The sequence below is a fragment of the Zingiber officinale genome, chromosome 2A, assembly GCF_018446385.1.
Source record: "Zingiber officinale cultivar Zhangliang chromosome 2A, Zo_v1.1, whole genome shotgun sequence".
NCBI classification, from domain to species: domain Eukaryota; kingdom Viridiplantae; phylum Streptophyta; class Magnoliopsida; order Zingiberales; family Zingiberaceae; genus Zingiber; species Zingiber officinale.
The window spans coordinates 31,543,242-31,604,189 of record NC_055988.1 but is presented as its reverse complement, the minus strand read 5'-3'; the positions used below and the strand labels follow the sequence as shown (position 1 = coordinate 31,604,189).

The following is a 60,948-nucleotide window of genomic DNA, read 5'->3' as shown; positions in this document are numbered from 1 at the left end:
ACAAGAAAGATTCATTAAAAGTCATTTATCACAAGTACGCAGCTTACGTCATCTCATAACAAACTCTAACAAACCGGGGTCTACTTCATGACTACAGAGGTTATATGAAGTGGTATAAAAAGGGGAATCCTCTCCGTTGGCAAGGTAAGTTCACATCATCGTGCACATTCATGACCCTAATTTTTCAACTACTGTTCATCTTCTTCCTCTTTCTTCCACACCGAGAGAGATCACTGACTTAAGCATCGGAGGGCCTAACCAGGGATTCCCACCCCGGTCTTAGGTCACTGACGGTAGTGTTGGTTGGTTTCTTGTGCGCAGGAAGTCTTGGAAGCTTTGGATCTGGGTTTTTTCTCTTCAGATTTGGATTTCCTCTTCGTCATCGAGTCTTCATGGAGGAGGACCTTCGGTGACTCTAATTTTTCCCGATCCGCTTTGGGTTTCTCGGATCGGCGTTCTACGAGTATTATTCTTCATCAGCGTAGTGGGTTTCTTTCTTCCGGATCTCCGTCTTGTTCAGCTTCTCAGACAGGATCAACTGACTTCAAGAAGCTTTCAGCTAGACCAAGCTTCACAGGTGGTTTCTCTTTATATTGTTTCAATTTGATCTCTTCATCTCTGCTTGGAATCATTTCCTTAAGCGCCTCCAAAACATTTTTCCCCAAACTATCAACTTTACCTTTACAGATATAATGTTAATGAAAACATGATAGCATCTAATAAAGTTGGGTCATACTTGATGGTAGATGTACAAAAAAAAATTGGTTCTCAAAATTCAGAAAATACACTTAAACAATAAAAAAAAAACTTAGTTTCGAGTCACAAAATGAACCTTTTGCTATGAAACAGGAGCCCAACATTTAAACAATCAAATTAAGGTTAGTATTGAGTCATGGCCTAGTCAAACTCTAAACAAACATGCTAAACAAATCTTTCCAAGAAACAACACTCTGCTATCTTTAATAAAGATGGTTCTTCTCATTAGTTGATACCAAAGAGGTTGCAGTGTTGAGTGAGCGAGAAAACAAGTGTGTTCGGTCAGTGGAAAACCATACCTCCTGACTTGGATGATGCTCTTCTCACAAGATGCACAAGTTCATCTGTAGTATGCAATCCCCCTTGTGCACGAGCTTCAACAATTTGATTCTGAATAAATTGCCAATTGCTTTCTTCTCCATATTCACGTAGTACCTTTCCCACTTCCACAGCAGGCCAAGAATTCAATATCTCTTCAGCTGTCAAACTTGCATGCATCAACACTCTTATTAAATGTTTCATTTGCTTGACAGAGCACTAGAAGAAAGATACTTTCTTTGGAAAACAAAATGGCTTAAACTAGAGATGATTAATCACCTTTAATCGCTGATTTAGTTTTCCTATAGGCAAGTAGTAATTAGGCAAGCAACCTACTGAATAAATCACATTCATTCTACTTTACTGCAGGGGTGAAAAACTCACACTGTCTTATATCCTAATTCAATAATTAAAGTAAAATAGTTCATCTAAGAACTCTTACCTGAGGATTCATGCGCATATCCAAAGGTCCATCACCTTGCACACTAAATCCCCTTGTAGAGTCATCTGCCTATTAAATAGCTTACCAACTTATTAGATTCAAAGTAAGTTCTTTTCGGCAATTCATCAAACATGAGAAGTGAAACTAAACAATAACCTGCATGGATGAGATTCCAAGGTCCATCAAGATGTCGTTCACCCCAACGTCAAGCAGGTTCTCATTGACGCCGCCAAGCACCGACTTGATGTACTTGAAGTTTTTGACATGAGTGTAAGCTTTCAACTTGTTGCTGCGCGAATCCATGACCAAGAGCTTCTCTATCTGAGCCCGGGTCTGGTCATGGATTAAAGCATCCATATCCATTCCCACGAACAACTCCAACTCCGGATGGGCATCTACGATCTGCAACAAAGAACGGCACAAAGCGAATCAGGGATGATGAGAGTGCTAAGGAAAAAAGGTCAGAACTTGAGCAAAGAGCTTGGGATGGAGAAGGACGAACGGACAGAGGAGGAGTGCCCGACGTTCGATTTGATGGAGGATCTCCAACCGCCGGAGCCACCGTCCAATGGCGGCGTGGCCGAGCTAATTGATGTACCGGCCGCGCCTTTACTCAGTACCAAGTGGCAACGTTGCCCTAGCGTGCGCCTTGGGGAGATTGGCAACCAACCCGCTGCCATTCCCTCGGATCCCCTAATGCAGCGGCCTAAACAGTGGAAGCTTTCAGCTCCCGGATATCATGCCAAGCCCCGTGTTTTCCACCATAGACTGCCTTCCAAGACCCATCAGATTGCTGCCAAACTTGACTCTCACAGTGATGACGGGACGGGCAACCTCCCTCCTCTACTTCCGACTCTGCCCGACAATAAAGTTCTCCTCTCTATCGACGATAGCCTCGACTTGCTCGTGTCAGGAGTAATTAAGGTCCGCCGTGATCTGAAGTCGTGGCGGGGTGCAAGGCGGGTTTGATCAAACTGGGTCTTGAAGGCGGATGAAGGCATGGAAAACGCAGATTTCAAAACTGGTGGCAGAGAGGATGCTGCAAATGATGGGTTTATAGAAGGGTCTGATAGCCCGTCTCGCAGGAGGACCAGGGGAAGGGTTAGGGTTTCGAATAGTAGGGGCACTGGTCCTGTTGCGAAAGGGGAAGCCCCTTCAGATATGGATGGGGTAGAATGGATTGACCCGAACGGGTTTTGTCGTTCTAAAGAGGATGGCGGAGTGCGGTCATGGCTCAAGGAACTGGGACTGAGTAGGTATGCCCCTGTTTTTGAGATACATGAAGTGGATGACGAGGTGCTGCCATTGCTGACTCTGGATGATTTGAAAGATGAGATCCCCATGATAGATCGATTTAAGCGATAAAGGGGGGGGTGAATATCGCGCTCTTTTAAAAACTATTCTTTTCGTATTTCAAAATAATTCGAGTAAGCAGCGGAAAATATAAAGAGACAAGGTTGTTTTACTTCGTTCGGAGTCTTGCTCGACTCCTACTCGAAGGCCCGCAGTCCTTGACCGCACCGATGGGCAAAGCACTAAAATCCTTCTTTCCGAAATCCTCGGAAAGAAGCGAATCGTACAGATACAAGAATGTTAAGATAGTAACACACCTACTATCTTATGTAAATTAAGTGCAATATAAAATAAGTACACCGACAATAAGATTTGAAAGACGAAGCTTGGTCGGCACGAATGAAGTTGCTTGCTAAAATCGTAGGCGTGAGCAGCTTGCAGAACAGCACTAGAATTTATTAGAAAATTGTCTCCTGCCTCTGACTTTGAGCCTCAATTTATAAGAGTACTGGAGGTTCGGTCGACCGAACCCTCTTTTCGGTCGACCGAACCAGCTCCATTCCTTCCTCGCTAAAGACTACAGCTGGCTCGATCTGTCGCAGTAAATGCTCATGAATGGTTCGGTCGACCGAACCCATTTTTTGGTCGACCGAACAGTCTATTTCCCTGTTCGTCGAAATCTGCCGAGATCCTCATTAATGTTGCAATTAATTTTGATTGGATCGGTCGACCGGTCATCGCGTTTGGTCGACCGATCAGCCTTTTCCCTTTTCTGCTGATCGATGTTTGTTAACTTGGTCTGTGCTGAGTCACCAGGGATCGGTCGACCGATCTTACTGTTCGGTCGACCGATCAAGCTTTGATCGGACTTTGACTTTGATCTGGTCTGAGCTGTTTGCTTTCTGATTTTGTTTGATGCTTTGTTCGGTTGACTGAATCTTTGGTTCGGTCGACCGATCCAGTCTGACCTACAGCACAGTGTTAGAACAAAAACTTTCTGCAACATAGATGTTAGCACACAGCATAATAATGAATGAGTAATAAAAGAACAGTAGAACTGTTCTTGATCTCAACTTGGAAACCTTCCCGGTTTCTTCAGTTGGATTAGCGACCTAGGGTTGTTCTCTTCTGGAACTCGACCTCACTGTCGCTCCTCCAGTTGTTTACCTCAACCTACCCGCCAAACTTAGATCCTCCAGATCTAGTTTGGACTTTTCACTTAGCTCTGATCGGCTCGCTAAGACTTTTCCCTTGATCTTAGGTCACTACAACAAAAATATTAAAAGACAACAGTTAAAAACCGTTGTCGTAGGCCCTTTAAAACCGTTGTAATTGGCAGTGTTGTTAAAAGTGGGGGGGCTACGACAACGGTTTTAAACCGTTGTCTTTGAATGAAAAGACAACAGTTTACAACGATTTTAAACCGTTGTCTTTGAATGAAAAGACAACGGTTTAAAACCATTGTTATTTAGAGCATTTTTAATAACATAACACTACCAATTACAATTATTTTTAGGGCTACGACAACAATTTTTAACCGTTGTCTTTAAGGGTGATAGACAATAATAACGGTTTTAAACCGTTGTCTTTTAAATTATTATCTTTTAATACCAATATATCATATTTCAATTTAAATATATAATAAAGAATCATAATCAAGAAAGAATATTCTCCACATCAATATCATTCAAAATGTTAGTTATACAAGAATTACAATCACAAAAGAAGAAACATATCTCATGTTCAAATAAAATTTATCCCATTACAAATAAACTTCCATGGAAAACCACATATTGCATATCTGCTAAAGTGCAAACTGTATCGAAAAGAAGCTTCAGCCTATCCTTACACCGTATTGTGACCACAGAATAATCCTTGTCAAACCAATTGACAACAGTAACCTTTGTCCGGCAATTCTTGTTCCCACTATCTTCTTCAGACCTCTTATAATCCCTATCATCGAGCATTAACTGGTGAAGCCTTCTCTCTGTGTTAGTGATACCCATGGAAACCGCAGTCTTGGCTCCCCTATGCCTGTTGTTCCCTTTTAGCACATTGCAAAATAGTTGCTTGATTCTAGAGAGTCTTTGAGGATCAGTTATAGCTGAATTCTTCTCATCGATCACCTGCATAACTGCTGCGGCTCGAGTGTTGTGTGTCCAGACCTCAGCACTCACCACATTGCATTTAAGATCAGTAAGAACAACACTAGCTTCAGAGAGGAGGCCAGGCCGATCTGTCCCTGTCAGCTCGATGGATGTGTGATTGGAAGAAGGTTTGAGATCTACATATCTCCTTCGCGAAGGTACAGTAGAAGAACCTTCCCCTATGGACTATAAAACAACTCTTGGGCATTTCGGACGTTGTGGTACATAACGAAATAAGAGAATGCAGGAAGATGGAATTGAAATAAAATACCTTTTGAATGCACTCCTTTATATTATCAAGGTCCTTTTGTCTTTCAATTTTCTTCAGCAAGTTGTCCAAGTTATTTATGATCAAAAGAGACAAGTTTCAAAATCTTGAACAATTCACTTCAGCAAGTTGAAACTGGAACTAGTCACCAATCCTGTCTGGTAGGATTGGATGGACTCTGGTTAACCTAGAATTTTCACAAGTTTAACTTGGAAAGAATAGTCAAACCTCCAAGTGAAACCATAGTCCATATTTTTCAATACAAGGGTCCTAACAATTTAAAGAATAAACTCATTGAAAGAAAAAAAACACACCTTTTGGTTAAAATTCCATCTCCCCCTTGATGGAATAAAGTCCTCTCCATTGCCAACTCTGAGCTGCAACATTTGCTTTAGTTGTCATAAATAACCTCAAATAATACGTAAAAGTATAAATACAAAACATAAAACCATACTCGGGGAGGCTGTAATACTATGCCTCCTACTTGAGTAAAAGCAGTGACAATGCTAATGCCACATGCATGTAGGAGTGGGTTAGGATCATAATTATTGAACCTGAAAGCCTATCATCGAAGGATAAGCATGAAAAAATAGCATATAGGTCATACCAACAAAACCAATCTTAAAGATCAGCACATACCTCACTGAGGACACTCATTCGTTGTTGAGGCTTCAACCTTGAGTTTTCCACCAGGGAAGCTCATTGAAATGTTGACAGTGATTTGGTATATCTTTGCAGTGAAATGCTTCATTACATATGGTTCAAAAATTCTTCATTACAGCGATTTGGTATATAAAATCAGCTTCTCCTAGTTCTTAAAATAATGCTTCATTACATATGGTTCAAAAATTCTTATAAACCAATTGATTGCAAAATGCTGACAAATAATGAAACAACACAACTAGGAAAAACTCATATTTCATCTTTGCAAGGCCTGTCACTTATCCCAATGATTTTAAATTCTTGATTTGTATGAGTTGTCTTCACTCTCGAATTTTCAAAGCTCTTCTAGCCTAGCAACAACAAACAGTGAAAAAATAATATTAGTAGACATAATATGAAGAATGAAACAAGTAAGCTAAAACAAATTGTCTCAATAGGTATATTATATATAGGCATTCAATAACCTAGAAAATAAAAATAAAGAACAAATTCTTAATCACCTTGTTCCAGTCCAGTTGGTATGCATCCTTGACATTTTGATTTGCAAGTAGAAAACCAACCACTAGTCCAGAACACACAGTCATAGTAATAGAGACATCTATATTCAACAAATAAGAAAGATAATAATATTTTTAAAACAATAAAGTTTTTAGGAAGACTTATGAATACTAAGTAACAGTAGTATAAACAAGAAGACATCTATAATGTCTTCTTTATGGGAAGACTTATGAATACTAAGTAACAGTAGTCTCAATTTTTGAAACAAATTGTATCAAACAATGGAAGGGAACGGAAAAAAATGTTACCGGAAGGGAGAGTTTTGTGGTTGTGGCCACTACTAACAGAAGAAATACAAAAGAAGACTAATAGTAAACTAGAATTATCCATTGACTAATAGTAAAAGAAGACTAATAGTAGACTAATAGTAAATCCCTCTTATTTCCTTCCTTGAAGTCCTCTATTTGTTGCAGTAGCCAGTATCTTCTTAGAATAGCCCTTATAGCTACTCTACTGTATATCCATTTCTGGTCTTTTGATCCTGTGTAACTTCGTTGGTGCCCTTCAATGACTTTATTTGATATAGTTGATTATCTTCACTGTATCTCTAGCATTCCCGTGACTCAATATCTTATTCACAAAGTGACTATATTTCTTCTCTCTTTGTCTTTGAGATTTGTGCCTTGTTCCCTGTGTACCATTTGTCGAGAGCTCCAGGATTATCCATTGACATTGCACCTATAATTGGTTGCTTCTTTTTCATGTGCTTGATTGGACTGAGCATCTTTACTATTAGTTGCACTTCTAGTTTGCTACTTCTCTTCATGTGCTAGAATATACGATACAAAAGAAGACTATTGCTTCAACAGAAGAAATACAAAATAAATATGCAGAGGCAGGAATTTCCACCTGTATTCCAAGCCAAATTGTGATTAACTAGCATACATATATGATAATTAACTGTATGAAAGATAATTCATTTATCTCACAAGGATCATATATGCTAAGAATCCTACATAGTTGTAGTGTTTTTTCTACAAAGAGTTAGGTTCAATGAATTTGAGTGGTTAGTGCAAATCAAGTACAACATCTCATAGAAGATTAAAGCATTCCACAGTATTGTACTCTTCTCAATGGTTGCTCGGAGATCAGATAAGGAAATGACTTACTAGATACTCTAAAAGGATAACCATATATAAACAACTTCCGTCCTTGCACTTGTGAATTCTGGAATTCCAAGCTCTAATCTTTTGGTGATGTAAATTTAAGAAATCAGCAAATGTAATACAAATAAAGAGTAAATCTAAATTACTTTTGTACCGTATAAAGTGTGATATAACCATTCATACTGGAACTTAGACAATACATGTACATTTATATATGGAGATGTAGTGTCGATGCTGATCTGCCACAGACCAAAATAACACCCTGCTTTCTATACTTTATTGAACAATTTTCCACATATAACCTCTGAACATTAAAACCACTAGTCCAGGTCAATAAAGTTTTTAGGATTGTTTTGAAAAAATAATTGTCTCACAAGAAGACATTCCCTAAAAATGTATTAGGGAATGTCCTCATACGGTTCGGCTATTCGACCTATTTGTTGTGGAAGTTGAGCAGAGGAAGAATTAATCTACCTGAAGAAGCGCCTTGATGACTTCCGAAGTGAGGATGGATTCCAACACGGGATCCTTCTGAAGGGAGATCAAAACATCCACGAAATCTTTCTCATCATGCGACGACACTCGCTCTTCATGTTCCTTGATAACCTGATCCAGTAAATCGTCCCACCTCTTATGGTTCTTCTTCACTCGCGCCACCTTGCCGAGCAACTAATCCACCCAACCGAGCCACGGGAGGTAATCCCCGAGATAAATCTTGGCCAGCAGCACCGAGTTCTCTGAGATGAGCTTCGAGAACAACCCTTTCCTCCCTTCGAACTTCTTCCCCGTGACTATCCGACACAGGATGTCATTGGAGAAGGCAAACAGGATGGCGGACATGTCGATCTCCGCTGCCGATCCACGGGAGTAGATGGCGGCAACCATGGTGGCCACCTCTTGCTTGCGAACCAGAGCTTAGGACTATACCATCTTGGGGCTCAGCTGGTGGAGGGTGCATATCTGGCGGCGTTGCCTCCACTCGTCGTCGTAGGGGGCGAAGGCCATGTCGCTGCAGCCATCGAGGAGGATGCGGGTGACGGTGGTGGAGGAGCGGCTGGCGCAGATGTGATCGTGGGTGCGGAGGACATCCCGGGCAGTGTCGGGGGAGGAGACGACGAGGGTCGGGATGCGGCCGAGGCGGAGGCAACGCCTAGAGCCGTATGAGGAGAAAGATCGTATGAGGAGAGAGGTTTAGGGTTCGGGTAGGCTAAGGGGGGAAAATAGTGCGCCAAAAATTTTTCAGAGAGAGGGAAGCAAACCACTGCTACAACAAAAACGACGAAGGGGGAAAAACGGCGAAAGAATAAAGTCAAAGACAATGGTTTATTAAAACTGTTGTCTTTGACCCCTAAAAAAGCGTTTAAAGACAACAGTTTTAGAAAACTGTTGTAAAAGGTGTTGTTGATTTTACAAAAAGTCACTCAACAACAACGGTTTTTACAAAACTGTTGTCTTTTATTTTTTTCAAGCGCTCAAAGACAACGGTTTTGCCAAAAACCGTTGTCTTTTACCAAATTAACAACAGTTCCTTTTAAAACTGTTGTCTTTATGGTGTTGTCTTTTAACAATTTTGTTGTAGTGGGTCCTCCAAACCTCTCGATCATACTGCCAAGCTTCAGGTCCTCTCGACCTCCTTAGACTTGCACCTGGGTACCATGATCTGCTAAAATTTTTCCTGCCTAGCCTCCAACTAGGTCTTTCTTGGTTGAGTAAATATCCTGCACACTCAGTCAACTTGTTAGATCATAACAAGACTTAACTTGAACCTTTGACAATATCAAAACTCAGGTTTGATTCTGGTGCAACTTGCACCAACTATCTCTCTCTTTTTGATGTTTGGCAACCAAGGTTCAAAGTTAAGTTCAAATATGCAACAAGTAAATAAACAAGTAATTTTTCTCCCCCTGAGTTAAATAACTCCCCTTGAATTCACTATCTCTCCCCCTTTGACACACATCAAAAATAGGGGCAGAACCAAAAACCAAGCAAGATTTAATCATAATATTTTCTAATATATAAATGATTAAAATATTAACTAAGTAAAGTAAATTTTGAATAGAATTATCAAAGAATTTACACATAATACTAAGTTAGAATACTAAAAAAAATTTTACTAAGTTAAGATTTTTTTTTTATATGTTAAAATTTGAAAGAGATTTTGAAAATTAAAACATTTGAAATTTTATATTTTGAAAAGAATAAATTTAGAACAACAATTTAAAAAACTATATTTTGAATTTTGAAACACATTTTGAAAAAAAAATATTTTGAAAAAGAATGAATTTAGAAAAATAATATTTTTTTAAAAAAAATGAATTAAAAAATATTTGAAAAGAAAAAAATATTTTGAAAAGAATGAATTTTGAAAAATAATATTTTGAAAAGAATGAATTTTAAAAAAATATTTAAAAAAATATTTGAAAAGAATGATTTTTTAAAAAAATATTTTGAAAAGAATGAATTTTGAAAAGAATGAAGTAATATTTTGAAAAGAATGAATTTAAAAAATATTTTGAGAAATAATCTTTTGAAAATTGAAAAATATCTTTTGAAAATAATTTGATCAATAATATAAGCTTAAAAAAATCTTGTTTTGAAACTCCCCCTAAAATTGACAAATTCCTAAAAGTCCAAGCATGAATAGGAAAACTAAGGAAAATTTGTCCTTATCATGAAATGTCCAACCTTTGTTCAAGGCTAACTACCACAAGATAGTAGCTGATGACTCAGGTTGCTCAATTTGAGTATTTAATACTAACTAAGTTTTTAGTAGTTAGTTAACCCAAATTGATTCATGTATGTTGTTTAAAGCCCAGATTTATGACGATGCACAGACATAAGCATATGAAATCTAGGGCTAAGACCTAAGCATCTCACCCATTCTAAGTTATCAAACAAGGGATCCTACTGTGCTTATGAGATGTTGGCTCCTAGAACTATAGGATCATGCAATCTACGGTAGATCCTAAGCTACTCCAGAAAAAAAATTTTGAAAACTAAAAATTTGAAAGGGAATTTTTACAAAAATAATTTTGAAAGATAAACTAAGTAATAATTTCAAAAACAAACAAACCTAATCTATAAAGCACATTCCTAATTATCGTCTTAGATTACTAAATTCTGCTTCAGGTAATGGTTTAGTAAAAATGTCTGCCAAGTTAGATTTAGATTCTATATAATTTAATTCAATATTTCATTTTGACACATGGTCCCTAATAAAGTGATGTTTAACCTCTATATGTTTAGTTGTAGAATGATGTACTGGATTTTTAGTTAGGTTTATAGAACTTATATTATCAATATAGGTTTTTACATTTTTATAATCTAGATTAAAATCTTTTAATGTATGTGACATCCATAGCAATTGAGCTACACATTCGACCATTGCTATGTATTCGGCTTCAATGGTTGATAAGGCAACATACTGTTGTTTACGGCTAAACCAACTAACTAAAGATGAACCTAACAACTGACATCCTCCACTTGTACTCTTTCTATCCAACTTACACCCGGCATAATAGGAATCAGAATATCCGACTAGGTCAAAAAGTGAAGTTCTAGGGTACCAAATTCCTACATTGATAGTTCCTTTTAAATATTTAATAATTCGTTTAACCAAGGACAAATGGGATTCTTTCACACAAGTTTGGTAACAGGCACACATACTAACTGCAAATAAAATATCAGGTCGACTCGTAGTTAGGTAAAGTAAACTTCCTATCATGCTTCTATAAAGCTTTAAGTCAATAGGTTTACCGTTTTCATTATTATCAAGGTTAATGTTACTTGCCATAGGAGTTTTACTTTCTTTTGAATCTTCCATACCAAATTTTTTAATAAGATCTTTTGTATATTTAGTTTGATGTACATAGTTACCATCTTTAGTTTGTATAATTTGAAGACCTAAGAAGTAATTTAATTCACCAACTAAACTCATTTCAAATTCATTTTCCATTAAGGTTATGAATTCATTTAAGAATTGTGAGTTAGTTGAACCAAATACAATATCATTAACATAAACTTGTGCTATGAAAATATCTGAATTAAAGGTTTTTATAAATAGGGTAGGATCAATTTGTCCTTCTTTAAATCCTTTAGATTTTAAGAAATTAGACAGTCTTTCATACCAAGTCCTAGGTGCTTGCTTTAGGCCATATAATGCCTTTTTTAGCTTAAAAACATAGGTTGGGTTTTCTATATCCTCAAAACCGGGTGGTTGACTTACGTAGACTTCTTCCTTAATGTAACCATTTAAAAAAATAGATTTAACATCCATTTGGTATAACTTGAAACCTTTAAATGCTGCATAGGCAAGCAACATTCTAATTGATTCAAGCCGGGCTACCGGGGCATAGGTCTCGTCATAATCTAGTCCTTCGACTTGATTGAACCCCTTGGCTACTAGACGAGCTTTATTTCGTATAATTTCACCTTGATCATCTAATTTATTCCTAAATACCCATTTGGTGTCTATAATTATTTTTCCTTTTGGTGGAGGTACTAAATCCCAAACTTGGTTCCTTTCAAATTGATTTAACTCTTCTTGCATTGCAATTATCCAGTCAGAGTCTACTAACACATCACTTATGGTTTTAGGTTCAATTTTAGATATTAATTCTATTTGACTTAGATTTCTAAAGGCAGATCTTGTTTGAACCCTCAATTCAGGATTTCCTATGATTTGATTAACTGGATGATTAGGATTAGTTTTTAATATTCTTTGATTAGAAATTTCAAGTTGTTTGTTTTTTGTTAATTCATCTTCTTCTTCTTGATTAACTGGATGACTAGAATTTAGACCATGTTCGTTGATTGAAATATGATCATTTTCATTAAAAGTTACATTGGTGGTTTCCTCAATTTTCAAAGTAGATTTATTGTAAACTCTATAGGCTCTACTTGTAGATGAGTACCCAAGAAAAATTCCTTGGTTAGTTTTTGAAGTAAATTTGCCTAAGTGATCTTTAAGATTCAAGATGTGAACATTACAACCAAAAACTTTGAAATATTTTATGTTAGGAATTTTATTAAAGTAAATTTCATAAGATGTTTTATTTTGGTCTTTGTTAATTATAATTCGATTTTGGACATAACAAGCTGTATTAACAGCTTCAGCCCAAAAATGTTTTGGTATATTATATTCATTTAAGATTGTGCGAGCAGCTTCTTGCAAGGTTCTATTTTTACGTTCAACTAAGCCATTTTGTTGTGGAGTTTTAGGGCATGAAAACTCATGGTGATATCCATTCTCTAAACAAAAAGTATTAAAGTTTTGATTTTTGAATTCACCTCCATTATCACTTCTTATTTTCTTAATTTTAATTTCTTTTTCATTTTCTACTTGTTTACAGAAATGTTTAAATGTTTCAAAAGTGTCACTTTTATTTGATAAGAATTTTACCCAGGTAAATTTAGAGTATTTATCAATGATTACTAAGCAATAAAGATTTCCATTTAAAGATTTTATTCCATGAGAATCAAATAAATCTAAATGTATTAGTTCAAATATTCTATTTGTTCTATTATGATTTGTAGGTTTATGAGTTGATTTAATTTGTTTTCCTTGTTGACAAGAATTACAAAATTTATTTATAGGATTTCCTAGTTTTGGCAAACCTTTTACTAAACCATTTTTGCTTAAGTTTAATAAATTTCTAAGGTGGGTATGAGCTAATCTCCTATGCCATAACCAAGTTTCATCATTATTAGTTAGAAAATATTTGGATATTGTTTTAGGTAGATGAATAGAGTATATATTTTTATCTCTAAAGCCTTTTAGTAATATATTAGTTGAGTCATTGTAACTTATTAAGCATTCAGAAGATAAAAATTTAACCTTAAATCCTAAATCACAGAGTTGACTTATACTAAGCAAATTGTAATTAAAATGTTCAACAAATAAAACTTTTTAAATTGAAATATTTGACTGCAATTGAATTTCACCTGTACCGATTACCTTTAGCTTGTCATTGTTTCCAAAGACAACTGACCCTAAGCTTTTGAATTCAATGTTTGTAAATTTGTGTTGATCCCCAGTCATGTGTTTGGAGCAGCCGCTGTCTAAAATCCATTTATCTAGAGCTTTAGATGCCTACACAATGTAGGATTAAACCAAAGTTTGGTTAAAGGATGAAATTGAGTGGGTTATTTGTTTATAAAGTTGGTTGAAGTGTATTTATGATTTTAGATTAAATATTTTTTAAGATAATTAAGTTTAATTTTTTTTTAAATAAGTTTTAAAATAATTTTTTAATAAGTTTTAAAATAATTTATAATAAATTTAAAATAAGTTTTATTAAGTTTAAAATAATTTTTAAAATAAGTTTAAAATAATTTTTATTAAGTTTAAAATAATTATTAAATTAAAGATAATTTTTATTAAGTTTAAAATAATTTTTATTTAATTTTAAAATAGTTTTAAATAATTTTAATTAAGTTTCAATTAATTTTAAAATAGTTTCAAATAAGTTTTAATTAATTTTAAAATAGTTTTAAGTTTTAATTAATTTCAAAATAGTTTTAAGTTTTAATTAATTTTAAGTTTTAATTAATTTTAAAATAGTTTTAAGTTTTAATTAATTTTAAAATAGTTTTAAATAATTTTAATTAAGTTTCAATTAATTTTAAAAAAGTTTTAAATAAGTTTTAATTAATTTTAAAATAGTTTTAATTAATTTTAAAATAGTTCTAAATAAGTTTTAATTAAGTTTTAATTAATTTTAAAATAGTTTTAACTAATTTTAATTAAGTTTTAATAGTTTTAAATAATTTTTAATTAATTTTAAAATAGTTTTAAATAAGTTTTAATTTATTTTAAAATAGTTTTAAATAATTTTAATTAAGTTTTTTTGAAATAATTTTAAAATAGTTTTAAATAATTTTAATTAAGTTTTTGAAATAATTTTAAAATAGTTTTAAGTAATTTTAAAATAATTTTTAAATAGTTTTAAATAATTTTTACTTAATTTTAAAATAGTTTTAAATAATTTTTAATTAATTTTAAAATATTTTTAAATAATTTTTAATTAATTTTAAAATAGTTTTAAATAATTTTTAATTAAATTTAAAATAGTTTTAAATAATTTTTAATTAATTTTAAAATAGGTTTAAATAATTTTTAATTAATTTTAAAATAGTTTTAAATAATTTTTAATTAATTTTAAAATAGTTTTAAATAATTTTTAATTAATTTTAAAATAGTTTTAAATAAGTTTAATTAAGTTTTTTGAAATTATTTTAAAATAGTTTTAAGTAATTTTAATTAAGTTTGTTTAAAATAATTTTAAAATAGTTTTAAATAATTTTAATTAAGTTTTTTTTTGAAATAATTTTAAAATAGTTTTAAGTAATTTTAATTAAGGTTTTTTTAAAATAATTTTAAAATAGTTTTAAATAATTTCAATCAAGTTTTTTTGAAATAATTTTAAAATAGTTTTAAGTAATTTTAATTAAATTTTTAGAATTTGATTTGAATTAGATTTTAATTAATTTTGAATTTATTGAAAGAGGTTATTGAACCCATGTTAGATTCAAACGTAGCTTTGGGTTAATCAAGCATGCGTCCTAAGGATAAGCTTTCAGTTCAGTGGCGAGGCATACGACCTACTTGAATATCATTAGACCACTTGCTGAAGGCTTTCCAAACTATTCCCGCTCAAAAAACTTAATACTAAATTTTGGTCTAACTAGCCCATGTTTGACTGGGGTAGCTTCGGTCAGATCCACTAAGTCTAGTGCACCAGGTAGAATTCCATATTCAGCCTAGACATGCCTTCGACAAAGTTTCATTGACGTACTATCATTCCAATCCATTCCGATACTTTGTTGTAGGGTTTGGTAAACCTTTTTCATCTAACTGTTCTAAGCAGAAAAATAATCCTAAGCCTAAGTATTGAGTTTGGTTTAATCAAGTTGGTTGGATTGTTTTTCTATTTGCTCCCCCTGAGTCATAGCTTAGATAAGGTCAATCTAAGTAATGGATTTGACTCTTAGGGACCAAGTAGAGGTTTGGTTCAATTTGTTTGGTTAAAGATTTTGTTTGAACTCATGCTTGGACTTGACTTCTAGTATTTTGACTGATTAAGGATAAGTATGGTTTGTTTGTTTGTTTGGGTTTGTAACCAAGTCCAGATTTGTTGTACACGGCTTGTTGTGATCCAAGTACCATATTTAGACACTTGGATCCCATTTTGAACCTTTCCAACGTTTTCTTGAGTCGCTCGACTTGACCTTTCAAATCAGAATTTTCTTCCTCAAGTTTTTTAACTTGAGTTAAAGTTTCAAGTTGAACTCGGTTAGTCGAGTCACTCAAGTTAACTTATTGCTTAAGGTGGTCTATTTCCTTAAGTAACAAGTTATTTTGTTTTTCAAATTTCGACAATTTTTTAAACAAACATTTAACTACTTTAAGCAAGTTAGACTTTGAATAAATCGTTACCATATTTGGATCTTCCGATCCCGGGCTTCTATCGGACTCGATGTCGAACTTGGATTCGTACTCTTCGTCGGACTCAGACCCGGAATCTTCGTTTCTTGCCATAAATGCAAGGTGGCTTGAGTGCTTCGTTTGCTCCGCATCGGATTCGTCGGAAGAAGTTTCGTCCCATGTCGCTTGAAGAGCCTTCTTTCGTCTTGTTGATTTGAGTCCTTCTTCTTTCCGATTTGGACATTCATTTTTGAAATGCCCCTTCTTGTTGCATCCATAACAGGTCACTTCTGATTTGTTTTAGATTTGATTTAGTGGGGTCTTTTTGGTGCTTCTTCTAAACTTCTTTTTAGTCAACAACCGTCGGACCATGTTGACTAATTCTTCTTCATTTGTTGAGCCCGAGTCTGGTTCGCTTTCTGACTCGATCTTCTTTTTTGATTTTGTTTCCTTGCTTGATCTTGCATACAAAGCTACACCTTTCTCGACATGGCTTGTGTTAGACTGTTCGTGTAATTCTAATTCATAAAATAACTCGTCTAACTTAAGAATTGAAAGATCCTTGGAAACTTTGTACGCATCTACAATTGATGCCCACAAAGCATTCCTCAGAAAGGCGTTCAGAGCATACCTTATTATATCACGATTTTCAAGACTATGCCTGATCAGGTGAAGGTCGTTTAAGATGTCCTTCAGTCGAGCGTGTAGTTGCGAGGCCGTCTCTCCGGGAAACATTTTTATATTCAATAAATTATTTAAAAGTAAATCTCATTTGTTTACCTTTGAGTCGTCAGTTCCTTCGTGTAGCTTGACTAGCGAGTCCCACAATTCTTTGGCGTCATCATAGGGACCGATTCAGTTCAACGCCTCCATAGTAAGCCCACACTGAATGGTGTTGATCGCCTTGTAGTTCAATTGTGCCTTCTTAGTCATTTGGGGAGTCTATTCTTCTGGTTCTAGTGTTGTTCCGTCCTTTGTTGGGGTAGTATATCCTTTCAAAACAGTGAACCAGAGCTCGATATCGGACTTCAAGTAACACTCCATCCTATTCTTCCAATAACTAAAATTTTCTCCTTTGAATAGTGGAGGTCGGACAGTACTATATCCTTCTTTATATGAGTTCATCATCCTTGCAAGACAAAAATTTTAAAAAAATATTTTCAAGACTTTCGTCTTGGGATTAGTAGTGCCTGAAGAATAAATAATAAAAATATTCTAAAGGAAAAGAAAAGAAAGTTTTTAAAAGGTGCTTTGAAAATCGGTTAAGAAATTTCAGAACTAACCTGCTTTGATACTAATTGATAGATCGATTTAAGTGATAGAGGAGAGTGAATATCGCGCTCTTTTAAAAACTATTCTTTTCGTATTTCAAAACAATTCGAGTAAGCAGCAGAAAATATAAAGAGACAAGGTTGTTTTACTTCATTCGGAGTCTTGCTCGACTCCTACTCGAAGGCTCGCAGTCCTTGACCGCACCGATGGGCAAAGCACTAAAATCCTTCTTTCCGAAATCCTCGGAAAGAAGCGAATCGTACAAATACAAGAATGTTAAGATAGTAACACACCTACTATCTTATGTAAATTAAGTGCAATATAAAATAAGTATACCGACAATAAGATTTGAAAGACGAAGCTTGGTCGGCACGAATGAAGTTGCTTGCTGAAATCGTAGGCGTGAGCAACTTGCAGAAGAGCACCATAATTTATTAGAAAGTTGTCTCCTGCCTCTGACTTCGAGCCTTAATTTTTAAGAGTACTGGAGGTTCGGTCGACCGATCCCTCTTTTCGGTTGACCGAACCAGCTCCATTCCTTCCTCGCTGAAGACTACAGCTGGCTCGATCTGTCGTAGTAAATGCTCATGAATGGTTTGGTCGACCGAACCCATTTTTCGGTCGACCGAACAGTCTATTTCCCTGTTCGTCGAAATTTGCCAAGATCCTCATTAATGCTGTAATTAATTTTGATTGGATCGGTCGACCGGTCATCGGGTTTGGTCGACCGATCAGCCTTTTCCCTTTTCTGCTGATCGATGTTTATTAACTTGGTCTGTGCTAAGTCACCAGGGATCGGTCGACCGATCTTACTGTTCGGTCGACCGATCAAGCTTTGATCGGACTTTGACTTTGATCTGGTCTGAGCTGTTTGCTTTTTGATTTTGTCTGATGCTTTGTTCGATCGACTGAATCGCTGGTTCGGTCGACCGATCCAGTCTGACTTGCAGCACAGTGTTAGAACAAAAACTTTCTGCAATATAGATGTTAGCACAAAGCATAATAATGAATGAGTAATAAAAAAATAGTAGAACTGTTCTTGATCTCAACTTGGAAACCTTCCCGGTTTCTTCAGTTGGATCAGCGACCTAGGGTTGTTCCCTTCTGGAACTCGACCTCACTGTCACTCCTCCAGTTTTTTACCTCAACCTACCCGCCAAACTTAGATCCTCTAGATCTAGTTTGGACTTTTCACTTAGCTCTGATCGGCTCGCCAGGACTTTTCCCTTGATCTTAGGTCCTCCAGACCTCTCGATCATACTGCCAAGCTTCAGGTCCTCTCGACCTCCTTGGACTTGCACCTAGGTTCCACGATCTGCTAAGATTTCTCCTGCCTAGCCTCCAACTAGGTCTTTCTTGGTTGAGTAAACATCTTGCACACTCAATCAACTTGTTAGATCATAACAAGACTTAACTTGAACCTTTAACAACATCAAAACTCAGGTTTGATTCTGGTGCAACTTGCACCAACACCCCATCTCTCAGATCAGCGGCGGGCTCCTCGTGGATGCGTGTGGCTTCCCGGTGGGAGCGGCCGGGAAGTGAGGGCGAGAAGTGGAAGGACTGCCCCCATCCCCACTCGTAGATGTCTGTGACGAGGTTGTAGAAGGTGTCGACGAAGGCAGGGACGTTATCGTTGTCGGACGCGGCGGAGGGCAATGCCCTCCTTGGAGCGGAGAAAGAAGGCCCAGTACTGCTTGTACTTGTCCTGCACCTTATCTCGCATGATCTATCCCATCTTAAGGTTCACTGTCCGCTTGCCTTTCACTTCCGTCGAGCCCATCACCCACACGAACCAGTAGACCGCGACAGCGCCGACGACCGTCGCCGTCCACATCGCCGTCGAGAGATCCATTGCTCGTCTTTCAAATGGTACCTCCTAAATGGAGGATGCGGAGGATTAGGGTTTCGATTTATGGTGGGCGAGGAGAAGCCCAAAAGAAAGCGCGCTAAGAAAGTCCGCCAGAATTTTGGTTCATAGACACCGGATTTTAAAAATCGTGGTTAAAATCGGTGTCTATTAATGAAAAAAAGGCGCTCATAGACATCGGCTAAAAAAATCGATGTCTATGAGCGAAAATCTGCGCTCATAGACACCGATTTTTGAAAAAACCGGTCTAAAATACTCAAAGACATCGATTTTTGCTTAAAATCGTTGTTGTTCCACCGATGTCTATGAGGATTTTTCTTGTAGTGATATCCGGTAATGGAAGAAGGTAATATAGTGAAGATATTTATGATGTCTATGTATAATTCTGACATCTCTACGATAAGTTATAAGTATGTGCAAATTACCTTAAAGTTATAAACTTTGAAAATCTTCTGATCACTACTGTTAATTACTTCAAATTGATATTTTTGGGCACATATAAATTCTGGGGAACTTCAGAAACTAAAGCACTTGGAATGGGTCTGATCGGAACTCTCTAAGTCCATCAATGAGTTTTGACCAAAACTCATTAATTGACCTAGGGAATGAGAATTCTAAAAAATTATAATGAGATGAAAGCTCTCAGTGTGGAGAAGGTAGAAATGCTATGAAATCATGGTTTTGAGTCTCTTACAAAAAATTATGATTGCATGTCAAGTTGAAGAAATATTGAAGTTGGTATCGGAATATTAGCACCACTGTGGTGTTACTTTACAAAACCAGCACGACTGTGGTACTAGTATTATGAAACTAGCACGATAATATTGTGTTTTTCTCATAAACCTGATGTTGGTTTACAATGATCGGCACTACATTGATGTTGATCTTTTAAAATCAACACCACATTATTTTAAAATTTTAAATTCATTTTAAGCATAGCTAGGAAGGTCGGGAAACAATAAAGGAGACAACCTTTGGATCTCTAGTTTCATAACACTAGCACCAAATTGATGTTAGTTTTGGTAATACTAGCATCAATGTCTGTGCAACTTGATATGTAATCATAACTTTTTTTAAAAGGCTCAGAACCATTATTTCATTGCATCTTTACTTTCTCCACACTCAAAGCTTTTATCTTATTGTAAATTTTTTAAATTATGATTTCTCTAGGTAAAAATTTATTGATGGACCTAGAAACTTTGATCAGACTCATTTCAATAGGTTCTCAAGTTCTACAAAGTTTATATATACCTAAAAATATTAGTTACTTCAATAATAGTGATAAGAAGATTTTATCTTCTTTAAAAATGCATAATTTAACAAACCAATGTTGTCATGGTACCGGTCTCTAGAAATTAATATTATTATGATACTAATCTTTAGAAACTAATACTACATGTGATCTTGCTGTAGAATATTTAATATAATTTAAGATGTAAGAAAAAGGATAAGAGTCACATATAAATGAGAGAGGAAATAATAAAAAAACATTAATCAAAAGAATAAAATGGAAAAGATGTAAGTAGGTTTTTAAGTAGGTTACAATTTCATCCGAATTCGATAAAAGATTCGACATCTAATTTGAATGGAGGAGGATATGGAGGGACTATTAATATCCGATATCCAACCTGAATACTCGATTAAATAATATATATACATATATTAAAGAAATTTTTCTTTTTCTAAAATCAACTTATTATTTTTGTTAATATTAGGAGGAGACTATAGATGTTTAATTTATTTTTTTAATTATATATATATTTTTAATAGATTATTAATTTTAATATATTTTTGTTGAATGATAATAGTTGGATAGAAAGAAAAAAATTATAATGATAAAAGATATCTAATCATTTAATGGATATGGGTATATTCATCGGAGATTCTATATTCGATGAATATAAAGACGAAAGATATAAAATCCTATCCGAATTTGATCCGTTATCATCTCTATTTTTAAGTAATCGCAACATTACATGCGCCGTTTGGACCATCTCAGATATTGGATTTGCATTTTGAAAAATTACCGGTTATTCTTATATAGTTGGGAAATGGACCTTAGTGGTCTGTAAAGGGAGGCTGGCTGTCAAACAAATAAAAAAGAAAACAACGGATAAAATAAATAAAGTCTACATGAGGTAAAACGGGAAGAGCTGAAGTGTCAGTATTTAACTTGTTTGGGGGAGGAAAAGGATGATAGCGATGCGACGTGATGGGATGGGAGGAGGGCTGGAAAAGCGAGGGGAGGGGAACAGGGTAAGGTAATCAATGACGAGGCGGGGCCATGTCGGAAATCGCCCCCCAAATGCTGGGGAAGATATCCATGGTGACTGAGACTGTAACGGTAGTGCAAGTGAAAGCTCAACGTGTTCATTTTGTTTTCACATTTAAAGATAAAGTAAAAATAAATAAATAAATAAATAAATTTTAATCAGATTAGATTAGATTAAATTTAAAATTCTCAATTTGATGATATAAATTTTTTTATTAATTATTAGAATAAATTAAAAAATTCTTATGACTGATAATTTAAAAGTTTAACATCTTTTAATTACATACTTCATTTAAAAAAAATTCTACAAATATACTGTAATTAAAAATCAAACTAAAAATTCTAAACTAAACATCATTTCACTACACTATAGCCCATAACCATTGGGGGCGGAAAAAAGTAATCAAAGTTCTAGAGAATAAAGATGAAAAGTAATAAAACATTTGTAAATGGATAAAGAAGCAAAATCATGAGCATATGACTACTGTTTTAAAGTCCACATTTGCATTAATTTGTGCCCCTTTCTACTAAGAATTAATGGCAAGGTCGCCGGACAAGTACAAAGAGTGACAAGGATTTGTAGAGAAATAGCTTAGCAAACTTCATAAGATCATCTCCCTACAACTCAAGTTTTCTAAGAGGAACCTTGAAGGATTAAGTCAAAATCTTTAAGAGTATGTTTGGTTAAGGATTATCTTTGATAACCTTAGTTATTCATCCAAGGTTATCAATAAAAACCCTGTTTGGTTTAGGTAATCGATGATTCTCGAGTAATGTTCCATGTCCGACACGTCAACAAAAGGGGCATGCAACCATGAATCGAAAAATCTCGGAAAACTGGGGTTTTTCTTGATTCCGAGATTATCGAATTTTTTTTACCCAAAATACCCTCGGATAAAAGAAAATATTGAAAAAAAATAAAATGTAAAAAAAAATGAAAAATATAAAAAATAAAATAAAAAATTTTAATTTAAAATATCGGAAATAGGCGAATATTAATAAAGGAATTTTTCGGATTTTTTGAAAATTTTTCGGGAATTTTTCATTTCTCGTACGGACGAGTTAACGGGGATAAAAACAGGGTCCGGGAAAGCCTGTTTAGGCTACCCTGTTTTAGTGAGGAAAAGTTTATTTTTTTTTATTTATATATTTTCTTTTCTCGTTTTATTTCCTCCGTTTCTTTCTCTCCGACGTCGTGCCTTTACTCGTGCCCGACGATTTTTCTTCTCCAAAACCGGCGACGCGATCCTTTCTCATCCTGTCTTCTTGTCGATCTCTACCCTAGAGCTTCTACTTTGATTTCCTCTCCTCTGCCCGACGCCAACCCAAGCCATTCTTCATCGAGCGACCACCGACCGAGCCTGCTTCCATCTCTTCGTGGACACCAGGGGCCGTCGGAAATCGAGCATCCGAACCCTAGGTCTGGTCCCTGGGCACCGGCCGAAGATTTCCTTCCTCCTCCGGCCGTGCGAGCACAAGGGATGTAGATCCCTTGCCGGCAGCCCGATTTCCCTTCATCTTTCGGCCATGCGAGCACCAGGCGATGCAGAGCCATAACCCGATCTCCCCTATTTCGTGCCCTAGCCCCGATTTAGCGCCGCTGGTCAGCAGATCCTTCTTTATTGTTCTTGATTCTCCTAATTCTTGGCTGCAGATTTAGGTTACAGATTTGGAGAGGTTGGGATCATTGAGTTGTGTTTGGGCTGGTGGGCAGAAACCAGAGGAGCTGTGCTTGATCAGTGGACTTCATCATCCTTGCTGCTGACTGAGGTCCCGGTTGGAGGCGAGTTCTAGTTGGAATCATGTATTTCTGGATTAGAATTCTCCATTTCTTGTTGATCTCTGATCTGGAATTGTGTGTGTTGTGTGGTGTTCTTGGAGGGCAGCTGCTTGATTAGGGCAGTGCGGTGAAAAGAGGTCCTATTCTATACTGTGGGTAATCTTGTTCCAGTAGCACCCCTTCCAGCAGCAACATCCACTTAGCTCCAGCATCTCGTTCGGTTGTGAATTGAGGTAAGTGTAGGGATTTGATACGTGTTGTGGATAATGGATTGTTTTAGGTATGATTTGATTACATGATCATGTGTAGTAATTTTGATACGATGTTGATGAATTAGGTTTATGTATTGAATTGGAGATAAATTGGATTACTAGATGGTTAGATTGATTTGGGTTTTATCCTAATTTAACCTTAAGGATTTTATTTAGCTATACATTTGAGTTAGCTAAATAAATTATGTTTATATTGGTGACACAGAACCTTGACACGAGACGAGTATCTCGATTATCGGATTTGACCATTTCGATTGGAGGCGGGTACTTTTGACTTTATGTCTTTGATATGCATAGTAGTGAATTTAACAAGTAACAATAATTATGTTCTCTTATTTGTTTCGGTTAATCACTACCCGATACCTGTTACATGATTGATTGATTGCCTGTTTTGCATCTCATGTATTCCTTACCTATTGATACATACTTATAGGGGTAGTGATATATCATGCTTTACCATGTTCAGGACCTAGGTTTTATACCTTCTATGTACCTTTGATTTGATTCGTTGACATATGGTGCACTTTTATATATATATGGATTAGCTCAGGATATTTTGTGGTTAGTGCCATGCACCATTTGCATGATTGCATGCTGTGCGATAGTCCGCTCCATTATTGTTGAGCACATCGCCAGTTACATGGATCTGCACACACCACCATTCATGGGTTAGTGGTCGATTCAGGCAGTGTGTGTTGCAGCAGGGACCTTGTTTGGCTCCGTTGGTCCGCTCATGGGTAGCGTGATGTAACGTGTTAGCCGGCAGTGATTCCTCCCCGTCATCGTGTACCGGGAGATAAGAGCATTGTGCTCCCTTATTTATGATTTGGGGTAGGAGGATAGGTGTACTCCGACAACATCCCGTCCACTCGGTCACTCATCAGGAGTAGTGACGACAGAGTGTACGGTTGTCACAGCCCTACCCACTCGGCCTCACTATTGTGTATGAGATGATCGACTGGCGTCAGGGGTGACCAGGACGCATCATTGGCATCATATGCATGATGCATTTATTGCTTGTGTTTGTGCTTGCTGCATTTATATGTTGTATATTGTTTGGACGTCTATGATTGACATGCATACAGGATTTCTATGCCACTCGGACTGTTTGTCCTTATACCCAGGTCCTGATTAGTACAGTTTTTCTCCTGTTTACTTCAGTTGCATTCCATCCTTTTATATCAGGAGACTGTACGCATGATTAGTGCTAGATGTTATTTCCGTACTTTGCATATCAGTTGTACCTGCTGAATATTGGACTCACCCCACCTCCATTGTTGTTATTTTTCAGGTTGATGCTGTCAGGAGAGAGTTCCAGTTACTGGTCCCCTGCAGACCACGAGGACTTATTGACCTTTTAGTTTTTCTTCTTATTTGACTATGTTTAGAATTGATTTATTTTGATACTTGGATAATTTATGGATTGTATTTGTCGATGGATTTTTATTCAATATGTTTTACTACATACCTGCCTGGACGGTAAAAGAGGTGAGTTTGTCGGATTTGTGTTTTATGAGTGTAGTGGAGTAGGAAAAATCGGATTTGAGCTTTATGAGTGTAGTGGAGTAGGGTTGTTTTCGAGTCATCTTATTACTGCTCTGTTTGTCTACTATTAAACTGCGTGGGTGATTGTTTATTTACTGTTATTATTCCAGCCGCATGTGGCTGAGGTATATGGATATGTAAAAAGTTTCAGATTGTCCGCCGTACAGGGGAGATGCTGCCGAAATTTCTTCGGACAGTGACTCCTCCGGGGCGTGACATTTAAAACATGAAAAAAATTTTAAAAAATAATAAAAAATCATTAAAAATAATAAAAAATAAAAAATGGTAAAAAAAACTTTTAAAAATAGAAAAAACATTAAAAATTTTAAAAAAAATACAAAAAAACATAAAAAAATAAAAAATAGAAAAAACATTAAAAAAAATAAAAAATACAAAAAACATTAAAAAATAGAAAAAATGTAAAAAAATTTAAAAAGTAAAAAATAATAATAAATGTTAAAAAACATTTAAAAAATTTAAAAAAAATAGAAAAATGTAAGAAACCCTAAAATTTAAAAAAACCTAAAAAATAAAGAAAAAGTAAAAAAAAATAAAAAAAAAACTTTAAAAATAAAAAAACATAAAAAAAACAAAATAAAAAAATAAAAATATATATAAATAAAAAAACATGAAAATATAGTAAAATATAATAGAGTTTAAATAATAATAATAATAATAATAATAATAATAATAATAATAATATTATTATTATTATTATTATTATTATTATTATTATTATTATGTATAGTTGGTTTTGTAACTAAACTAGGTTATTCATTAATAAGGATAATTTAGTAAAATACTAAACTAGGTTATTCATTAAAATCTTCAAACAAACATATTTTTGTTGCATTATCTAGATTAAACCAAACAATATTTAGTTATATTTTATTTCTAACCTTGATTATGTGATTTTAATCACATAACCAAAATTATACATAATAATTTGAACTAAATACACTTTTAAGATAAAAGGGAAAACCAACACTCAAGTACATTTTAAATTCAAAAAATTGATTAATGAGTTTTTTAGTGCCTCTGTGGTCATGTGTTGGAAGGGGTAGAATTGTGGACATTGTTGACTTGTACTCAACCAATTGAAATTTACTCGCACACACGTTGATAGGAACAAATATGCCTCTTGTTTACTGTGAATTTCATATCAATTAGGGAATTACAACCAATTTTAAAGATTCTTTTCGCCCACTACTCTTTTGTCTTAAATCACTCATGACTCAAGTTGTGATCTCAACCTTATATTCTTCTTCTCCTCCTCTTTTCAAACTGATAAGAAAAGAATGGAATGTCTAAAGTGTTATATGCTATTGCAATTGAAAGTCTAATATATGTCATATTATATACACGGCTAGACATTAGCTTTGCGGTGGGTCTTGTTAGTCGTTATCAAAGTAATCCTGGTCTCATTCACTGGAAAGCAGTTAAAAGGATTTTTCGATATCTCCATGGCACTTCAAACCTTGTCTTATGTTACAAAGGAGGTGACTTAAGATTGAGAGGTTACATCGATGCTGATTAGGCCGGTGACAAAGATGAATGCAAATCCACCTCAGGTTATGTGTTTATGTTAGGTGGATGGGGCATTCCTTGGAGTAGCAAGAAACAAATGTGCATTGCTTTATCCACCATGAAATCAGAATATGTGGCTTGCTATGCTACATGCCAAGAGGTTGTTTGGTTGCAGAGTTTCCTACATTGATTGGTCATGACGCAACTGACAAAGGAGGTGATGGTTCTGTATGTTGATAGCACATCGACCTTGTGTTAGACGTTGCATCAGTTGCAACGTCGGGAAGATGAAGGGGTGTCGATCCTTCATCTTCCTCCATTGAAAGCTAGTCATCAAAGCATCGGTTGGTAATCGATGTTTGGCTAGCTATATAAGATGGCATCCAAGAGCAATCGTGATCGGGGGTGGAGAGCGAGCGAGCGCTGTGGAGGTGATCAGAGAGCTTTGCGAGGAGATCGGCGAGCAGAGGGAACACCCAGAGGCTGGGATTTGGTTCGTGGAAGAGTTCGAGAAGGTTCCGTGTGGTGATCTTCTCAGTGATAGAAGCAGCGACGTCTCCGACGGGTCTTCAGTTGCGACTTCGGGAGATCACTGTAAGTGATTATAATTACCACATTATTTTTGCTTTATTTAATTACTGTTTCATGCTCTCAAAATTACCAACAATGGTATCAGAGCATGTATGGTTTTGAAAGCATGAAAATCGACGCGAAAAAAACTCGTGTTTTTCCTCTTCTGTTGCGAAGAAGACGATGAACAGTGCATACTGTTCATCAATTGAATCAATTAACCAATCGATTCAATTGAATTGAATCGATTGAAATTGTATTTCAATCGATTCAAAATCGCGCATAGTTGTTGGATCGATTCACGGATCGATCGGAAATAAAAAAAAACGTGAACAATTTTTTACGAAGCACAGTGAGAAAAACTCATTGAATCGATTAAATGCATGGACAGTAATTTTTTTTTTGAAGTGCAGTGTTTTTTTTATTTGAATAGATTCCATGTCAAGTTTGAATCAATTAAAAAAAAATTGTATAAGAAAAAAAAATCATGCATGCATGTTGTTTTTTAATTTTCCTTCTTCACATGAAAAGTGGAGGTTAATTAAATACACATAGAAATGTATTATTAATTAATTAATAAATATTTAATTAATTTATAATTCAATTTATTGAAAATGGAACAAGACCAACTTGTCCGATCAAACCCAAGTCTGGTTTAAATTATTGATTGATTTAAGCAGATCAATTTGATTCAATAATATCTAAAGCTGGTTCAAATTATTTGTTAGTTTAACCAGTTTGATTTTTTATTGAATCAATTGGGGTGAGTTTGATTACAGAAGTTGGGCTGATCAAATATGACCGGATTAGTTCCGTTGTGTCAGATTTGATCAGAAACATTAGATTTGTTCTAATGAGTTAGACTTAATCTAATGGGCAATTGGACGAATTAAATGAACCTGAGTTTGATCAATAAGTCTGAGATTGACTCAAATGAGCTTAAAGCAATAATAGAACATAGGTCCAATTAGATTAGTTCTAATGAGGACAATAGACTAAGTTTAACATTCGGGCTCCTGATTGACCGGTCTAATGGGTCAGTCGACTTAAACTCTTGAAAATCGAGAAGATTTATTTTTCTTGATTTATAATGATGGTATGCATGTATAAATTGAATTAAACTGGTTTTGTACTGGTTAGTCGGTTTTATACTGACTTATTTAAATTCAATTTTTCAGATGGCACAGACGATTACCACATTGACTCGTCGCGAAGTGCGGCGAAACCAGCTCCGAGAGGAGATTCAGGAGATAGAGTATAAGTCTGCTTATGGAGTCGACGGACATGTTAGACGGCTGGATAGACTATTTTGAAAACTTGAGCAAGAAGAGTTTCCAGTCCTGGACAGTTATAGGATCTGGGCATTGATGCATTTATTGCCAGAGTATCCTAGGATAATAGCAGACTATGTATAGGGGCGTCATGAAGGACGAGTCACATATTCAGTACTATGTAAGGAACTACTTCACCATATGGGTGAAGAAGAGCCTGAAGAGCCTGAAGAGTCTGAAGAGGACCAAGAGATGCTCGAGGAAGATCCAGAAATGGATCTAATGGAGAATCCTGAAGCTGCCCCATCTGAGATTATCCCAAATGAGTCCAGGTTAATAGGGATAGTGTTGGCTGCTATACTAGTGTTTGTCCTAGTGGGAGTAGTGCTGGCTTATATAATTTACTAGTGTTCTATTTACTGTTGTTATGTACGAACAGTGTAAGTTCATCCAGTTTTTGAGTCATGTAATAATTTCTGTCGTTATGTACGAACAGAATTATATAATGAAAAGTTATGTTATATGTTAACAAACTTGGAAATGATTAGTTCATTTCATGATATAATTTGTTCATATATCCATATGATTAGTTCATATGAAAAATGATTAGTTCATTTTAATAATGATTCGTTCATTAGATGGGATATGTGTAATATGATTGATTAGTGTTGATTAGATTAGAGCATACAAATGATGAGTGGAAACAATGTTATCGCTTGATTTTGTAAACTAACTTTAATTTACACCGAGTCAATAAATAATTGCATATATATGAATTACACTGAAATAATAAATAATTTGTTTATTTATGTAGATCATGACAACTAAAAACATCATAGCTGAACTCAATAAGGGTGAGAAATTATATGGGGACAACTACAAAATCTGGCACCTCAAGATACAATATGTTCTTGAGGAACAAGAAGTTCTAGAGGCTGTAAACCAAATTATGGAAGAACCAGCTGATGGTTCTACAGCACAGCGCAGACGTGACCTTGATGCCTATAAGATATGGAAAAGGAAGGACTCCATTGCTAATGGTATATTGATTAGTTCAATGGTGGATGACCTGGTGTTTGAATATAAGCCATTACCATCGGTTCATGCTGTCTGGGTAGCCCTTAGAGAGAAGTACAGTAGAGTCAGTCTGAGTAAGCTCTGTTAGCTAATTATTAAGTTTGATAGTTGTAAAAAACACTCGAATGTTGCCATGGCCCAACATCTCAGGGAGATGGGTAACATGATTCGAGAGCTTAAGACTACTGGTTATGCGTTGACCGATGAACAACAGGTTCAGGCAGTCATTCTTTCCCTTCCTGATTCTTGGGAAATGATGAAACAAAATCTAACCCATAGTGATCAGAGTATCAAGACTTTCACTGATGTCTCACGCCATGTTGAACTTGAGGCGGAGAGGATTGAATCCGCAAGGATTTCTGGTCAAGCTTTTGTAGCTGAAGGTTCTGGTTCCAAGAATAAGAACAAATGGTTCAGGAAAGGAAAGGGAAAAGGAAAGGAAAGGGAAAAGGAAAGGAGGCTAATGCTGTTGCTGCAAAAAACCAAATCAAGAAAAAAGGAAAGAAATATGGACAAAAACCTAAGAGCAGGTTGACTTATTTCAACTGTGGCAAGAAGGGTCATTTTGCTCGGGATTGTACTGAGCCTAAAAAGGTAGATCCATTTTTGTCTTCTTTCCACGAGCAATATATTGCAAGTACAGTATTGTTAGTTGATTCGTATCCTTTGTGGATTGTAGATTTAAGAGCAACGAACCACGTAGCTCGTGATCGAGCTACATATGTGGAGTACCATCAGTTATCAGCTGGCAACAAATGGATATATGTAGGAAACAATGCAAGAATTGAAGTCAAAGGAATTGACACTTGCAAGCTCAACCTATGTGGTGGAGGCACCTTGTTTCTACATGATGTCCTGTACGCTCCTGAGGTTCGACGGAATCTGGTTTCCGTCATTTGTCTTCTTGATTTAGGTTACAATGTAAATTTTTATAGCCGTTGTGTGGAACTTCGAATTAACTCTGTGTTAATTGGATATGGTTTTGTAACAAATGGTTTTATGGTTATTGATGTAGAAGCAAATAATAATGGTGGTTGTTTTTCAAACATTGCTCTTACTAGTAATGCTGATGTTAATGATGAGATTTGGCATGCTAGATTGGAACATATAGGACAAGAATGAATGAATAGATTAGCTAAGGAGGGCCTCTTAGGCACTCATGCTAAGATTAACTTGTCTATATGTGAGCATTATCTTGCTGGAAAGACGACTAGGAAACCATTTGGTAAGACTATTAGGGTTGAATCACCATTGCAATTAATTCATTCGGATATTTATAGTCCGATGAATATGAAGGCTAGAAATGGGAGTTCTTATTTCATTACATTTATCGATGACTTCACACATTTTGGTCATGTGTATTTGATTTCTCACAAATCTGAAGCATTGGATTGCTTTATTCATTACTTGAACGAAGTTGAGAATCAATTGGAATGTAAGGTTAAAACCTTGCGTACTGACCGTGGAGGAGAATATTTGTCTGATCAGTTCAAGACAATGTGTAATGAGAAAGGGATTATTATAGACAACTAACTATCCTTGGAACTCCACAGCAAAATGAGGTTGTTGAAAGAAGAAATATAACTCTTCTTGAAATGGTTAGGTCTATGATGGCTCAGGCTAATTTGCCAATCTCCTATTGGGGAGATGCATTATTAGTTGCGACCTATATACTTAACAAAGTGCCTTCAAATTCAGTTCCATCTACCCCACATGAACGTTGGACAGGCAGAAAGCCGGATTTGAGTAATCTGAGACCTTGGGGGTCAGCTGCCTACGTTCATGATAAGACTCACGAATATGGAAAATTAGGACCCAGAGGTAAGAAGTGTGTCTTTATAAGGTATTCTGAGACTTCTAAGGGTTATGTTTTTATTGGTGAGCAACAAGATAGAACCATCTCTGAAATAGAGTTAAGAGATGCTACTTTTCTAGAAACTGAGTTCCCAAAACGAGGGGAAATTGATAAGATAATTCCTCTATATGAGATAGAGGAGGAGGATAATATTGTTGGTGTTGCAAGGTTGCAAACATAGTCCCACATTGAAAACACATGAGAAAGATCATGGGTTTATAAAGAGAAAGATATCTCCATTGGTATGAGGCCTTTTGGGGAGAGCTCAAGAGCAAAGCCATGAGGGCCTGGGCCCAAAGTGGACAATATCATGTCATTGTGGAGATATCTAAATTCTTTTCGATCCTATAGTTCCTTTATCAACAGATCAGGAGATGCCTGAATCTAGTCAACCGAGTGGGAGTAATTTGCCACTGAATGAGTCAGTTTCTCAACAGTCTAACCTTCGAAGAAGTAGTCGTCAGATTGTTCCTCGGAGAAGGTTTGATATTGAGAATAAAGCATTGATGGTTCTCCCAGTTGACAATAAGGAACCTCGAACAGTTGAGGAACCTTTGAGAAACTCAGTTAGAAAATAATGAAAAATTACAATGGATGAAGAAATGGAATCAATGAGAAAGAATCAAGTTTGAGATTTAGTCGATCTTCCGATCTGGGCCGAAGGGCTATTGGGAATAAGTGGATTCTCAAAGTAAAGAGGAAAGCAGATGGATCGATTAATCAATACAAATCTCGATTAGTTGCAAAAGGATATACCCAAATGGAGGGTATTGACTTTGAAGAGACATTCTCCCCAGTTGTAAAGTTTGTGTCAATACGTGTCATCCTAGCTATAGTAGCACAATATGACATGGAATTATATCAGATGGATGTAAAAACGGCTTTCCTTAATGGTAATCTTGACGAAGAAATCTATATAGTACAACCAGAAGGTTATGTTGCTGAAGGCCAAGAGAAAAGAGTATGTAGACTTTGGAAGTCTATATATGGGCTAAAGCAAGCGTCAAGACAATGAAACATAAGATTTAATGAAGTAATACTGTCTTATGGTTTCGAAATGATCGATGAGGATCATTGTGTTTACCTAAGAAAGGAAAAAAAAGGAAAGCTTGTCATTTTATCATTATATGTTGATGATATGCTAATAGCTGGAAGCGACATAAAGTGTGTGATAGAAGTCAAAAGTTGGCTTTCATCATAATTTGACATAATAGATATGGGAGAAGCAGAGTACATCTTAGGAGTAAAGATTGTTAGAGACTGATCAAAGAGGCTTTTGGGTTTGTCTCAAGAAGCTTATATCACTAAGATGCTACAACACTTCAATATGTCAGATTGCAATATTGAACATACGCCTATAGCGAAAGGCACTGTCTTGAGCAAAAGTATGTATCCCAAGACTCCTGAGGAAATAACCAAAATGAAGAAGAAACCATATGCCAATGTCATTGGTAGTTTGATGTACACTATGTTGTGTACTCATCTCGATATAAGCTATGCTGTTGGCTTAGTTAGTCGTTTCCAGTCAAACCCAGGATCGAGACACTGGAAAGCGGTGAAGAGGATATTCAGACACTGGATCGAGACAAGTTAAGTTAGGTCCTGTGTTGTTTTAACCTTGTGTCTAAGTGTGCAGGAGCTTAGGAGCACAAGTACTCGAGCGGAAGATGCAGCTAGCGAGAAGGATGGCACGCAGTGCGTCCGAGGGATGAGGTGCTGCGGAAGAGTACCCCGGTGGACGAGAAGGAAGCATACGGTGGTTCCGATGGACGAAAGCTGGAGCGGAAGATTGCTCGGGGAGTAAGAGACGCAGCTAGCGAGAAGGTTGACACGGGGTGCAACCGAGGGACGAAGACTGCGGATGAGTACGCTGGTGAACGAGAAGGAAACACGCAGCGACTCCGAGGGACAAGAAGCCGGAGCGGAAGGCTGCTCGAGAAGACCGGAACTTGGGTTCGGGTGAACCCTTTTCTGGATGGCAGAGATCACCCAAGTGAGCGGATCCGGAGGAGAAGAACCGAACCGAGGCGGGACTGAACCAGAGAAGAGGTCCCGGATGAAAAAGTCAACATATGTTGACTTTGGGCTCCGAGGAGCCCGGAGCAGCCCGGGGCGCCCGGACCAAGATACTTGACCAGATCACGTCAAACGTGATCTGAACATTGGGGATAAAGTTTTATCCCCCCAAGGTGCCCAGAACCCCTTCGGGGCACCCCGACCAAGGCTATAAATATAGCCTTCGTCCAGAAGCTTTTTAACGAACTCAGAATTGTAAATCCAACGCTTGTGTGCTTTAGAGTTTTAGTCGAGCTTCTTTCTTTTTGTGCGTCAATGTTGTAAGAGGCTTCTCCGCCTTAAAAAGATTGATATTGGGCTTAATCTTCTTTGGATTAACAACCACATTGGTTGTAACCAAGTAAACACTGGTGCCTCTTATTTTATGCTTTTAATTTACTGTTTAATCTATTTATGCAAGTGTTAGCTTAAAGAGTTCGAGGAAGGATTGTTTCTTTTATTTTTATAGGATATCCAACAACCCCCTTCTAGCCGACCCAACGGTCCTACAAGTGGTATCAGAGCCGAGGTGCTTCAGGAGGACTAACCGCCGAACGAAGCAACGAAGTGATGGCCGGAGCCTACGACTACCCACCTACACTCGAGGGGGAGTTTGCCGTTTGGAAGCAAAAAATGGAGGTATACCTTAACTCAAACTTTGGTATTTCTTTAATATTATAATTTGGTTATGAAGAACCGAAGAACACGAATGGAGAAAGAGTCGATCTATGCCTCTGGACCAGCAAACAACGTAACGAATCGATGGCAAACGGACAGGCAGAATTTCATCTTCTAACCGTGATACCAAATGAAGATCTCGACAGAATCGACGAATACAACAGCGCAAAAGAACTTTGGGAAAAGTTCTTGAAGCTCTACGAAGAACCTTTGGAAGCCAACGACTCAATAGACACTAAGCCACCGATAGAACAGTCCGAGACCGAAGAAATTGTCGAGACAGCAATCATAACGGAAGACCCACCTACAGATGAAGAAAGCTCAACCGAGACAAGCATCGAGAAAGAGGGAGAGTCTTTAGAAGAAAGCAATTCAATAGGGGGAGAATCAACAGTTGACAAGGTAAGTCAGGTATGGTCTCCACCTTTTGAACATTTAGTTAAATCAATCAAAATGTCGCCGAAAGAATTTTGTGAATTAAAAATTGAATCATCGAAAAAGTTTTTCGGATTAGAAAATCAACTGCCGAACTCTTCTTGCAAATTAGAAATATTATCGAAAAAATTTCTCGAATTACAAAATGTTTCGACGAAAGATTCTTACGAATTACAAAATATTTTGATAAAATAATTTTGCAAGTTAGAAATCTTGTCGAAAGACTTTTGTAAATTGCAAAACATTTTTTCGAAAGAATTATGCAAACTAGAAATGTTGTCGAAAACTTTCTTCGAATATTTTTTAGAATTAAAAATTACTTTCTCGAAAGAGTTTTGCGATTTAAAAACTAAAGAATCATTAAATAATAATGAATTGAAAGAATTTCGAAAAATAGCTTATCTATTAAAGATTCTCGACAAACTAATAATAGAAATTAACATAATACAATTTTCTGCATGTTTAATACTGTCTGCCTTAAATCTGAAAATTTGTGATCTAAAAAATAATGAAAGATTAAAATGGAAATTTAGATATGTGGCAGTAACTTGAGAATGAATTCTGCTTAAAAAAAACATAAATAATAAGTCAAAAGTTATTTTCTGCCTTAAAATTTTAAAAATAATTTTTATAAAGATTTAGAAACTTCTCAATTTTTTTTTGTGAAAAATTATTTAAATTTTTCTTGACTTAGAAATATTTTCCAGAAATTCACCTTGACTTAGAAATATTTTCTAGAAAATCATTGAAATATATTTTTTAAGTGTCAACCCTTAGATTTTTCTTGCAACCCCAATTTTTTATGTGATCAAAGGGGGAGAAGAAAAAGTATAAGTCTAGAGGGAGGTAGAAAATTGAAAATTGAAAATTAGAAAATTTTTAAAATTGAATGTTTCTATCTTGTTGCATGTTATTGCAAAATAAATTGTTTAATTTTCATATCTATTTTTGTCCCTAGCTTAACTTGGGTTGATCATATCAAAAAGGGGGAGATTGTTGGAACCCCAAGGTTGTTTTGGTGTGATCAACAAGTTAAGTTAGGTCTTGTGTTGTTTTAACCTTGTGTCTAAGTGTGCAGGAGCTTAGGAGCACAAGTACTCGAGCGGAAGACACAACTAGCGAGAAGGATGGCACGCAGTGCGTCCGAGGGATGAGGTACTGCGGAAGAGTACCTCGGTGGACGAGAAGGAAGCGTGCGGTGGTTCCGAGGGATGAAAGCTGGAGCGGAAGATTGCTCGGGGAGCAAGAGACGCAGCTAGCGAGAAGGTCGGCACGGGGTGCGACCGAGGGACGAAGACTGCGGATGAGTACGCTGGTGGACGAGAAGGAAACACGCGGCGACTCCGAGGGACGAGAAGCCGCAGTGGAAGGCTGCTCGAGAAGACCGGAACTTGGGTTCGGGTGAGCCCTTTTCCGGATGGCAGAGATCACCCAAGCGAGTGGATCCGGAGGAGAAGAACCGGATCGAGGCGGAACTGAACCAGAGAAGAGGTCCCGGACGAAAAAGTCAACATCTGTTGGCTTTGGGCTCCGGGGTACCCGGAGCAGTCTGGGGCGCCCGGAATGGCTCCGGGCGCCCGGACCAGGATACTTGACCAGATCGTGTCAAACGTGATCTGAACGTTGGGGATAAAGTTTTATCCCCCCCAGGGCACCCGGAACCCCTTCGGGGCACCCCGACCAAGGCTATAAATATAGCTTTGGTCTAGAAGCTTTTTAACGAACTCAGAATTGTAAATCCAACGCTTGTGTGCTTTAGAGTTTTAGTTGAGCTTCTTTCTTTTTGTGCGTCAATGTTGTAAGAGGCTTCTCCGCCTGAAGGAGATTGATATTGGGCTTAATCTTCCTTGGATTAACAACCACATCGGTTGTAACCAAGTAAACACTAGTGCCTCTTATTTTATGCTTTTAATTTACTGCTTAATCTATTTATGCAAGTGTTAGCTTAAAGAGTTTGAGGAAGGGTTGTTTCTTTTATTTTTACAGGATATCCAACAACCACCTTCTAGCCGGCCCAACGGTCCTACAAAAGGAGCAACTAATTATTGCCTCTGTTTCCAAAGATCAGATATGAGCTTTAGTGGCTACTCAGATGCAGATTGGGCAGGGGACCTTGATGACAGGAAATCCATATCTGGCTATGTCTTCTTGCTGAATGGTGGCGCCATATCATGGAACAACAAGAAGTAGGCTTGTGTAGCCTTGTCGATAATGGAAGCTGAGTGTGTGACTTGTGCAGCAGCTGTGCAAGAGGCTATCTGGCTAAGAAGGTTCCTAAAACATATGAAGATTGCTGAGGATAGTGTGAGTCCTGTTACTGTGTACTGTGACAGTCAAGCTGCGATAGCTTTTTCCAAGGATCCCAAATACCACAGCAAAGGCAAGCATATAGAAATTAAGTATAATTTTGTAAGGGATATTGTTGACAAGAAAAATATTATTCTTGAGTACATCCCTACACGGAATATGCTTGCTGATCCTTTTACTAAGTCATTGATTAAAGAGTCATTTCATGGGCATGTGAAGTCTTTGGGACTTCGAAGAATGTTACAATTGTAAAGACATTTTGATAAATAAAAAATGTCATGATCTATTCAGTGTATATATCTTGGTTACATTCGAATAAAAGTCTCGATAAGCATGTTGGCAGATTGAGATTGGTCCACTCACATGGACAATCATCTCTATTTGTTAAGTACAAATAGGGGTAAGACCATTGCTTATGGGACAACTTATGTAGCTGTGAATAGAAACATACCCATAAGTTAAGGTCGCCTTGATTTATGTCAAGATGAGACCATTTGTGTAATGATTGAAGTAAATGCACCCACCATTTACTAATCTGCTTGAGGCCAGATTAGAATTCATATGTTGAATTCAGGATTAGACATTGGGAATGTCTAGATCGAAATCTGTACGACGTTAAATTTTGGGAAAAACATGCGCTCTTTTTTTTGGAAAAGAGAATAACATCATAGCATGTGATTCATACCACATGTGCTATGGCGATAAGAAGGGTAGTAGGAGAATGGATCCTTGCTTCTCAACTATGTGAGACCCTAGAGATTATAAGTTATCCTAAGTGACTATTTAGCTGTCTACTTAAAGTTTTGATCAGTGTTTGCTACTTTAGCATGTTTCCTATTGGCTATGGATGATTCGGTCTATGGAGCATAACTAGGAAAGCGACTGATTAAAATGAATGGGTTCTAGCTAAAAAGGAAGGTTAAGATTGATTTACATCTGTGACATTTATTCACTGGTATCGGTTACATTTTTAGTTCAGTACATAAAATGTAATTGTGAATAATTTGTTTGATTGGAGATATTGAACATGCTTTTGATATATGGTCAATATGAGGGATTAGAGATGTTCATGATGATGTAAATAATTTAATATGGGGTAAAAGCAAGCCATTTATGTCTTTGATTCGTTCTATGGACATTTATGTCTCTGATTTGTTCTATAGAGCAGCTAAGTAAGGTGTGACAATCTTCTTAGCAATTGAATGCTCACTGTACTTGTTGTCGCATGAACCATTTTCCCTAATGTATGGAATGGAAATTCTTATTTGGTCTTTGTGACTAAATTATGCTCTGGTCTTCGTGACTGGATCCTCATAAAGTCTACGTGACTTATTTGGTCTTTGTGACTAAATTTTGCTCTGGTCTTCGTGACTTGATCCTCATAAAGTCTTCATAACTTATTTGGTCTTTGTGACTAAATTTTGCTCTGGTCTTCGTGACTTGATCCTCATAAAGTCTACGTGACTTATTTAGTCTTTGTGACTAATTTTGCTCTAGTTTTCGTGATATGATCACCTTGTAGTCTATGTGACTGACATGGTTTATGTGACCATATGGATTGACTTGGACGAGTGGGAGATGTTAGACGTTGCATCAGTTGCAACGTCGGGAAGATGAAGGGGTGTTGATCCTTCATCTTCCTCCATTGAAAGCTAGCCATCAAAGCATCGGTTGGTAACCGATGTTTTGCTAGCTATATAAGATGGCGTCCAAGAGCAATTGTGATCGGGGGTGGAGAGCGAGCGAGCGCTGTGGAGGTGATCAGAGAGCTTTGCGAGGAGATCAGCGAGCAGAGGGAGCACCCAGAGGCTGGGATTTGGTTCGTGGAAGAGTTCGAGAAGGTTCCGTGTGGCGATCTTCTCAGTGATAGAAGCAGCGACGTCTCCGGCGGGTCTTCAGTTGCGACTTCAGGAGATCACTGTAAGTGATTCTAATTACCACATTATTTTTGCTTTATTTAATTGTTGTTTCATGCTCTCAAAATTACCAACAATGGTATCAGAGAATGCATGGTTTTGAAAGCATGAAAATCGACGCGAAAAAAACTCATGTTTTTCCTCTTCTGTCGCGAAGAAGACGATGAACACTGCATACTGTTCATCAATTGAATCGATTGAAATTGTATTTCAATCGATTCAAAATCGCGCATAGTTGTTAGATCGATTCACGGATCGATTGGAAATAAAAAAAACGTGAACAATTTTTGACCAAGCACAGTGAGAAAAACTCACTGAATCGATTCATGAATCGATTAAATGCATGCACAGAAATGTTTTTTTTTGAAGCGCAGTGTTTTTTTTTATTTGAATAGATTCCATGTCAAGTTTGAATCAATTGGAAAAAAAACCGTATAAGAAAAAAAAATGCATGCATGCATGTTGTTTTTTAATTTTCCTTCTTCACATGAAAAGTGGAGGTTAATTAAATACACATAGAAATGTATTATTAATTAATAAATAAATATTTAATTAATTTATGGTTCAGTTTATTGAAAATGGAACCAGATCAACTTATCCGATCAAACCCAGGTCTGGTTTAAATTATTGATTGATTTAAGCAGACCAATTTGATTCAATAATACCTAAAGCTGGTTCAAAAGATCAATTTAAGCAGAGGTTGGGATTTGGTTCGTGGAAGAGTTTGAGAAGGTTCCCTGTGGTGATCTTCTCGGCGACAGAAGCAGTGACGTCTCCGGCGGGTCTTCAGTTGTGACTTCGGGAGATCACTATAAGTGATTATAATTACCGTATTATTTCGCTTTATTTAATTGTTGTTTCATGCTCTCAAAATTACCAACACCTTGGCCTATGCTAAGGAACCTAAATACCATGAACGAACCAAACACATTGACATTCATTATCACTATATTCGGGATTTAGTTGCAAAGAAGTTGGTGGTTCTTCAACACATTTCAATAGGTCATATGTTGGCTGATCCACTAACTAAACAAATCCAGAGGGAGGAATTTGTAACCCATATTAGAAATATGAGATTGTGTAAATTGTAACACAATATTTATTGACAATTAAGCAATAATGTTTTCCTTCCTTATGTATGTCTATGGTTGGAATACTTTACATATCTAGAAAGTGTCACTAGGCTCTGAATGGACCCCCCTCACACGGGGCATTCGCCTTGGCACTAAGAAAGCGAGCAAGATGAGATAATTTTTTTTATCTATGGGCTATGAGAGCGAGCGAGATAATTTATATCTATGGTGCTATGAGGGCGATCAAGATATTTTTGTTTTATTGTCATCTTAAACTGAATTAAGATGAGATCTCTCTTGATCGATCATAGGGTATGAGAATCAATTTCGTGAAACCTTTATTAAGCCAGCTGCAAGTTTTATGATAAGACGTCATGAGACTCGGGTTAGTCGCAGTGGGAGTGACTAGACTAAGAATCGTATGGTGTTTTTTTTTTATGTTGTAAGTGATACACCCATAATGATGAAAGAATACCGTAGCATGTGACCATACCACATGTGCGTAAAACAACCATTGAAGAGAATGATAAATGAGATCTCTATTTCATCATTGTGTGAGCTCTTGGATCATAATTTGTTGATCCATCTGTACCCTTAGGACTTGAGATCTATGTCAGAAAAAGGAAGCTTGATGTCTCTACTTTAGCATGCAACTTAAGGCTATGGCTGATACAGTCCAGCGGGACATGACTAAGAAAGCGGTCAAGACTAATTGAATTAATATGAGAACTCAAGAAAGATATCTAAATATTGCACTGTGTTTTATGGCTCATACCTCGAGGGACTATGTTGACTTAGTGACGATAAAGTCGTGAGCACAAAACATTCGAGTCTTGACGTCGCTAGTTTTAAGAGATCCGGGATGTCAAAACTGGTGAATATTGAAGATATCTAAGGTACCACAAGATTCCTTTAGAGTATTGTGATCTGTTAGTTTTGGTGATAACTTTGTTGGATATTGGGGCCTAAATGGACCAATACGATTTTGAGGAGGAAAAATCGGAAGCCATCAATTGTTGAAAGTCGTAATTGACTTCAAAATTGAAATCTACGTTTCGCGTAGATAGATTTAGACTATTAATTTGCTCAAAACCGATTAAGGGTGAATGAGAAATTAATGTTCAAAGTCGGCCCAAAATAACGTTGGTTATTCATTAAGGAAATGCAAGGGAGAATAGTCCCACATCGGAAATTTCCGATGTGCATTCCTTACTTATTAATGATGTTGAGTTATTGGAGTTAACTCAGAAAAGTACCAGGTACTCTCTGCTCAGGGGCGAGCAGGTGCTCGCACCTGTGAGCCCGCCACCCGCCACGTGCGCAATGGGCGCTTTGGGCGCTTTGTAGGCGCACTTTGCACTTCGCATCGTCACGAGGAGCATTGAGGAGCTTAAATTTATGCTCCAGGTGACGTGTCAGGCTAGTACCTGACATGGCAGTGCCTATGTGGCATCCTCGTGGGCAAAGGGAGATGACTGGACAGTTGGTTGGGCGAACGGATGGCAGCCGTTGATCAACGTTGATCAAAGAAGTATGGTGGATCGCTTGTGATGCGATCTAGAGCGTTGGATCACAATGAGTCACGATCTGACGGCTTGGGATGAGACATGATCTGAAGCATCGGATCAATGGATCCAGATCCGATGGCTGATAGATCTGAGGGTCACAACTCTTAGATCTGATGGATGAGATTAAAGGGGCTATGTGAAGGGTTATAACTCTTCAGTCCGGACGGCCCAAATTAATCCACCCAAAGGTCACACCCCTCCCTAAAGCCTCTTCCTTCTGTATAAATAGAACCCTCCAGATTGGAATCAAATCACTCAACTTAATCTTCTCTTCCTCAAGTATTCATTCACTCATCTTGTGCATTCAAGAGTCCAAGAAGCCTACGAGAAGATTCGCTGGTCTCGGAAGTCGGAGTGCTACGATTCCGAGACGATTGTCGTCGTTGTATCTTGGGAACGAATTGCAACAATCCGTTAAGCACCATAGCGGAGCAATATCGTTTACGGAGATAGTGTCGAACACTAGCCTCGACGATCAGTTTGCATACTCCGGAATTTACCGGATCCAACAGTCGTAAACGATATTCCGTACAAACTGATATGGATACCAACGACGTTCCAACCGCCATTCCGATCGCTGTTCCGACGGCCGTTCCGACATCCATTCCGCACGGAGAAAAGCCGGAGAAATTCACCGGAGCCGACTTCAAAAGATGGCAGCAGAAGATGCTGTTCTACTTAACAACGCTAAACCTTGTACGGTTTTTGCGTGAAGACTCGCCAGTCGCTACGGACGGTAGCAAGGTTGCTTGCGATACGTGGACGCACGGAGATTTTCTGTGTCGCAACTACATTCTCAACGCCTTGGACAACACGTTGTATAACGTGTATTGTTCATTGGAGACAGCGAAATCTTTGTGGGAATCGCTTGAGAAGAAATACAAGACCGAAAATGCCGGACTGAAGAAATTCATCGTCGGCCGGTTTCTGGATTTCAAGATGGTGGACTCAAAGAGCGTCTCATCTCAAATCCAAGATATGCAATTAATACTGCATGATCTGGACGCCGAAGGAATGAAGCTGAACGAGTCATTCGCAGTTGCTGCGGTAATTGAGAAGCTCCCTCCGTCATGGAAGGATTTCAAGAATTACCTAAAGCACAAGCAAAAGAAGATAGGGCTGCAAGACCTGATCCTGAGGCTACGAATAGAGGAGGATAATCGAAAGTTATCCGACTACAAAGGAACCAAGCGGACTATAGACGATATGTCCAACCTGGTCGAGCCGAACGCTAAAAAGCCGAAACAGTTCAAGAAGAAGGCACAAGCGAAGAAGTTCAAGGGATCCTGCTACAACTGTGGAAAGGCAGGACACCTGTCCAAGGACTGCAGACGCCCGAAGAAGCCAACCAAGGGGCCAAAGGATGCTGCGAACCACGTCACAATCTCTCTTGAGGACTTGGATCTCACTGCGATTGTATTTGAAGCCAACTTGGTGGATACCAACCTGAAGCAGTGGTTCATTGATACTGGAGCAACTCGTCATATCTGTTCCGATAAGGCGATGTTCTCCAAGTATACTCCGATAAATGGCAGGAAGCTCTATATGGGTAATTCCACGACGTCGCCAATTGTCGGACTCGGAAAAGTTGTTCTGAAGATGACGTCCGGAAAGGAGCTAACACTCATTGATGTACTCCATGTTCCCGACATCAGTAAGAACCTAGTTTCTGGAGCGGCACTAGTTAAGGCCGGATTTAGGCTAGTGTTCCAGTCAGACAACTTTGTACTTACGAAGAATAATATCTTCGTAGGAAAGGGGTACCTAGAAAAGGGTCTATTCAAAATGGTTGTAATGCCTGTACTCCGAAATATTGATGGTAATAAAATAAATGCTTCCAGCTATGTTGTTGAGTGTTTTAATTTGTGGCATGATCGACTCGGACATGTGCATAATAATACTCTTAAACGTCTCGTCAAATTAAATTTATTACCAAACGTCAATGTTGACGGAACACACAAATGTGAAGTGTGCGTGGAAGCAAAAATGACGAAACTACCTTTTCATTCGGTGGAAAGGTCAACGACTCCTCTAGAATTAATACATAGTGATCTATGCGACTTGAAATTTGTGCAAACTAGAGGAGGTAAAAGTATTTTATTACTTTTATCGATGATGCACAAGGTTCTGTTATGTCTTTCTTTTAAGAAGTAAAGACGAAGCCCTAGAGGCATTTAGAACTTATAAAGCAGGTTGAAAATCAACTTGACAAACGAATTAAAATAATTCGTAGCGATAGAGGTGGAGAATATGGTGCACCGTTTAATGAATTTTGTTCAGAATCTGGCATTATTCATCAAACAACGGCACCTTACTCACCTCAATCGAACGGTGCTGCCGAACGTAAAAATCGGACACTAAAAGAGATGATGAATGCCTTGTTGATAAATTCAGGCTTACCTCAAAACTTGTGGGGGGAAGCAATATTATCGGCAAATCACATTCTCAACAAAATCCCTCATAAGAAAAGTGATAAAACTCCTTATGAACTATGGAAAGGCCGCGAGCCATCGTACAAATACCTGAAAGTGTGGGGGTGCTTGGCAAAGGTCGAAGTACCTAAACCAAAGCAAATAAAGATCGGACCTAAAACGTTCGATGCGGTATTTGTCGGATATGCCCATAATAGTAGTGCATATCGTTTCCTAATTCACAAATCAGACATTCCTGATATTCATGTGGGAACAACCATAGAATCTCGGAATGCAATATTCTTTGAAAACGTATTCCCAAATAACAAGGGAAATGTTGAAAATAATAACAACGGAAGTTCAAACGAGAATGTCGTTACCGAACTTAGCTGTTATAAAAGAACTATTGACGATCAAAACAAAGAGCCACGTCGTAGCAAACGGGCTAGAGTTGAGAAATCGTTCGGGCCAGATTACATGACTTTCATGTCAGAAATGGAACCAAGAACATTAAGTGAGGCTCTCTCTAGTCCCGATGCTCCAATGTGGAAAGAAGCTGTCAATAGTGAGATTGAGTCTATCATGAATAATCATACTTGGGAATTAGTAGACCTTCCTTCTGGTAATAAACCATTAGGTTGTAAGTGGATACTAAAACGCAAGTATAAAGCTGATGGATCAATTGACAAGTATAAGGCCAGACTTGTAGCCAAAGGGTACAAGCAAGAGGAAGACCTTAATTACTTCGACACCTACTCACCGGTGACAAGGATTACGTCCATACGAGTGCTAATAGCCATTGCAGCACTGTATGACCTTGAAATACATCAAATGGATGTTAAGACTGCATTCTTAAATGGTGAGTTGGAAGAAGAAATTTATATGGAGCAACCCGAAGGGTTCATAGCTCCAAGAAATGAGAAAAAGGTGTGTCGACTTGTTAAGTCGTTATACGGACTTAAGCAAGCGCCTAAACAATGGCACGAAAAATTTGACAAAGTAATGCTGTCAAACGAATTCAGAATAAATGAATGTGACAAATGCATTTATGTCAAAGACTCACCCAAAGGCTATATAATCGTCTGTCTGTACGTAGACGACATGCTAATAATGGGCAATAATCATGATGTAATCATGACTACAAAGAAAATATTGACCAAAAATTTCGATATGAAAGATATGGGTCAAGCAGATGTTATATTGGGAATTAAAATTCTCAAGACATCAGAGGGGATAGTTCTAACACAATCCCATTATGTAGAATCAGTATTGAAAATACGTACGATCTTTCTACTGTAAAAACACCTATGGATCTAAGTCAACACTTAGCGAAAAACCATGGTGAGACCATATCGCAGTTGGAATACTCTCGGATAATAGGCAGTTTGATGTATCTTACAAACTGCACACGTCCGGATATTGCCTGTACGGTCAACAAGCTGAGTCGTTTCACCAGTAATCCAAACGACACCCATTGGAAGGCATTGATGCGAATTCTTAGATATTTGAAATATACTATGAACTATGGATTACATTATGGAAAATATCCCGCTGTGTTGGAGGGATATTGTGATGCTAATTGGATATCAGATACAAAAGACTCCAAATCCACTAGTGGATATGTATTCACGATCGGTGGGGGAGCAGTATCTTGGAAATCCACTAAGCAGACGTGCATTGCTCGGTCAACTATGGAATCCGAGTTTATAGCACTAGACAAAGTAGCTGAGGAAGCTGAATGGCTGCGGAACTTCTTGGAAGATATTCCGAGCTGGGAAAAACCTGTACCTGCCGTACTGATCCACTGTGATAGTCAATCGGCGATTGGAAGGGCACAGAGTAGTATGTATAATGGGAAGTCAAGACATATACGTCGTAGACATAATACCATTAGGCAGTTGATCTCGAATGGAGTGATTACAATCGACTATGTTAAGTCCAAAGATAATTTGGCAGATCCTCTTACGAAAGGGTTGAGTCGAGATCAAGTATACTGCTCATCAAGAGGAATGAGATTAAAAAAAAAATCTACAACTGAAAACGACTGAAGTGGAAAACCCAACCTTGTTGACTGGAGATCCCAAGATCTTGGTTCAATGGGACAACAAAGTTTCAGAAGTTGTGGTTCAGCACAGGAGATAGTTTATCTCTATCCCAATCCTAGGATGAATTTGTGCTATCCTACCTCATGTAGTGAGGTTAAGCTTATGCTTTTAGTGACTTCTATACCTTATAAGGTGGAGTATGGTAGGATACTCTTGATAGAAGTGTCACCTATGTGAGTGTGAAGACAGGCCGCTTCAATGAAACACTCATGAATCCAAGATGGTGTCCATGGCCAAAACGGAACCAACCATGAGAACCTAAAGTAGGTGAGATAGGTCTCTGTGTGGGTGTTATTGTCTTAGTATACACAAACAGCTGAGCAGTTCAAGACATCACGTTCACTGCGCAGCCTAGTATACTCGATAGCATTCCACTACGGAAGGTTCAAAGCCACAAGCTACCTCTCCCGATGCAGTGACTTATCGATTGGACTCTTGTAAAGTGTCAGCATGCATACACGCATTACATTAATTTCCATTCATGTGGGGGATTGTTGGATATTGGGGCCTAAATGGACCAATACGATTTTGAGGAGGAAAAATCGGAAGCCATCAATTGTTGAAAGTCGTAATTGACTTCAAAATTGAAATCTACGTTTCGCGTAGATAAATTTAGACTATTAATTTGCTCAAAACCGATTAAGGGTGAATGAGAAATTAATGTTCAAAGTCGGCCCAAAATAACGTTGGTTATTCATTAAGGAAATGCAAGGGAGAATAGTCCCACATCGGAAATTTCCGATGTGCATTCCTTACTTATTAATGATGTTGAGTTATTGGAGTTAACTCAGAAAAGTACCAGGTACTCTCTGCTCAGGGGCGAGCAGGTGCTCGCACCTGTGAGCCCGCCACCCGCCACGTGCGCAATGGGCGCTTTGTAGGCGCACTTTGCACTTCGCGAGGAGCATTGAGGAGCTTAAATTTATGCTCCAGGTGACATTGCAGTGCCTACATGGCACTCGGGTGACGTGTCAGGCTAGTACCTGACATGGCAGTGCCTATGTGGCATCCTCGTGGGCAAAGGGAGATGACTGGACAGTTGGTTGGGCGAACGGATGGCAGCCGTTGATCAACGTTGATCAAAGAAGTATGGTGGATCGCTTGTGATGCGATCTAGAGCGTTGGATCACAATGAGTCACGATCTGACGGCTTGGGATGAGACATGATCTGAAGCATCGGATCAATGGATCCAGATCCGATGGCTGATAGATCTGAGGGTCACAACTCTTAGATCTGATGGATGAGATTAAAGGGGCTATGTGAAGGGTTATAACTCTTCAGTCCGGACGGCCCAGATTAATCCACCCAAAGGTCACACCCCTCCCTAAAGCCTCTTCCTTCTGTATAAATAGAACCCTCCAGATTGGAATCAAATCACTCAACTTAATCTTCTCTTCCTCAAGTATTCATTCACTCATCTTGTGCATTCAAGAGTCCAAGAAGCCTACGAGAAGGTTCGCTGGTCTCGGAAGTCGGAGTGCTACGATTCCGAGACGATTGTCGTCGTTGTATCTTGGGAACGAATTGCAACAATCCGTTAAGCACCGTAGCGGAGCAATATCGTTTACGGAGATAGTGTCGAACACTAGCCTCGACGATCAGTTTGCATACTCCGGAATTTACCGGAACCAACAAACTTAATAGATCACTATTCATTTGTTGTATCGACTCTCATAAGGTCGCTCACTCCATTCGCCGTATGTTAAATTGAGAAGTAAGTGTCGAGAGATGAATTGCTCTTAGTGAGCAACTGACCTTTTATTGTGCCATCTGTGGACAAGTGGGATATGTTAATATGGACGGTCATTGCCCACACCAAAGGTTGTCAAAGCAACATGTGACCAAAGGTTGCCAAAGTAACCTTTGGAAAGAGACAAACCACACCCGGAAGAGAGTTTTCTCTCTTGAGAAGAGCAAGACTCTCACTTTTCTTCTTTTCTCTCTTGATCACACGAGTACAAGACTTCTCTCACGGGACATCACCATCAGATCCCGAGGACATTTGGAGCGAGGAACTATGAAGAAGACTCTTGTAGACTTCTTCCTGATCCTGTGAAAATCCGAAACCAATGAGGTAATCATCTCGATCAAGATTTAACACTTTGCATTGTGGAAATCAATTGAGAATGGTTCTCTAGTTGATGATCCTTCTAGTGGGTCATGATTGCATCAAATGAATACTTAGACATGTCCTACTGGACCAAACACTAATCCAACTTTTAAGCGGACATCATGATATAAGATGATCAAAGGACTATTTTATATGATAATTATGTTGTTAAAAGGTTTTTGTGAAAACTACCAATTCTGAAATGCATAGTCTTGACACCTTGCTAGAGATCAATCAATAATTATATATCTAAACTACAAAAAGAAAATTTTTGTTCAGTATTCAAAGAATTTGATCACCTAGACACACTACCAGTATATTTAAAAGTTTATAGAGTCAAATGCACAAGGCTCTCGACATGTAATGCATATAGATTGAGAGAGGATTAGTGAATAATTAAGAGTTAATTATCCTAATAATAGATAATTAAGAAAGAATCATTCTGGTTGATGGAGAGTCTAATTGGAATAAATAACTATTAATTTATTCAATTAAATCAGATAGAGTGATCATGAAATTAAGAACTAATTTTCATAATTGAAATTTAAGAACCAAATTTAAAATTGATTAAGAGTTAGTTAAATTTAAATTTGAATTTATATAAATATAATTTAATTTATACAAAGAGTTGGAAAAATTAATTTGAAGTTTAATAGAATTAATTTCAAGGAGCCACAAAAATTTCTAAATGGTCGACGACCATCTTATTTTTCAAAATTAAATAATTAGTTAGCTGATAATAAATCCAAAGACTAATGACACAATTAAATAAATGTTAATGACCCAGTACTTTATACATCGGATCATTCTAGCATATGATAATATTTGAATACCTTTCTCTGTGTTGATTTTGGGATAATTTGATGGGATACTGGGACGAATATATTCATCTTTTATCATTATGATAATATTTGAAAATTATTATTATTATTATTATTTCATAATGATAATTTCTTATGGTCCATTGGATTTTATGTCGGATCGAGTGGTTGCATGGGAGAGAGTGAGTCATTTCTGAATGTTCCATCCTCTCTTTTGAGGGATGCTCTACAAAGTTCTATAAGTTACGGGGGCTCCTGGAAAAATGGTTGTTGGTTTGGGTTCTTCGACCTCGCCCCACGATAAGGCGGTCAACATTTTGCTTGATCCTCAAATTTGACACTGCAGATGGCAAAGCAACGGCTTAGCTTATCGCTCCTAACGTTGAAGCTCCAAAAGCCTGAGCTAGGTGAGAATTTCTCTAGTTTTTCATGCCTTGTCAAAGTAGACTTCTTTAATTGGTGTGGGGTTTGGTTGTCTCTCTCGTTAATTGCTTGTGGATTTTATCAAGAAGCATCATCGTGATAGAGTGACTGCAAATGATCATTGGCAAAGCAATGGCTTAGCTTATTGTCTTTCCTGACTGCTATTTGTGGGTTGTATTAGAGTCTTTGGGTGCCCCTAAGGGTTTCGAAATTGGTTTTGTGGTTCTCACTGGAAACTTATGGAAGTTCATCAGGGAGTCGTTCTTTTTGACCACTGCTTCGAGATAGTTTTATTATGTATTGATTACAAATGTCTTTGAACCTAGTCATTGTGGTGATGGAGTTAATTTAATTGTATTCTCTCGGTATTCTACAGGTCATGCTGGGATCATTGTTAGAGATTTTACATTGTACTCTACGGATGGAGGAAATCTTAGTGTATTGGCAGTAGGAGAGGATCGCTTCTTCTTCTTAGATGGGTCTCCCACTTTCTGGCGGTCAATTCAACTATAATCACTCTATCTCAAGTAACTTATCTCATGCATAGCTTCATCAGATTTATCTAAATAATGTTGTAGCTTGATTAGATTAATCTAAATCATGTTGGAGTCACTCTATCTCAAATCTTTCTTAGATCATTGACATTTGCTTCTTTTTCCATATGCCTCACAATCTCGGTTGAAGAAAAATATTCCTAGAAAACTTGGGCTTGGTTGCTTTGAGTTTTATTTTCTCACGTTCGGTTGGATAAGAAAATCCAGGTCCTTTATTCTTTGCAATTATGGGAACCCAACTTCACGGACTTACGGTCACTGATATGACCATGGGAATGATCTTTTGAATGACCTTATGTCTGCCAGAACGAAGCTTTCCTCTCCTTGAAGTTGGCCAAGATTGACATACTTTTCTAGCAGGGATGAATCAAATTTATGTTGCTAAAGCGATGCTCTAGAATCAGTATCCTAAAATCAAGTGTGCTAAAGATAGGGGACAAAAATTTTGCTTACTTCTTAAATGGTGTTAAGTGTCACAATCACATTTCTTTCATTGTTCTTATGGGCAGGAGATCAACTATTCATCCTTTAATACTCATTTTAGAGAGAGAGGATGGGGCTAACTTCTCTTCTGATTCTCAGCTCGAAGGCATCCCTCTTCACCAAACTTAATTCATTAGGAATGATCATTAATTCTCCACCTTTTCTGAGATAGAGCTATGCCTACGTATGTCTGATGTTAAGATGCCAGCATACTCAAAGCACTGTGCCATATGGTTCAATGCAAATATTATGAAAATTCCAAGTTCTCCATGTAGTGTACATTCTTAATTTACTCATAGAGTTTCACTCAGGCTTGGCACTATTGGAACTCCTTAGCTCCTCTTATGTCACTCTCTTCACTCTAGATTGAGTGTGATTGCAGATTAATTAAATTCTAACCAAACGCCTTTAACATCCCTTGATAAGGATCATTTGTAAAATCCTAGTCCTCATATCTTTCCAAATCTAGCATTCATAATATGTTAAAAAAAATAAAACAATAGTATAAATTTCATGAATAGGTAAAAATTTAATGTAAATTATAAGAATTAACAATATTGAAGGTTGAGCTCAATTAAAAGATTGAACAATGTTCATGAACAAGCTGGAGTTCGGCTTGAGCTCGAAAAGGTTTTTAATAAACTAGCTTGAACAAACTCGATAAGTAAATAAACAAACTTGAACACAACTAAGATTGGGTTGGTTTGACTCGTTTACATCCCTATTGAATCTAAGCCAAGGATCACATTAAGAAATTATATATATACACACAACAACAACTAAATCTTATCTACTAGGTGGGGTTGGGTATATAGATCCTCCTATACCATTGAACTCTATCTCCTATTTTATTATCATTTATATTTAAATAAATTATATTATTTTATCGTTGCTAATCAAATCTTTTTTAGTTTTCCTCTTCCTCGTTTAATGTCCATATTTGTCATAGTTTTGTATACTGGAGTATTTATTAGTAGTCTAACTTGTTGGTGTGAGAAGCACAAGACGATCAAACCCGTGTTTTGATAATGCCAAAGAGTTCAAAGTTAAGTTATCTTCTATCTGACAAGTGTGATGGAGTTTGTAGGAAAGTTCTAAGTGTTCTTAGGCAAAAGTTCTAGTGGATACTAAACAGATGAAAAATCCTAGGGGGAGGTAACCCTAGGTCCTAGGGGGAGGTAACCCTAGGACGCGTTCCTCGTTGACTTCTCCTGGGAGGAGTAGGTGAGGATGCGTTCCTCGTTGAGGAAACAGTAGACGTCGGTTCAACCTAGGGTTTCTGGAGAAAATTCGAAAGTCAGAACCGGATAGTCTGGAGGTTGTCAAAAGTTATTCTTTCATATTGCTTTATTTATTATTTGTCTAACTCTATTTTGCAGGAGGCTAAGACTTTTTGCAGGGTTAGATTCGGCCTTGATCGGTCGGCTGAATCGGGGATCGGTCGACCAAACCTCCAAGCAAAAAGATCGGATTTCCAGCGAGCTGATCGGGTTCAACCAAGGGATCGGTCCACCGAACCTGGGGTTCAGTCGACCGAACAGTGGATAGGCGTCGACGTGGTCGAGCCGAGTTAATCGGACCAAATAAGTTAGGGATCGGTCGATCGAACAGCGGGATCGGTTGACTAAACAGCGGGATCAGTCGACCGAACGAAGACTTCTATCCGAGGCAGAACTTGGACGGGAAGCCGAGCCGATTTGGGCAGGATCGGTCGACCGATCCGGGGGATTAGTCGACCGATCAGAGTCGAGTCAAACCTGATCCGAAGATTAGTGGATCTGGATCAGGTCCGAGGTGGCTACAAAAAAGGGTCTCAACCAACACTTTGAGACACAGAATTGAGAACTACTTACGCTCTTGTGAGATGCTCCGAAGTGCTTCAACGACGTACAACCGCTGCTCCAACAATCGACGAACTTCTAGTTGCTATTTTATTGTTGGTAACAATGTTTTTAATTGTACTTAATATCTGTACTTATTTCTGAATCGATAGTGATTGCTCAACGTAAGCGATCAACGATCACGGGCCTTGGAGTAGGAGTCGTCACAAGCTCCGAACCAAGTAAAATCAAAGGTGTCAACTTTGTGTTTGTTTTACTTGTTCTTTATTCCACTGCACGAACTCTTACGCGATCGAGTTTTCCTAAACGAGTGGAAAAGCCACGAGTATTATTCACCCCCCTCTAGCACGTCATCAATCCTACAATTGGTATCAGAGCTAGGCCGTTTTGAATTGGTGAAACCACCAATCGAGCAGGGGGCATCCTTTTGAAAGTAAAATATATATCGTTTTTGTGTAAAAAATATTCTTACGCCTTTCATTTTCCCTCCAATTTTTTTTTTTTTAAAAAGGGTCATTTTCATTTTTTTCACCATTGGTCAGTGTTGACGATATATCGCATTTAACAAAATTTGTAATAATAATTTTTTATTATTTTTTCTCAAAATTAGTGAAATATTTTTTTTTATTTTCTCTCTCGCACTACTAAGCCAAGACCTAGTCTTGGACAAGTTTTTGTTTTGTTGTGCAAGGGCTCTTTTAAATGGCTTACCAAGAAGACTATAGCACCATACGCCCACCACTCCTGTACAGCGAGAATTTCGGATACTGAAAAGATCAAATAAAACACCAACTAAGGACCCAGGCGGAGATATAGACCATGATCCAAACCATATTCAGACTCCCCACCGAAGGTGTGCCCATTGCCTGCGACAAGTGGGATGCACAAACAAGGAGAAGGATCGAAGCCGATGCAAAAGCAACATATGCTCTCCTAAGCGGACTAACAAATAAAGAGCTGGGTCAAGTTGGAAAGTTCAATAGTGGTAAGGAGCTTTGGAAAAAATTGATCGAGCTTCATGAGATTTCGTCAGAGTCAGAAGACCAAGTAAAACCTGAGTTCGAATATGAATATGAATCCCCAGAGTCAGCCTCCAAACCAGACTTAGAAGAATTGAATCAGACCAATTTCATAGCACTAATGGCCAAGGAAGAGATAGCTGAATCTGAGTCTGAATTCGAGAAGCAATAGTCAAGGGGGAGAATCCTATCATGGATCCAAAAGGTAAAATTGTAAATTCAAATTTTGAATATCACATAACTTGTTTTAAGTGTAGAGAGAGAGGGTACCATAGAAACCAGTGTTGTACGTAAGATTCGGACGACACAATCGGAGAAGACGGAGAAATCAATGATAGGAGTTCGGAAAGGGAAGGAGCACATTGAATGCTTGAAGTGCAAACAGATGAGTCACTACAAAAGTCAATGTCCAAAAAGAAGACCCAAGCATCCAAGGGGGAGAAATCAATGTTAGTAAATTTACATTATATGAAAATCCAATTTTTGTAACACATGTCAGTACCCTAACTAATCCTAATTGCAACACATGTCAGTACCCTAACCAATTTTTGCAACACATGCATGCTAATAATGCAATGAATAAAGTTCATTCAAAATTATTTAATAAAAATAAGAAATTAACTCTTAGAAAATTAGAAAAACAAAATAATAATTTAAAAGATAAAATTAATAAATTAGAAAAGATTGTTAATAATTTAACCAAATAACAAAATCTAGACTTGGATTACAGGTCTAAGGTGAATTTAAACTCTACAATCCAAGTTATAATAAGTGCCTTTTAATTATAAAACCAATAAATAAACACTAAATTAATCAATAAACTCAAAACTCAACATAAAAGTTAACTTAAAATTGTAATTTGTTAACTTAACTAATAAATGCTTGATTTGTTTGATCCATGCATAATTACCATGAATATGCATATAAGTAATTAATTGATAAATGTCATTCATGATTACTAATTGCTTAATCTAGAAAGGATAGATAAGGACTTAGGCTTGATTCACACTTGACTTGTTAGACTTAGGATTTTCAGAAAGGAAATTAAATATTTAATTTCTTTAAAAGACTTTGTTTAGAAGTGGTTGATGATCCAATATCCAAGAAGGCCTTGTGTCTCGCCATAGTCTGGAAGTCAATTATTGAAATGAATTTTTACTTAACTAACTGTTAAACTTTAGTCTAACTCAAATGTAGATCAATCCTTAGATTTTAATCTGAAGTGAAGATTAAATTAACCATCTCATAAAACTATTAAAGTTTCTTATTTGAAAATCTAGAAAAGGGTGAGATGAACGTAGGTTTAAAATAAGAAAGTAGTTAACCAAATTCAAATTAATTAAGCTCTATTCAATTAAAAGTAATTCTAATTAATTATTTTAAAATTATAATTAATTTCAAAACTATAATTAATTTTAAATCATAATTAATTTCAAAACTATAATTAATTTTAAATCATAATTAATTTCAAAACTATAATTAATTTTAAATCATAATTAATTTCAAAATTATAACTATTTTTCAAATCATAATTAAATTTTAAAATCTTAATTATTTTCAAATGTTAATTAATTTTCAAAATTTTAATTATTCTCAAATGTTCAAATCTAATTAATCTTCAAATTCTAATTAATTCTTAAAACTCAAAATTCAATATTTTAAACCCAAATTTAAATTCAAACTTGAAATTCAAAATTCAATATTTTGAACCCAAATTTAAATTCAAACTTAAAATTCAAAATTTGATATTTTTGAAATCCAAATTTAAACTCAAACTTAAATATTCTTCAATATCATAAATATTTTTCAAAGTACTAGATAAAATTAACTTTAAAATTAACTTAATCACATCTCACACAAACTCATAAGTTGAACATGCTTGATAACATAGAATGAGTGAGATGAAAATTAGGAAACTAAATAATTACTTTTACTTTAAACTTGTGTTTTAACTTTGAACTCTCATATTTGGACTCTAGGACCCTAAAACTTAAAGCATTCATTTTTTTGCATTAATTAAGGGGGAATAAAAGGAAGTTTAAGATTTCTGAACTATTTTTCTTAAAGGAGGAGTGACATTAATTTTTCTTAAATGTTTTCTCAAAGTAATAGTATTCGTTTTCAAGATTTCAAATCAAAGTATTTTTCAAAAACGAAGTTCAATTTTTTTTGGCTTAACTATTTTTGAAAATAAAGTTTAACTATTTTTGAAAAGCAACTTTAAAACTTTATTTGGAAAAGAAAGTTCAAATATTTCTAATTGGAAACCTAAGTTTTTGAAAAAGTATTTTTAACTAAGTGTTTTAAAAATCTTTTCAAAAAGCAAAGTAATTGATATAGCGTTTTTAACTTAGTTAAGTATTTTTCAAAGAAATCATTTTTAGCTAAGTATTCTTATAAGGAATTCTTTTCAAAACTTAAATTTAGCTAAGTTTTTTTTTAACTAAGTTTTATCAAAATCTTTTTAAGCTAAGTAACTAAGTTTTTATAAAAAATTTTAAAGCTAAGTACTTAACTAAGTTTTTGTTAAAATTCTTTTAAAAACTAAGTATTGAGCTAAGTTTTTTTAAAGAAAATCTTTTAAAAGCTAAGTATTGAGCTAAGTTTTCTTAAGAAAATCTTTTTAAAGCTAAGTATTGAGTTAAGTATTTTTGAAATACATCCTTTTCAAAACAAGGTATTTAGCTATTTTGTTTAAAAGATAAATGATTTTTAAGCCAAGTAAGTGCTACCCTTCAGGATAGTATAAAAAATTAAAAAACTAGCCTTTCAGATTTAAAGATTCTTTTTCTCTCTAACTTAGTACCCTTTTTTGATATATGGCAAAGGGGGAGAGAAAAGTTAAAGTTAAGAGTTAAACATAAAACATGAGCATAAGGGGAGTTTTTTAAATATGTCAAAATTATTGTACTGCTCATGCTTAAATTCTTATGCTAATGCTTAAATTCCTTTCCATTATATTACAGTAAATATTGTTATGTTTTATTTAATTTTGAATTATGTTGCCATAATCAAAAGGGGGAGATTGTTGGTGCGGGAAGCACCAGACGATTGAACCTGTGTTTTAATAATGGCAAAGAGTTTAAAGTTAAGTTGTCTTGTTATCTAACAAGTGTAATGGAGCTTGCAGGAAAGTCCTAAGTGTTCTTAGGCAAAAGTTTTGGATACTAGGTAGATGGAAAACTCTAGAGGGAGATAACCCTAGGTCCTAGGGGTGGTAACCCTAGGTTATGGAAAACCCTAGGGTGAGGTAACCCTAGGTCTTAGGGGGTGGTAACCCTAGGTGGAAAGTCTTGGCGAGTTGAGCACTTCGGGCGAAATCCTAGAGTCGGGGACTCTAGGTAAAAATCCTGGTCATGGATCAGGTGAAAGTCTGGACGGGTCGTAGAGCGAACGTTCAGCATGAAGACCTGAGGTCTCGGGCACTGAGCAAAAGTCCAATTGGTATGGAGGACTGGTTTGGCAACAGGTAACTTCTCCTGAGAGAAGTAGGTGAGGACGCATTCCCTATTGAGGAACAATAGGCATTGGCGTCGGTTCGACCTAGAGTTCTCGGAAGAAATCTGAAAGTGGACAGTCCGGAGGCTGTCAAAAGTTATTCTTTCATATTGCTTTATTTGCTATTTGTCTAACTCTGTTTTATAGGAGACTAACGCTTTTTGCAGGGTTAAATTTGACCTTGATTGGTCGACCGAATGTCTGGATCGGTCGATCGAACCCTCAAACAAAAGTATCATATTTCCAGCGAGCTGATCGGGTTTGACCAAGGATCAGTCAACCGAACCTGAGGTTCAGTCGATCGAACAGTGGATAGACGTCGACGTGGTCGAGCCGAGATAATCGGACCAGATAAGTTGGGGATCGGTTGATTGAACGACGTGATCGGTCGACCGAACGAAGACTCCTATCCGAGCAGCAGAACTTGGACGAGAAGCCGGGTCGATTCGGGCAGGATTGGTCGACCGATCCGGGGATCAGTCGACCGATTAGAGTCGGATCAAACTTGATCCTAAGATCAGTGGATCTGGATCAGGTCTGAGGTGGCTATAAAAAGAGGTCTCAGCCAGCACTTCGAGGACAACTGAATTCAGAACTACTTACGCTCCTGCGTGCTGCACCAAAGCGCTTCAACAATGTGCAACTGTTGCTTCAACAATCGACGAACTTCTAGTTACTCTTTTATTGTTGGTAACACAGTTTCTTTTCATTGTTTTTAATATGTGTATTTGCATATTTGTAAAATTTTTATGAATTGATAGTGGATTGCCCAATGTAAGCGATCAACGATCGCGGGCCCTAGAGTAGAAGTTGTTGCTCCGAACCAAGTAAAATCAAAGGTGTCAACTTGATGTTTGTTTTACTTGTTCTTTATTCTGTTGCACGAACTCTTACGCGATCGAGTGTTCCGAAACGAATAAAAAAGGCATGAGTGCTATTCCCCCCCCCCCCCTCCTCTCTCTCTAGCACGTCATCGATCCTACATAACTATACATATGAACCATCTTAGTTGTAGGATCTATAGGGTGCTCTAGAAGGGAGTGAATCGCTCTTGGTTGAACGTGCTTGCTTGAATTGTTAGTATGCAACAAATATATATAAATTATAACAAACAAACATAGAAGAAAACATACTAAGTTTTTACTTAGTTCGGAACCCTATATTTATACTCTAAAGCCTACTTTTTTGCGTGAGTTTGCTACTTTTCTTTATTTTTTTTTTAAATCCTCTAGAGATGGAGCAACCCCTTACAAGTCTTGTCTAGCACCAATAAACAAATACAATAGATAAAAAAAAGAACAATATAATGAACAAATGTTATTAAGACGATGACTTCTATCTAGAAGTCCTAAATTCACGCAACACTTATCCTAGAACCTCCTGGACCATGTGAGCAAGACAACTACAGGAGCTTTTGATATAGTAGAGAATATTGTGTTATGTGAAGTGCTCTACTCGAAAATACTTTATAAAAGTTTTTTGGTCAACTATAATCCCTTTCTAGTTTGTTGAGATCAACTTATCTAGATTTGGACTATTTCTGCTACTAACTAGGTTTTTCAATCGACTGAAAAGTCCATGGGGTCACCTAGTATGTTTGTTTGTTCACTTGGGCTGAATCTCGACTTGTTCTGTCAATTTTGGTGTTTTTTGGTTGATTAGAAAGTTTTACGATCACTCATAGAGCTTAAAACATTAAAAAATAGAAACTCGGTGCACGAAGCTCTCGTTAGAGCCGTCAATTCGGCCAAACAATTTAAGCGGGTTGGATTGAGATACCCATTTAAAAGTGGGTCTAAACGGCTAACTCGTGTTGGTTGCGGTTCAGGCGGGCATAGGTGGGCCAGCGGGCTGAGAAGAAAAAAAAATCCAAATTTAAAATTAAAGTGGAAAATTTAATGGGTTCGTGGGCCAACCCTCTAATCTGCAACCCAAACTTAAAAATTCCAACATTTTCTATATTTTTTAATTTATTGATGGGCTCGTGGGCCCGCCTAACCTGTAACCCATCTTGGGTTGGGTTGAGGATTTCCCAACCTGTTAAACTGGCTTGCTGGTTGGCCGGCCCGCCCAGGCCCACCCTGACCCGCCCAGGCCAGCCCCAGCTCGCCAGATGATAAGCTTTTTGGTGGTCCGACCTGTCTGACATCTCTAGCTCCCACCAAAGCAGGGTGGTCTCGAGGTTGAAACACCTATAACATTAAAAAAAATATTCTGCATACTTGGGATTTAAACTTTTGATCTCCAGCTTATAAGACCAGTTGAGCTACGAAACATTTTATTCATAAAATCATGAATACATTATTTAACTAATTCGTCCATGAGTCAACCTTGACTCATTGAGTTAAGACTTTAACTATACCTAGTATATTGATTAACGTACTAAAACTTCTCTTTGCCTAAAGACTCCTCATATCTTACTTCACCTATTGCCCAACCTTACGACTTCCTCTTGCCCAACCTCACTACTAGAACTTCCACTTGCCTAAAGTTCACTTCTCCAAAATTTTCATATTTGCCTTGTTATTTGATATAAAAATAAATAATCTTTAAGAGTGAGACATATTTATATACAAAATAGGAATCTTAGGAAACTATAATTAGGCTAGTTGGTAATTAGCTAATTAACATATATATATTAACTAATATATACAGATAATACTCTTCTTAAGTTGGAGCATAGATATTAATCAAACCCAACTTGTTACATAAATAATCAACTTGCCCCCTAGTTGTTCTCCGATCTTCACATGTCTTGTAGAAATCAAGTTTTGTTGAAATTTCTCATAAACAAAATGACAATTAATTTCAATATGCTTAGTTCGTTCATGAAACACAGGATTCGATGCAATATGATGATGAGCAGTTTGGTTATCATACCACAGGTTTGCTAGATTGAAATTTTAAGTTCTACTTCAGTTAAGAGTTGATATCTCCATGATATCTCGTACAGTTTGTGCCATAGTTCTATATTTTGACTTTGCACTAGATTGTGACATAACATTTTGCTTCTTACTTTTCCATGAGACTAAATTTCCTTCAACAAAGATATAATAACTGAAGTAGATCTTCTATCCATTTTAAATATGCCTAATCTTCATCTGAAAAACATTCAATATGAGTGTGCCCATGATTTGCATATACTATACCCCATCCGGGTGCTCCCTTTATGTAACACAAAATTTTCTTTAACGGTACCTAATGATGAACGGTTAGAGATGACATAAATTGACTAATGATGAACGGTTAGAGATGACATAAATTGACTGACAATACTAACCGAATATACAATATCTGGATGAGTCATTATAAGGTAATTCAACTTCCTAACTAATCTTCGATATTGTAGAAAGTTCGAGACCAATAATAATTCTTTTTAATTTCAATAAAGAGTAGAATACACTTTTATAGATACAATGGGTCTATCAATCCCAACAAATCATGGAAGACATATTATCCTACAAAATATACAAAACTAAAATATTTTGTCAATCAATTAAAATCCTATCAGATCAAATATATTGATACTAATTGATTTTAATTGATGATAATTAATTCACTAAGTAAATCTACACTCCCACTCCAGCTTGACAGTAAATGTTGATAAGGCCAAGCTTGTTGATAAGAAATTCAGGGGTTTGTTCCGATAGTCCTTTTGTGAGTAAGTCAGCCAACAGATGAGAAGTAGGGATGTATTCAACATTGAGACTACTTTCTTCCAATTTTTCCTTAATGAAATGTCTATCAACTTCAACATGTTTGGTTTTATCATGACGAATAGAATTACGAGCTATTCTAATGGTTGATTTATTATTTTCAGCTCTTTCATAACTCTGTTAATCTAAATTAGTTCACACACTCCATGAGCATAGCTCGATATTCTGCTTCTGCACTGCTTCTTGCCACAACTGACTGTTTTTTGCTCCACCATGTTATTAAATTCTCCCAAACTAACGTACAATATCCGGAGGTAGACTTTCGATCTTTGATTGATCTAGCCCAAGCATCAGTGTAAGCACTCATGCTTCGATCATCCGCCTTTGCAAAAAAAAAACCCTCTCCAAGGAGTTTGTTTCAAATATCTCAGAATTCTATAGAGTGCATTGAGATGACCTCGATATGGTGAATGCATATATTGGCTTACTAGACTCACTGGAAAAGCAATATCAGGACAAGAGTGTGAGAGATAAATGAGTTTCCCAACAAGGCATCAATACCTTTCTTTGTCCACTAAATCTCCCTTAAATATTCTTTCTTTATTTCCTTGCTCAAGTGGTGTATTGCTTGGCTTGCACCCCAGCATCCCGGTTTCTTCTAACAGATCTAAAATGTGCTTTCTTTGAGAAACAGATATACCTTTTTT

At 36.9% G+C, this 60,948-nt stretch overlaps 3 protein-coding genes across 3 annotated transcripts; 1 reads left to right on the top strand and 2 right to left on the bottom strand.

The window, feature by feature from the left end:
* Positions 1-524: 524 nt before the first annotated feature.
* LOC122043623 (ribosomal RNA small subunit methyltransferase H-like) lies at positions 525-1,879 on the bottom strand. The gene is made up of 4 exons (XM_042604231.1): positions 1,673-1,879; positions 1,517-1,585; positions 1,056-1,293; positions 525-679 (listed from the first exon to the last, which is right to left on the bottom strand). The coding sequence occupies exons 1-4, from the start codon at positions 1,877-1,879 to the stop codon at positions 525-527; spliced, it is 669 nt and encodes a 222-aa protein (XP_042460165.1).
* Positions 1,880-2,515: 636 nt separating this feature from the next.
* On the top strand, positions 2,516-2,881 carry LOC122043622. The gene has a single exon (XM_042604230.1). It carries the CDS (start codon positions 2,516-2,518, stop codon positions 2,879-2,881), a length of 366 nt encoding a protein of 121 aa, XP_042460164.1.
* Positions 2,882-8,472: 5,591 nt separating this feature from the next.
* Positions 8,473-19,103, bottom strand: LOC122043621 (24-methylenesterol C-methyltransferase 2-like). Its single transcript, XM_042604229.1, has 3 exons — positions 19,045-19,103; positions 18,720-18,956; positions 8,473-8,701 (listed from the first exon to the last, which is right to left on the bottom strand). Exons 1-3 carry the CDS (start codon positions 19,101-19,103, stop codon positions 8,473-8,475), a joined length of 525 nt encoding a protein of 174 aa, XP_042460163.1.
* Between the last annotated feature and the right edge of the window lie 41,845 nt (positions 19,104-60,948).

Bases quoted from the DNA above. Each gene is read 5' to 3' on its own strand.
- LOC122043623 (XM_042604231.1), bottom strand. From the start codon at position 1,879: ATGGATATGGATGCTTTAATCCATGACCAGACCCGGGCTCAGATAGAG. The intron at 1,586-1,672 runs GTTATTGTTTAG...GCTATTTAATAG, and splicing joins TTGGAATCTCATCCATGCAG to GCAGATGACTCTACAAGGGG. The intron at 680-1,055 runs GTATGGTTTTCC...ATATCTGTAAAG, and splicing joins AGCATCATCCAAGTCAGGAG to GTAAAGTTGATAGTTTGGGG.
- LOC122043622 (XM_042604230.1), top strand. From the start codon at position 2,516: ATGGAAAACGCAGATTTCAAAACTGGTGGCAGAGAGGATGCTGCAAAT.
- LOC122043621 (XM_042604229.1), bottom strand. From the start codon at position 19,103: ATGGATCTCTCGACGGCGATGTGGACGGCGACGGTCGTCGGCGCTGTC. The intron at 18,957-19,044 runs GTTCGTGTGGGT...GATAAGGTGCAG, and splicing joins GGCGCTGTCGCGGTCTACTG to GACAAGTACAAGCAGTACTG. The intron at 8,702-18,719 runs GTTGGTGCAAGT...ATACGGCTCTAG, and splicing joins GCTGATCTGAGAGATGGGGT to GCGTTGCCTCCGCCTCGGCC.